Source organism: Corvus cornix, chromosome 1 (genome assembly GCF_000738735.6).
Source record: "Corvus cornix cornix isolate S_Up_H32 chromosome 1, ASM73873v5, whole genome shotgun sequence".
Lineage (NCBI taxonomy): Eukaryota > Metazoa > Chordata > Aves > Passeriformes > Corvidae > Corvus > Corvus cornix.
The window spans coordinates 116,772,008-116,825,151 of NC_046332.1; the positions used below are offsets into that span (position 1 = coordinate 116,772,008).

The window sequence follows — 53,144 nt, forward strand, 5'->3', positions numbered from 1 at the left end:
GATTTCTGGAGCTGGATGGAGTCAAGCGAGTCTCTGAGTTGGAGTGAAATCAGCAGGGCAAGCAAAGTGAACCCAGGTTCTCCCACAGATCCAAGGAAAACTCAATGACATGGAAATAAAACCTCAAATCCCTGACAGGAGGGTCCAGTTCTGGCTCCTGCAGGAGAGCCCTGGAGGGGCTGGAGCGTGTCCAGGGCAGGGAAGGGAGCTGGGAAGGGGCTGGAGCCCCAGGAGCGGCTGAGGGAGCTGGGAAAGGGGCTCAGGCTGGAGCAAAGGAGGCTCAGGGGGGACCTTGTGGCTCTGCACAAGTCCCTGCCAGGAGGGGGCAGGGACAGGGGGAGAGGAAATGGCCTCAAATGGCACCAGGGGAGGCTCAGGTTGGAGATTGGAAACAATTTTTCCCTGCCAGAGTGGTGAGGCCTTGGGATGAGCTGCCCAGGGAGTGCTGGAGTCACTGTCTCTGGGAGTGCTCAGGAGGAGTCTGGATGTGGTCCTTGGGGACAGGCTTTGGGGTGCTGCTGGTGCTGCTGGGGTGGCACTGGGTGATCCTGGAGGGCTCTTCCCACCTCAGTAATTCTGGGATTCTGGGATATTCCCTGCAGAGATTATGGAGCAGATCAGGTGCCTCTCAGTTCCCCGTAACCACTGGTTTTGTTGGAATGTTTCCCAGTGAAATCAGGGCAATATTAAGACACGAATCAGGCATCCTGCAGCTTCCAGCATTTGTTTCCCTCCTGAGAAGCTGTGGGGCTCTGCTGGCACTGTCCCTGATCCCATCCCACTCTGGAATCTGACTGGAATATGTTCTCCAAATCCAATCTGGAGCATGGAGCTGCTCCTGGGGATGGAGCTCTTTTCTCTTCTCTTCATTAGAATTCCTTCCATTTATCCTTCCAAAGCCCTTCCTCTTCCAGGTGGGAAAAGTGGGAACCATGGAATGGTTTGGGTTGGACAGGAGCTTAAAGCTCATCCCATTCCCACCCCCTGCCATGGGCAGGGACACCTTCCAGTGTCCCAGATTTATTTCTTTTTAATTTTCCCTCTTTTCTTCTCTTTTAATTGCTGGGGACATCAGCTTGGAAAATCCTGGTCAGGCCTGGTGTCTCCTGGGAATGTGATAGCGGCCCCACATTCCAAAGGACGTTTGAGTGCCTGGAAAGCTGCACCTTTATTTTATTCTTTAATTCTTTAAAGCCTAATTAAAATTAAAAGAGCTCCAGGAGCGTTTGGACAGCGCTGCCAGGGATGCCCAGGCTGGGATTGGTGGGATGTTCCTGCAGGGCCAGGGGTGGGACTGGGTGATCCCTGTGGGTCCTTCCCAACTCAGGATATTCTGGGATTCCATGAAAACCTTTCCCTATAAATGAGCAGTCCTGGAGAGACTGCACATGGAATCCGGTTCTCCTGGAATTTCAAATGATCCCGGAGTATCCCGGGTCACCTGAAGGTTATTGAGGAAACCCCGGAGACCAGGAGCGATCGTTCCCGAGGAGCGACACAGAAGTGCTGCGGAAATGAGGAGAACTTGGAATCCCGGCTGGTTTTTATCACTTCCTTCCCTTTGAGGGACACAATTCCCGAGCCAATTCCTTTTTGATTGCTGCTCTCCCAGCAGTGGCCGCTGGAGCTTCAGAGAGAGAGGCTTTTCCCACCCATTTGGGATCATAAATCGCGGCAGGATCAAACGGATCGCGGCTCTTTTGCTCCTGCTGCACCTTTTGTTTGGGAAACCTCGTTTTCCAGGATTGTACTGGGGCTTTTTTATTAAAAAAAAATTTTTTTATTCAGTTTTTATTTTGTATCTTGCAGAGTTTTCAGCTATTTCTGGGAATTGTTGAGGAAATAACCTCCTTTTATTTGTATATTTATATTTTTAATTGTAGTGGGGTTTTAATTTAAAAATGTTTTTTATTCTGTTTTCTTTTGTATCTTTCCAAGTTCTCAGCTGTTTCTGGGAACTGTTGGGAAATGACCTCATTTTATATCATTGTAGTGGGGTTTTTTTATTTAAAAATTATTATTATTTTCTTCTATTTTGTATTTTTCAGAGTTTTCACCTATTTCTAGGGATTGTTGGGGAAATAACCTCATTTTATATCATTGTAGTGGGGGGTTTTTTAATTAAAAATTCTTTTTATTCTGTTTTATTTTGTATTTTTCAGAGTTTTCAGCTGTTTCTAGGGATTGTTGGGGAAATAACCTCATTTTATATCATTGTAGTGGGGGGGTTTTATTTAAAAATTATTTTTATTCCGTTTTATTTTGTACCTTTTGGAGTTTTCAGCTGTTTCTGGGAATTGCATGTGGTGTTGTACACACAGAGTGACACCCAGTTCAAACATCCCATCACTTCCATTTGACTTTTTTATTTGATTCTCAATATAATTTAGAGTAACTTCAGCTGAGAGCTGACTGAAATATTTCATCTTCCTTTCTTTGCTGTGTCAAAGCACCAAACCATCCTATGAGGGGAAAAAAAGATGTTTTGATCAGTGCCAGGCAGCAACTGCCCTTAATGCTGTTAAAAATAACATTTTTGGGTAAAAGAGAAGGAGATTTAAATGATGCTGTGTCATATTATGACATGCTGGGATTAGTCAGTGCATAATTCCATAGATTAGTCATGAAATAACAGGAAAACACGAAGTAAAAGAACTTCCATAAGAGAGGATTTAGTTTAAAATGAAGTTTAAAAGGTCTATATTGGACTCTGGGGAACCAGGTTTAATTTAAGCAATTAAAACCAGTTTTAATTTGTGTTTTCTTCCAGATTGGGCATTTCTTGGGAAATTGCTGAAATGTTTCTAGAGATTCAGAGAATCCTGGAATACCCTGAGTGGGAAGGGACCCACAGGGATCACCCAGTCCCACCCCTGGCCCTGCCCAGACCCCCCAGCAATCCCAGCCTGGGCATCCCTGGCAGCGCTGTCCAAACGCTCCTGGAGCTCTGGCAGCCTCGGGGCCGTGCCCATTCCCTGGGGAGCCTGGGCAGTGCCCAGCAGCCTCTGCAGGAAGAACCTTTCCCTAAAATCCAACCTAACCCTGCCCTGGCCCAGCTCCAGCCACTCCCTCTGCTTTAATACTTGGATCAATCCCAAATTTCAAAATGTCAGAACTTTGATGAGAAAAGAAGTTCAGAGTTTTGGTCAGCTCTGAAATGAAGGTTCGTGGTTGGAACTTCAGTCAAAAAGTGATCTCAGGTAATTTTCTATTTCTTATCCATGTTTTATGACTTCATGATGCCCCAAAATGCTGGGGCTGCCCCTGGATCCCTGGCAGTGCCCAAGGCCAGGCTGGACATTGGGGCTTGGAGCAGCCTGGCACAGTGGGAGGTGTCCCTGCCATGGCAGGGGTGGCTCTGGATGGGCTTTAAGGTCCTTCCTGACCCAATCCTTCTGGGATTCTGTGATTCCAGCTGAAGTCTGAGCCTGCAGATAAGCAGAGGATTTTGCTGGAAAGGCCACACATGCCCCTGACCTCTCCTTTCCCCTGGAATGCCGTGGAATCCACGGCACTGCAGCTGCAGCTGTGCCTGATGGATCCTCTGAGAACCAACTGAGCTGGGAAAAAATCCATTTGCAGCTGAATTAGAGAACCATGGAATTCTGGATGGGTTGGGTTGGGAGGGATTGTAGGGATCATCCAGAGCCAGCCCTGCCATGGCAGGGACACCTCCCACTGTCCCAGGCTGCTCCAAGCCCCAATGTCCAGCCTGGCCTTGGGCACTGCCAGGGATCCAGGGGCAGCCCCAGCTGCTCTGGGAATTCCATCCCAACCCCTCACCACCCTCACAGGGAAGGATTTTTGTAGGACAGAAACTCCATTTGAGTGAAGTTCTGGCAACATCTTGTTCTTTTTTTTAAACTGGTTTAACCACAAGCTCTGGTGATGTTTGACTTTGGTTCAGCTTCCTGAGAAAAACCCAGAACTGTGCAGCCTCCCAGGGTGCAAACAGGGCCTGGGTTTAATGAATTCATTTATTTCTGTGAGGACCTGACTTAATTTCAGCCAGACTCAGCAAGGTAAACCTGCGACGTGGTTTAAACTCAGTGCTGGCCTGGAGCCTAAGCCACAGTTGCTGGCACAGAACCCCGGGAGGGGTGAGGCTGGAAGGGCCAGCTGTGGTCACCTGGGATCATCCCAGAGCCCAGGGCCCAGGAGTGTGGATATTCTGGAACATCCCCAGGGAGGAGGCTCCAGCCCCTCTCTGGGCTCTGTTCCAGCCCGGGCCCTGCCCAGGGCAGCAGTTCTGCCTCCTGTGCAGGGCAATTGCCGGGCTCAGGCCCTGCCCGTGGCTCTGGTGCCGCTGCCGGGCCCCGGAGCAGAGCCCGGGCCGTGCCCTGAGCCCTCCCTGCAGCCAGGGACACCCAGGGATTGGAGCTGGGCAGGATTTCCATCGTTTCCATCGTTGCTCCGAGCCAGGAGCAGAGCACAGCCAGTGAAGATGAAGAGCTTTGCTCCAAACCCTGACCTGAACCGAGGCACAAATGGAGACAAATCCTGCACGGATCTCGAGCTGGTTGGTTTGAATACTTGAGGCTATTTATTTTTCAAGCTCCAGTTTGGCTCTTCTGATCTCCCTCTTCTCTCTTGCTCCCAGTCATTTATCATTCCCTTCATCAGGAGCAGTTTTCCAAATGTGCCACTGCCTGCTAGCCCAGCCTAAAGAATCTCCTGGAGTTTCCCATGGAGCCATCTGTTCTTTCCTCAGGCCTTTCATTAATGAACTCCTGTCAGTGATGACTCGGGGTGGCCCCAGGTGCCGTTTGTGTTCCCTAATTTCCCTGATCTGTGGGTCTGGACACAGAGTCCCTGTGCAGCTCCCTCCCTCCCCCTGGAACAATTGGACATTTCGGGGTGCCTTTGTCAGAGCTGATTACTGAAGCCTTTACAGCAGCCTTGTTCCACGTGTGCCATTTCTCCTCCATTGTTCCCTGCTCCCTGTTCTCCTTGGCTTGCAAGTGAGGCAGGAGAAGCCATCACTGTCAGCTGCTTCCTGGCCGGAATGAGGGGGTGGAAGGGGCTCCTGAAGTGTTCCAGGAGATGGAGCAGGGCTGGGACACTTCACCTGGATGGAGAATCTTCCTCAGGTTCCTATCTGCCCTCACAGCGTAGGATCAGTGTAGGGAAGGCAGCTCAGCAGCCAGGACAAGTCTCCTCAGAGTGAATCCCAGAACTCCAGAATGGTTTGGGTTGGAAGGGATTTTAAGGATCATCCAGTGCCACCCTTGCCATGGGCAGGGACACCTTCCACTGTCTCAGGTGGCTCCAAGCCCCATCCAACCTGGCCCTGGAAATGAGAACTTATCCAAGTGCCTTTTATGTTCACTCTGAGGTTGCAGAAGACATTTGGGCTTTGCCCTCCCTGGCTGCCCCTCAGCCCCATTCCAGAGGGCACAGATTCCTTTGGAGGTGGATTTGCATGTCCCAGCCTGGCCCTTGCACAGCACAATCCCATGGATGGTTATCTGGGAACAGTTCCCTGAGTTGTGGCCTCGTTGGTGCTCAGCAACTGGGAGTCCTGGGAAGGACTGGATTCCTTACTGGAAAATTCTGGTAGTTCTGGCACCTTCCTGCTCACCCTTTGCAGCCTCAAATCCAGAATGCGGCAGCATAAATTTGGAATCCCAAATTCTAACATCAACTCAAAATGGCCTAATTTTCCCAGCACAGGTAGGATGTGGAGCTGCTGGAGAGAGGCCAGAGGAGGCCACAGAGCTGCTCCAGGGCTGGAGCCCCTCTGGAGCCAGGCTGGGAGAGCTGGGAGTGCTCACCTGGGGAAGAGAAGGCTCCAGGGAGAGCTCAGAGCCCCTTGCAGGGCCTAAAGGGGCTCCAGGAGAGCTGCAGAGGGACTGGGGACAAGGGATGGAGGGCCAGGAGCCAGGGAATGGCTTCCCAGTGCCAGAGGGCAGGGCTGGATGGGAGATTGGGCAGGAATTGTTCCCTGGCAGGGTGGGCAGGCCCTGGCACAGGGTGCCCAGAGCAGCTGGGGCTGCCCCTGGATCCCTGGCAGTGCCCAAGGCCAGGTTGGACATTGGGGCTTGGAGCAGCCTGGGACAGTGGGAGGTGTCCCTGCCATGGAATGGGATTGGCTTTAAGGTCCCTCCCAACCCAAACCATTCCAGGATTTTATCATTTTAGGCCTGCCTACAACAGTGGCTTAACTAAAGTCCTCCTTGTGCTCATGGACATGGGTGGGAGCACCTGTGGGCTGGGTTTTTATGGCTGGAAGGCACCAAAATGACATTCCATGGAATTCTGGGGTTTGCCTGACTCAGTAAATTTGGAATTCCATTAAAAAAAAAAAAAACCCTTTGGCTGGGAACAAATATCCTGGCAATTCCTGGTCCTGGTGAGTGTGCCTGGGCTGTCTCCAGAAGGAGGCAATTCCTCAGGTGTTTTCCCACTTCTGCATGTTTTCCATGTTTTCCCTGATTCCAGGGTGAAGGATTTGGGGAGCTCTGAGGCCAACGGGAGCCCTGCTCCTGGGGGATTATTTGGGGATCCCAGCAGGGCAAGGTGGGGATTTTGGCTCCTGCTCTTCCTGCTTGGCCCTCTGTAGGTGCCAGCGTGAGTTTGATCCAATTCCTGGGAATGCTGTCTGAGACAATCCATCCCAATTTTCTCACACTGGGCTCTAATTAAGGCTGGGCAGGCAGAGGTGGAGCAGACAAGGTGTGATTGTTTCCTCCTTGCCCAGCTGGGTGTTCCAAAGGGAATTGCTGCTGCTCCAGGTGCTGCCTGCTCCTCCTCTGATCCCAGGCATTCCCAATCTTCCATCTTCGCGGGATTTTTCCCGTTGTTTGGTCGGAAAACTGTAACAAGCTCAGGTTTCCCTTCCAGCTGAGCCTTTAGTGAGGGAAAAATTGAATTATTGTGTTCACTGCTCCTTTATGGGCCGATAAGGAGCTGTCCCAGCACATGGATTAGGCCTCGTACTGCCGGATTTTTCCCTTTATTTCTTTTCCTGAGGAGTCTCAAGCCTCACATCCCCTCTTGGGTTTTTTCCCTAAATGAATGAGGTATCACTTGAGGTTGAAACCTAAACTGCTGCTCCCCTCCCTTACCCCCGAGGAGGGGTTGGATTCAGCTCATCCTCCCGACTCCAAACCTCAGTGCCTGGGATATTCAATGACATTCCAGCCGGGACCACACCAGGAGCTCTGTGCTGGGCATCTCAGCTCCAGAGCAGGCCTCTTCTCCCTTCAATTCCTCCTGTCATGTGGGCTCTGCAGTGCTGGAGGGCAACGTTTGACCTAAAAAGGAAGGAATTATTTTCAGATGTCCCCAAGAGCGGCACTTCCAGCCCTGGAGAAGTGGTGGCATCTTAAAACAATTGATTGGAAGAAGTGGTGGCAGCTTTCCCAGAAACTTCGCTCCCTGGCACGGAGCTGGGGAGGTTTCCTTGCTGAGGAGGAGACTCCATGTGGGAACTGCCAGGGTACAGTGGGCAAGTGGAGCTTGGATGGCTTTCAACCCCCTGATCCCAGGAAATGAGCCGGGAACTCTCTGCCTCTGGCTCGGGCAGGGCGGAGGAATGAATGGAGGAGGACTGGGAGCTTCCTGAGCTTCCATAATTTGGGTTTTAAGACCTTTTCTGAGCTCTTCTCACCGGGTGCTCCAGCAGCCAGGGGCTCTCCTTTTCCGAGGGCCTTTTATTCCCATTTTAAGGTGGTGGAAGACATTTGGAACTTGCCGTCCTTGGCTGCCCCTCAGCTCAGGCCTCACCAAGTTCCCTTTTCAGAGGGATTTGGAGGTGGATTTGCACATTCCAGCCTGCACAATTTGATTATCTGGTTATCTGGGAACAGTATTTATCATTATTATTCTCATTATTATTATCATTATCATTTTCATTTTCATCATTATTTTATTATTATTGTCGAGGTATTATTGAGTCATTGTTGAGTCACTGTTGAGTTATTATTGAGTCTCAGTCATTATTGAGTTATTACAGAGTTGTTTTGTTGTTGTTGTTGTTGTTTATTATTATTATTATTATTATTATTATTATTATTATTACCACCTTGCTGGTGCTCAGCAACTGGGAACTTGCAGGCAGGTGGCCTGATAAGAACTGGAAAGGACTGGCAGGGTTTTAGCTCAGGAATTTGGGTTTTTCCCTGTGGCCTGGGCCAAATTCCACAGGGATATGAGGCAGGAAAAGTGCTCCAGGCAGGGATGGGGATCTGGAGTTCCTGGGGTTGAGATTGGGGTTGTGCTGCCTCACGGTGGGAATTTGCTGGATCCCAAAGTTCCCCTGGTGGCAGGGGAAAGGTGCAGATGGGGCTGGGAATGGTGGAAAACTGTGCAGAGCCACAAGGTCCCCCCTGAGCCTCCTTTGCTCCAGCCTGAGCCCCTTTCCCAGCTCCCTCAGCCGCTCCTGGGGCTCCAGCCCCTTCCCAGCTCCCTTCCCTGCCCTGGACACGCTCCAGCCCCTCCAGGGCTCTCCTGCAGGAGCCAGAACTGGGCACAGCCCTCGAGGGGCCTCTCAGTGCCCAGCACAGAGGGACAATCCCTGCCCTGCTCCTGCTGGACACACAATTCCTGATCCAGGCCAGGGGCCAGTGGCCTCCTTGCCCACCTGGGCACCCCTGGGCTCATGTCCAGCCGCTGGCACCAGCACCCCCAGGGCTTTTCCAAGGACACCAGGAGCAATTTCTCCATGGAAAGGGAGGTCAGGCCTTGGCAGGGGCTGCCCAGGGAGGTTTGGAGTGCCCATCCCTGGAGGTGTCCCAGGAAGGGCTGGAGGTGGCACTCAGTGCTCTGGGCTGGGGACAAGGTGGGCATGGGGCACAGCTGGGCCTGGCTGGGCTGGGAGGGCTTTTCCAGCCTCAGGGATTCTGGGATTCTGTGGAATTTTGCATTTTTAACCTCTCTCCTCTGTGTGTGCAGAGAAGGAACCAGCCTTGCCTGGCAGCAGAGCTGCCTCAGCCTCATCCCTCCATCACTGTTATCAGCTCAGAGCTCTTTGCTATCAGCTCATTATCAATGCTACTGCTGATAACAGCTCCTACACCAGCCTTGGTTCTCTGGGCTTTGGGTTGCACCAGAAATCTTCTTTTAAAGCAGTTTTTCATGTGCCATTGGAGCCCAAGAGGGCACCAAGTTCCTAAAAAAGATGATCCCACAAGATTTAGCATTTCCATGATCTCTTCTCCTCTGCTTCTGAGATTTGCAGTCCCTGAACTCCAGAAACATTTTCTCTCTTGTTCACGCTTGACCTCCAACTTCTCCAGAAGCTGAATCCTGCCCTGGGCTCACTCTGCAAGACTCAGTGGAAATTTTTAAGTGGGTAATCAGAGATGGGCATTTAGAATTCACCAAGAGCTCGGTGCTTGATTTCTGGATCTGCCTCTTCTTACGGAAGGCCCCAACAGGACTGGAAAAAATGTTTGTGTTTCCCTCTTCCTTATCTCCGGGAATGTCCAGAAAATGCTCCTGGTTTTTACAAAATATGGTTGTGCTCTTTGTCCCAAGGAGTTCCTGTGGCAGAAAATTCCCCAGGCTGGTTCTGGACTTCTTTGGGAAGTATTTCCTGGGGTTTTATGGCTGGAAGGCACCAAAATGACATTCCATGGAATTCTGGGGTTTGTCTGACTCAGTAAATTTGAAATTCCATTAAAAAAAAAAAAACCCTTTGGCTGGGAACAAATATCCTGGCAATTCCTGGTCCTGGTGAGTGTGCCTGGGCTGAGGTGTCTCAAACGGATGGAGCTGGAATCTCCTCCAGGGTGTGCCTGTGGCTCCTGTGTGGTATCAGGGGCTGCAGGGCCATGGGTATTAACGTGGGTATTAATGTGGGTATTAATGTGGGTATTAATGTGGGTATTAACGTGGGTATTAACGTGGGTATTATCATCTCCTGAGCAGCAGCAAAGCACAAATCTGGTGAGGAGCGAGTGATTTTCTCCAACAGAATGGAGTTTTTCAATCTTGCTCTAATCCTGCTCTTAAATCTCATCAGCCAGGATGACTTTTTAATATCATTTGTGTCCAGAAAATAGAAATCTAGAAAAATAGCAGCTTTTTCTGAGGGAGAGGAATGAGGTAGAGAAATGCCTTTAGTCTGCAACCTGAATGGTGGCCCTCTCATCCCACACACTTGTGCACAATCATGCTGCAGCTGGAAAACCAAGGATCAGGATGGGAGGCCTTTATGAAATCCCTCAGGAGGTTGAAACTTGGAATTAAATCTGGTTTTGCCCAATCTGTGACAATGTGGCTCCATGGGAACTTCACGGGCCAGGACCAGCTGTGCTTCAAGTGCAAATCTCGATTTTTGCTGCATTTGGCCACAAAATTTGGTGCAGTTCAGGCCTCGTTCCAGGGGCAGTTGGATGGCAAAGGGATCTTGTTCTGCTCCCTTTGTGCTCCAGACTTGCTGGCTCAGGTGAGAAAAAGCTGTGTTGGCATCCAGGTGAGCTGTGCACAGATTCCCTGCTGGGTGTGAGCAAATGCCAAGGAATTGCAGTGGTGGGGAAATGTCAGAATGGGAGAATTGTAGAATGGAGTCGTGGAATGGCTTGGGATGGAAGGGTCTGGAAAGGGCATCTAATTCCAACCCTCTGCCATAGGTGGGGATGCCACTCACTATCCCAGATTGCTCCGACCTGGCCTTGGGCACTGCCAGGGATCCAGGGGCAGCCCCAGCTGCTCTGGGCACCCTGTGCCAGGGCCTGCCCACCCTCCCAGGGAACAATTCCTGCCCAATCTCCCATCCAGCCCTGCCCTCTGGCACTGGGAAGCCATTCCCTGGCTCCTGGCCCTCCATGCCTTGGGAATTGTCTCTCTCCAGCTTTCCTGCAGCTCCTTCAGGCCCTGCAAGGCCACACTGAGCTCAGCCCAAAGCTTCTCCTCTCCAGGCTGAACAATCCCAGCTCTCGCAGCCTTTCCTCCCAGCAGAGCTGCTCCATCCCTCTGCTCATCCTGGTGCCTCCTCTGGCCTCTCTCCAGCAGCTCCACGTCCTCCCTGTGCTGGTCCCAGGGCTGGGGCAGCTCTGCAGGTGGGCTCTCACCTGGGCACAGGGGCACAGGGGCACCATCCCAATCCCTTCCCTGCTGCCCACACTGGGGCTCAGCCCAGGGCATGGGGGGCTCTGGGCTGGGGCAGGTCCAGCTCTCCCAGGGCTGCTCCATCTCCTCATCCCAACCTGGATTGATCCCAGGGGTTGTCCCAATCCATGTCCAGCACCAGCCCTTGGCATTTCCCAAAGGATTTGCAGGCCCAGGGGCTCCTGTGGGACACAGGAGGAGCTGCCGCCAATAAAGTGCCACAGAGAGCAATTTCTGCCTCTCTCCAGTTGGGCACCGCTCTGCCCAGACACTTTCATCGCTCCAATTTCCTAACAAGGGAACAATATTGTCTGCCCAGCCCTGAGGGAAGTGTTGTGAAAATAAAGGAATGGGAGTTGTGCAAGGCCAGAGAAGCAGCTTTTCAGAGGTGTTTATTCAAATATGGAGGGCAATAGAAGCAAACACTCCCAGCAATGCTGGGCCTCATTATTCCCAACTCCACTTAAACCTCTGGCTGCATTTCTGGGCTCCTGAAGAAACTGGGGAGTTTTTAGGCCTTGGAAAAGCCTTGGAATGACACCCAAAGAGAAATCAGTAAGGAAGTGAACAAGTGTCTATTTAAGGATATAAGGACGTTTACTGCGGGAGATAAGGACTTTCTTTGGAGGCAATTGGAATTGTGTGCTGTAAATAATGTTTGCTAACTCTGGATGGTTGTGGGAAAACAAATTATGGAAAAGCTGTTGGGAGAATGTGGCCACTGCCACATGTGGAGGGAGCATGGGCTGAAGGAAAAACACCACGGGGTTGAGTCATTAAAAGCTCTTATCTGAGGGTGTTGATAGGAGAGAGGGAAATGAGGCTTCTGCAACCCCGCTGCAGGTTGGAAGGGAGTCATTCCCTGTGCAGATTCCTGGGCTACTTGGGAAAAATGGGAAAGGGACTGTGTGGCAAGGTGGAGCCAGGTGGGGGTCAGGCTCTGCTCCCAGGGAACAGGGACAGGAGGAGAGGGAACGGCCTCAGGCTGGGCCAGGGCAGGCTCAAGTTGGACAGCAGCAGGAATTTCCCCATGGAAAGGGAGCTCAGGCCTTGGCAGGGGCTGCCCAGGGAGGTTTGGAGTGCCCATCCCTGGAGGTGTCCCAGGAAGGGCTGGAGGTGGCACTCAGTGCTCTGGGCTGGGGACAAGGTGGGCATTGGGCACAGCTGGGCCTGGCTGGGCTGGGAGGGCTTTTCCAGCCTCAGGGATTCTGGGATTCCGTGAACACTTTGCTGCTGAAATTAAGGAAGTCTCTCCTAAGGATGTGTGTTTTCCCTAAGATTTATGATGAAATTCACTTGGACTTTGATGGCGGAAGGTAAAACCATGGCCCAGGAAAACCGAATTTCAGGTTTCTGCTAAATTGTAACATCCTGAGAATAGCAAAGCTCTCCAGAGGGAAATTCCTTCCAGTGATGGGATAATTTATCAAATCCAACTCTCATCCTGGGAATCAGCACAATGAAATCGGCTGAACCTTTCAGAACAAACGAGAGACGGAATTTTACCTGAGTTCAGTGCCTGCCACACCAACTTTCATCCCAAATTATTGAAGTCTGCTGAGGTGACAGATCCAGAAAAATCACATTGTGCTGTGTCACTCCTTGGCAGCTGCTCCCAATCCCTGTTGGACTCGGTGGACGTTGTTTCATTTGCAGAACCCTTGGGATTTGCAATGCATTTCAGAATTTGGCCTTCCAAACTCATGGCACCGAGTGGGCCTGGCTGCCTCCCAGGCCGTGTGTGTGAGAATTGCTTTTTTATTCCCGGTTGGAATGTGGTCAATTTATAAGATCTCCCCACACCCTTTCTCTGCAGGAGTCACTTCATTTCTTTGTGAGCTTTGCTGTTAACTGTGCATAATTTGGGGTTTTCATTGTTCTCCCCCTGCTTTTGAGGCCGCTTTGTGAGTTTTGAAAAGATGTTAATTTTCCTTTTGTTGTTTTCTGTTGACCACTTAATCCTTTCCCGTTCCAATTGTTTTTCTTATTGCTCTCCTCCAACTTTTCTGTTGTTTGAAATGTCTGTCATCCCAAACTCGCCTTTGTTCTCTCAACAATGATTTTGGGGGCCTCCCTGCTGAGGCGCATTCCAAATGTGTGTGTGGCTGTGGATGGGGGATTTTGGCCTTCCCTGCTCTTTGACGCCTCTCTTTCCTTCATCTGGGCTATCAGCAGATCCAAGCAGCTCCAGTTCTTTCCTTGGAATCTGACTGCCAGGCAGAATCACCGGGAGCTCCATGTCCCTCAGACTCCACCAGGGTGAATTAACTTTATGGGTTTTGGGCTGACCACAGCTCCACCTTAGCCCAGAAAATGAGCTGAAGTCTCCCAAACCTCCCAGCAGCTCTGCGCACATTCGGGAGCTGTGTCTTTATCCTTCCTACAACTGTGGAAGCCATCCAAAACCGTGACTCATTCCCTCAAAAAGAATGGAGAATAGGCTGAAATCCCTGGGGGTATTTTCTGGTCAGAGGGGAAGTCCAGATATTTATCAGGTACTAAAATATTTTCATTTCAGTTCAAAGAATTTCACCTCAAAAGACCTTGGTTCCTCATAACCATGTCCAAAGGTGTGGGAATCACAGCTGGGAGGAATTCTGAGAATTTTGGGGTGGCAAGGGTCAGATTTTAAAGATATTTGGGTGCCCAGAGTTAGATAACAGCAATATTGTCTCCCTGAGCCTGGAGATCCTGAACTCAATTCCACTCCAAGCCCTGCAGGAATTCAGTAACTAAAGACGAAAACCACTGGATGAAAATGGGGCAGGGATGCTTCATTATTGCCTCCAGGAGGATGAATGGAAGTGCCAAACAGGAGGAGAGGATTTAGGACTGTGGTTTCTGCAGGCAGAGAGAAGCCTCTGGGAAGAGCCAGGTTTTTTGGGATGGGTGGGATTTAAGGAACCTGCTTGGAAGTCCTTGGAACCTTCTGGGAAACTTCTTGCTGTTGGATTCGTTTCCATGGATATTGAAGCAGCAGGATTTGAAAGTCTTGGTACCCACACCAAAATTAGAGCTTCTGTTCACTGCTATAACAGCTCAGCACTTCCAGGTGTATTTTATCCTGGGTGGAAGTGGTTAGGAATGGGAATCACTGAGGTGCTCCAAAAAAAATGGGCTCCTTTAGGGGAATTTGCCATTCCCACATTTGCCATTCCCACCCCAAACAGTTTTATTGCTGTAAAAGCAAATTTGAGATTGACCATGAGGCTTTTAAATGTGTGACCTTCCACCAAACCATCCTGGACAAGAATTCCTGAGGGAATGCTGCAGAACACCAACCATTCCATCCAGGATCTGTCTCTGGGGATTGGAACTGGATTACAGAGGGCAGATTCTCACCCTCACCCTGGAAAACTGGAAATACTGACAGAAATCCAGCTTTTCTGGAGTATTTAAGTCAACAGTTGGGCTTGGAGCAGCTGGGGTAGTTGTGCTCACATCTCCTCACTGGCCCAGTGCAAGGCTGCAGTGTCACAGAATCATGGATTGGTTTGGAAGGACTTTACGGATCATCCCATTCCACCCCACCATGGGCAGGGACACCTTCCGCTGTCCCAGGCTGCTCCAAGCCCCAATGTCCAACCCGGCCTTGGGCACTTCCAGCTTCTCCTACTTCACCACCCAACCCTCTGCACAGCTGGAGACCTCCCACCTGCCAGGGAAAGGTCTTCCCCTTCCCTGAAGTTGTGCCAATTCCCTAAGGAACATCCCAGCCCTGGTTTGGTGAGTTCCAGGTGAGGAGCGACAACTTTTCTTGGATGAAACTTTAAACTTGGTGGTGTCTCTGAGCTGGGGACAAACGGAGCTTTTAGGAGAACCGAGCAGCAATTTCTCCGGCATTCTGGCTCCATGGGAGGGGATTTTTCCAGGACACAAGGCTGGGAATCACACCCTGCTGCAGCTCAGGAGCTGTCCCGTGGCAGATAACGATCTTCCCTCAGTAAATTCATTAAGTGCACACACACAAAGACTCCCTTTGGACAATTAGGACCACAAGGGAGGGTTTGGGAAGATGATTGCTCCCTCCTGGGAAGAGATGAAAGCCTCCAGTGGGAAAGAGAAGAGATTTTTCCTGATAGATCTTCAGATTAAACCCGAGGGGCTGCTTGAGCTGGAAGTCTGCCTTCTGTTTTGTATCAATAACTGGATTTCAAATGCTTGGCTCCCACTCCTGTTTGTAGGTAATGGTTCTCTGCTGAGCTCCCTCTGCTTTCTTGGAGGTGGATTAGGACATAATTAAATATGAGCAACTCTAACGAAAACCATGGGTCTATCAAAGCTAATTAATTGCTGGGTCTGGTTTGGAACTTGGGAGGATCACCACAAACAATGGATTTGTTCCATCTTCCCTGAGTACTTCACTCCTGCCTGGTCTATTTACAGCTGAATCCTTGGGATTTGCTGCAAGCAAGCAGAAAACCATCATTTTCTTGTGCAAACACAAAGGACAGGGTGCTCCTCATGTTTATTAATGCCTCTGTGGTGACTGCTTGGGGTAAACTCTGCTTAAGCCTCTCTTTCACTACTAGAGACGGAAAAAGGAGCCCTCTTGGAAATGAAAACCAGGGAATTTCTCTCCTGTTGCAGCTGCAAGGAGAGTTGGTAAAATGGCAAAGAATTCATGCCTGGCTAATGGGGCATCACTAAAGATTCACTGAGTTTGTGCAGAGACAGAAATTCAGGAGGAATCGGAGCCAGAGGTGGGTTTGGTCCATGGCTCCGTGGGCAAGCCCAGCTGCTGGAAGCTGGCGCTTCCCAAGGCTGCCCATGGAACAGCAGAGCTGCTGCTCTGTGGGACAGGGCAGGGAGATGTTTCTGCAAAAGACAACCATTTAAATGGAAGAAAACCTGAAAATTTAACCAGTGTTGGGAAAGGTCTTCATGTTTTGAGATGAATTTGAAGGTGGATGAGTCTCCATCTGTCCCATCCTTCCCCGTCCTCAGCCTCAGCCCATCCTTTTGGGATTGCTGCATCTGGAGAGGCGGAAGAGCAGCTGGAACAGAGACAAAGGAGGGTTTAGCCAGCCCAAAATCCAATTCTCTCAGTTCCTGTGGTTGCTGGAATTCGGGATGTGCTTCTGGATGAGTTTTCACTTGGAGGTGTGTTAAGGAAGGGCTTTGGAGCTGCTTTCATTCTCTTTTTGGCTGTTTCATTATTTGAAAGGAGAGGGAAATGTTTGCTCCCAACACCACGAGCCCTGGACAGAGCAGCTGGATCCTGTGGTGTTGGGAGGAGGAGCAGGGAAGCATCCACCTGGATTTCTGATGCTCTTGGACACCTCTTGGCATGCCTGGCTTTCCCAGAGGAGCAGCAGCCCAAATATCCACATTGGGGTTGTGTCTCCAGAGATTTGAGGAAATCTCCCCTCCTTGGGCTGCTGGCAGGGACAGGACAGTGGGACAACCAGTGGAGCTTTTCACCATCCAGCTGGAAATCCTCTGGGAATTCTCTGGCCTTTCCAGGTGAAAATGAGGGCAAACAAAAATCCACTCCAATCCTGAATGTGGTTTTACTTCCCTCAATTTGTTTGCTGAGCCCACTTCCCTGGCTCAGTGCACACTGGACACAAAATTATGAACAGAATTATGAGCAGAAACCTCCCTGAGTTCTCCAGGTTTCCTCTCACTTCCTGCAAACAGGGAGAGATTTTCCAGGGAATTTTGTGGGAGCAGAATAAATTATCAGCAATTTATAAAGACCAATTCCATTGATTATTTCCCCTTTGGCACAGCCGTACTTTGTGCTAAAAGCACTCCCAGTTTAACCCAGTTCCCAGAGCTGGGATGTGACCTTCAGCATGGAAAGTCAGGTTAACAGTGAATTATCAAATATTTCAGGAAAATGTTCAGGATATTGGGCAGGAATTGTTCCCTGGGAGGGTGGGCAGGCCCTGGCACAGGGTGCCCAGAGCAGCTGGGGCTGCCCCTGGATCCCTGGCAGTGCCCAAGGCCAGGCTGGACATTGGGGCTTGGAGCAGCCTGGGACAGTGGGAGGTGTCCCTGCCGTGGCAGGGCTGGCTCTGGATGATCCCTACAATCCCTCCCAACCCAACCCATCCAGAATTCCATGGTTCTCTAATTCAGCTGCAAATGGATTTTTTCCCAGCTCAGTTGGTTCTCAGAGGATCCATCAGGCACAGCTGCAGCTGCAGTGCCGTGGATTCCACGGCATTCCAGGGGAAAGGAGAGGTCAGGGGCATGTGTGGCCTTTCCAGCAAAATCCTCTGCTTATCTGCAGGCTCAGACTTCAGCTGGAATCACAGAATCCCAGAAGGATTGGGTCAGGAAGGACCTTAAAGCCCATCCAGTGCCACCCCTGCCATGGCAGGGACACCTCCCACTGTGCCAGGCTGCTCCAAGCCCCAATGTCCAGCCTGGCCTTGGGCACTGCCAGGGATCCAGGGGCAGCCCCAGCTGCTCTGGGCACCCTGTGCCAGGGCCTGCCCACCCTCCCAGGGAACAATTCCTGCCCAATCTCCCATCCAGCCCTGCCCTCTGGCACTGGGAAGCCATTCCCTGGCTCCTGGCCCTCCATGCCTTGTCCCCAGTCCCTCTGCAGCTCTCCTGGAGCCCCTTTAGGCCCTGGAGGGGCTCTGAGCTCTCCCTGGAGCCTTCTCTTCCCCAGACTGACCAGAATAAGAATACTCCAATAATATAAAAGTGCATTTTTACTGAAGGCTCAGAATTGCTGGAATTTGAAAGTCAAAGTGGCTTTTTCAATGAAGTCCTTGAATTTCCTTGGTAAAAATATCAGGCTTTAATTCCATTTCCATGTCTTCCACGGGGAGAACAGAGCTAAAGTGTCTTGACTGTGCCTGGCAGCCTAAACTTGCACAAACTCCTTTGTTGTAAAGCTCGTTGTCATCTGCCTGCCTAAATTCCTAGGGTTATATTTTATTTTTTTATTGTGGAAAACTGGAAAAGAGCCCGTGGAGGGGTTTGAAAAAATCAGTGGAAGACTGAAAACTAATTAAATTAAATTCAAATTAATTAAAGCACTTTTGTTTTGCAAATATGGCTTTTTTTAACACAAAACCAACCTGGACTTCCAAGTGTGTCCTGAAAATAATCCCTGGCTCAGTTCTACTGGAACACATTAGTTCAGACTAATTTTAGGCTAGCTCCTGGGCTGGCTCTGGGATCCAGAGTGAAAACCTGCTGCCCAGCACGATCCTGGACACAGGAATCAGGCTCCTGCTCCCAACTTCCTTTTGGAGGAGCCTCTCCCTGCCCCTTTCCCATCTGGTGTGCACAGGGAGAAAACCTGGATGCTTTGAGACATCCTGTGTCGGTTCCACTCCCTGAGAAAAATGGGATTAGGCAAGGAATGGAACCAAGACATTTTCTGGGACCACTGGGATGTGGGATTTGCTGCAGGGATTTGTTAATTTCAGCAGGTTGGATAAAATTGTTCCGTGTGTTTTTCTCTGTGTGACAGAAATAAAGGGAAAGGTGGTGTGAAAAGTTAATATTCCCCAAATATTCCCTGCCCAGGATGCTGTGTCTGCTTGGTGTCTTTCCCTGGAATTCTCTATCATTTCTGGCATTTTTCTGCCTCACAGGGCATCGTTCTCTCACAGCATCATCATTCCCCCCTTACACTGGATGTCGGGAAGAAATTCCTCCCTGGGAAGGTGCTGAGGAGGTGGGATGGAATTCCCAGAGCAGCTGGGGCTGCCCCTGGATCCCTGGCAGTGCCCAAGGCCAGGCTGGACATTGGGGCTTGGAGCAGCCTGGGACAGTGGGAGGTGTCCCTGCCCATGGCAGGAATAGGATGATCCTTAAAATCCCTTCCACCCCAAACCATTCCATGATTCCATGACCAAACAACACCTTGTGCCATAATGTCCCTGCATCCACCACATCTGTTCCCATTTTTAAGGCTGGAATTTCATCCATTTGGCCCAATTTGTTCTTGCCAAGCCCAGTAAAACTGCTCAGGATCATCTTCTAGGAACTGGAAAAACGGGACTTTTATTTCATAGGACTTTCTGCTTCCCAGGGCTCCCTGTCTTGCTGACAGCTCTGTAATTCCCCATCATTTTTCCAGGGAAGTGCTGAGCTTTCTATTTCTGACCCACTCAAGGCTCTCAAATTCCTGGTGCTGGCTCCTACTCATGCCAGGGATTTCCTCAGATCCTGATGGTTTGGAAATCCTTAATTTGTCAGAAATCCTTCATTGGTCAGAAATCCTTAATCTGTTAGAAATCCATAATTTGTTCCAAGTCCCAAATTTGGCAGAAATCCATAATTTGTCAGAAATCTTCTTAACCTGTGTTTTCCACCTTGGCTTTTCCTTGGGAATATTCAATCCGAGTCTCTCTGTGAACACACAAAACGCGTTCTCATGGATCTGACACCTCTGTGGCATTCCCTACATTTCTGCTTGGAAAAGCACCACTTTTACTCCTCTAATTTATTTTTATTGCCTTTATGCCTCATTGCTCGACATTCCTTTGGATTCCCGGCCTTTCCCTGCTCCACTCCCCTCATCCTTAGTTCTGTTTTGGCTTCCATGGTCTGCACGAGCCCTGTTCTATATTCTGGGCGCTGAGGGCTCCGTTTTGCATCCAGAGGTTGCATCCAGACCTTTCTTTGGAATCTTGTGGCTTTCCAGTGCACTTTTAATGGGACCTCCTTCACTATCCCATAGCTATTCCCAATTATCTTCCTGGAAAACTCCCCCAGCCACCTCCAGCTGCTGGAGTGTGATCTCCTGAGATCCATTATTTCTTAGCTGCTGTTCTCACAGTTCCTTTTCCTTGGAATACTGAACTCTGTCACTTCATCCCAATCGTCTCCCTGTTTGTCACTTGTCCCTCACTTGGAACTGGGCAAAAGGCCCAGCCAAGCCACACCAACCTTCTCCACCTCCCATCCAAAGCTGCACTCAGCTGCCCCAGGCACTTTTCCCATGAAATTCCTTGTCCAAGAGTTTTCCATGTCCCATCCAAAACTCCTTTGTCCCTCTCTCCTTTTTAAAGGGGTTTTTAGGAGCTTTTGAAAGTGAGATTGGTGCCATTTTTCCAGCTCTGTTTTTAACCTGATGTCCAATGATCTCTTCCCTTTTTTTTTTTTGGAAATCATGGATCTCTCTGCTGGATGAACCTCCACAATTATTCCTGCCTTCCCTTCCTGTAGTGCTGCTCTAAATTTGTCCTCCCAGTGATTTCTGACCACACTGGGGTTTTAAGGAATGATCTCTCCACTGGATAATCCAAATCCTGCTCTCCATCGTGTCCCTGAGCTCCCCAAAGCAACAGAAACCCAGCAGAAACTGATGTTTGGAGAAATTAATCCCTGAAACTTCTCTTCCTCTTCTTTTTTATTTGGGGTTGTTTTGGTTTTGTTGTTGTTTGCTTTGTAACCACCAACAACACAAAAAGAACTCTGGATTATCCCACCAAAATTCCTGCAATAAAAGCTCTCTAATCCCAGCCCTCCACTACATTTAGTTGGCAGATTCCTAATTTAAGGGGGAAACATCTTATTTTGCTTCTGCTTAAATTCTTGGATGCTTAAAAATGAAATCTGATTCCAAACTGGAATGGTTTCCTCCCATTGTGGATTCTCCAGTGGGGTTTTGCAGAGCTGTACGTGGGGCCAGGCTCTGGCTCTGCCGTGGGCACTGAGGGCAGGGGAACATCCCTGAAATCCTTCATTTGAGGATAATAATGCTGCAAATGAGGATCCCAGGTCTCAAAAGAGGCAAAGGGAGCTCAGTTTCACCAGGAATTTCCTCTTGCTCAAGGTTATGGTTTTGGGCCAAGTCAAATTTCTATTTCCAGATTTGGAAATCAGGTGATTTTTCCAGATTTTCCTCTGTGAAACAGAACTAGAAGAAAAATGTCCCCTCGGAGCATGGCTGGGTGTCCCTTTATCACCTCTCTCCTCCTGTGGGATTATTTTTGGTCTCTTTTCCATTCTTACACTGCTCACAATATGTTTAAATATTTTGATGTGTTTTTATTGAGGACTCCTTCACTTCTTTTTTTGCCCTCTTTATTTGTTTCCCACTTCCATATTCTTGGAATCAGGGTGAGAGAATAGGGAATCAGAGAATGGTTTGGGTTGGAAGGGATATAAAAAATAATCCCATTCCAACCCCAAAAACAATCACCTGCTTGGAACTGGGGCTGAATTTAATCCCTGTCCTTCACAGTCACTTCAAGCAAAGTATTCCTCATTTTTGGATTGTACTTGGACCTCAGTTCTATAGAAATATGAAATAGCCCAAGGAATTTTAAGGACAGGCTTCTTAACGGGGCCTGTAGGACACAGGGTGAGGGGGTTAAATTAAAAGCAAATTTAGATCAGATACAAGGAAGAATTTTTTTACAATGAGGGTGGAAAAACACTGGAAAGGATTGTCCAGAGAGGTTGTGGATGCCTCACCCACATGGATGGAGTTTTGGGATCTTGGAGATGTCCTTGTTTATTACAGAGTGGGGGTTGAGCTGGAGGAAAATCCCTTCCAAACCATTCCATGATTTCATGAAAGTTTAGACCCTCCGTGACTTTCTCTTGGTGAGGGATGGGAAGAGAGGCCTCCCCAGGTGTGGGAAATCAGGAATGTGGGTGGGATCCACCTGGGCAAAGGAGAGGAATGTGGGGAAAGGCAGCCGTTTCCTGCTGCAACACCCAGGCCTTGCCCATCTGCCTGAGGGATGGGTCAGTGCAGGTGCGGAAAGGGAACCCTGTGGCCATGTGGGAATTAGGATGGAAGAAAACTTGGGAATGAGAAGGGCAGAGTGAGGGTGAGAGCTCAGACTCAGCTCTGTGTCCTTCTTGGGAACTTCCACCTTCATCCTAATCCTTCTTGTTCCTCCCAAGTGGTGAATGGTGTGTCCTCAATGGGAATTTCCAGTCTCAACATGGAAATGCAGAGGAATTACCCAGCTGGGCCTCCTGGATGCAGCTCTGGGAATGGGATGATCCTATGGGTGTCTGTGTTGTGTCCAGGGATCCCAGCAAGCCAAGAGCTGGACAAACCCCTCGGGAATACATCCCTGGATGAAGGAGCACACGGGTGAGTGTTGCTGGGGATGTGGAGGGCTGGGGGGTGTTGGGATTTTCCCAGCTCAGGTTGGTGGCTGTGGTGGGGACAGGGATGTTCTCTGTGTTCTGGGAATTGCGGAGTTCCTGCTCTGCCAGTCTTGGGAGAAAATCCCAAAACAGGAGAATTTCTGCTTCTCCATTGTCCTGCACTGTCACCTTCACAGAATCCTGGAATATCCAGAGCTGGAAGGGACCCCCAGGGATCACCCAGTCCCACCCCTGGCCCTGCCCAGACCCCCCAGCAATCCCAGCCTGGGCATCCCTGGCAGCGCTGTCCAAACGCTCCTGGAGCTCTGGCAGCCTCGGGGCCGTGCCCATATCCCTGGGGAGCCTGGGCAGTGCCCAGCAGCCTCTGGGGGAAGAACCTTTCCCTAAAATCCAACCTAACCCTGCCCTGGCCCAGCTCCAGCCGCTCCCTGGCTGCTGTCCCTGGCCCAGGAGCAGTTCCATGTTTGATCAGCCTGTTCGGCTCTTGGGGAATTCACCTTCCCAAGGAGGTGGGAGCAGCAGAGATGCAAACACTACATGGAATTCCTTGCTGGACACCTTCTCCTGTGCTCTCCCTGTGTGCTCAGACATCCCAAACTCTGGGAATGTTTTTTTTACAATCACCAGCAGCTTTGCTGGATGTTAAAATGTTATTTTTGCACCCACTGTGCTGACAGCCAGAAGGTTCCTTTCCTCGGAGGGGAGGGGATCTCGGGAACTGTTCTGCCGTGGGCTACAAAACATCAAAGTCAATCTTTTTCCTGCTCTTCTCCCACAAACCAACAGCTCTGAAATGGAGTCCCTGGATGCAGAGCTGCCTTCAGGGCAGCACAAGCTCGTTATAACAGGCTAGAACAAAATAAATATGATTGGATTGGAAAATCCATTTACTTTTCCCAGCTTAATGTAAAAATGGGACAAATTAAGGGTCAACTCCCAATGTTCTAAGAACCACTTGTTTCAAAGAACAAACCCCTCCAGCTTGTTCACCTTTAATCCTCTTTGGATCAGTCCCTGCCTGCTCTGGAGTTGAGACTTCAAATTCAGCAATCTTCCTTTGCTTTCACTGGACTGGGACTTGGGATATTCTTTGACCTGCTGCTGGAGAGAGGCCAGAGGAGGCACCAGGATGAGCAGAGGGATGGAGCAGCTCTGCTGGGAGGAAAGGCTGCGAGAGCTGGGATTGTTCAGCCTGGAGAGGAGAAGCTTTGGGCTGAGCTCAGTGTGGCCTTGCAGGGCTGAAGGAGCTGCAGGAAAGCTGGAGAGAGACAATTCCCACGGCATGGAGGGCCAGGAGCCCAGGGAATGGCTTCCCAGTGCCAGAGGGCAGGGCTGGATGGGAGATTGGGCAGGAAATTGTTCCCTGGGAGAGGTGGGCAGGCCCCTGGCACAGGGGTGCCCAGAGCAGCTGGGGCTGCCCTGGATCCCTGGCAGTGCCCAAGGCCAGGATGGACATTGGGGCTGGGAGCAGCCTGGGACAGTGGGAGGTGTCCCTGCCATGGCAGGGGGTGGCACTGGGATGATCCTTAAAATCCCTTCCAGCACCAATCATTCTGGAATTCCATGATATAGGAAGGCAAACCCAGCCCTGAGGCAGGGTCAGAGAGTGCCTTGAAGGACAATTAACCCTCACTCATCAAATGCTTTCAGTCTCCAAATTCCCAAGGACAATCTGGGTTTATCTCATTCCGTGGAAATGACCTTGGCACCACAATATTCCCTGAGCAGAGGCCACCAGAGATGGTGGATGCTTCTGGAAAAAGGATGGAGCATTATTTGGACTGCCCTGAGCAATCTTGATCTGCTCTGCCACCCTTAAATCCAGCTCTAATTCATGTCTGTGTGTGTCTTAACAAAGCTGGGCTCAGGGTGGGCCCAAGCCCTGTGTGAGGCACAGCAGGAGGGTCGGTTGAGTGATTTTTGCACCCCAGCACCATATTCTGAGGTTTTTTGATTCTTACATGAATTCTTGAAAAGAAAATGCCCACACAAATGTCCCAGAAATATCTGGAAAGAGGCTTATCCATGAGAAAAGAGCCCCATCCCCACCGACACTGGATTGCATGTACTGGTGCCCAGCTGTAACTCCAGACTGATGAGCCAGGGGTATTTTCCGAAGAGCTCCATTGATTTGGAATTCTCCCTGGGGTTTGCTGAGGTGTAGGACTGGTGGCCACCTCCTGCAAGGACTGTCCCCACATTTTTGGGCTCCTGTTGCCGGTGCAGTGACAGAGCCCCACTGCTGCCACCTCTGAGGGTCCCCTGAAGGATCAGCAGCTGCAGGAGGAGGTGACAGTTTTTCCAGAGGCTGGAATTTGGGCTGGAATTGCACCTTTTCTGTGCTCACACGGGGCTGATTTCCTGGCAAACACTCGGAGCAGGGATGGCTCTGTGGAGCTCCTCCCCCCACGTCCTGTGCCTGTGAACATCTCCCAGATGTTGAGCACTGGACAAATTTAGCAGTGCCCAGGGGATGTGACATCCCAGCACGTAGACAGGGTTTTCCTGGAGGGAATGGGGAGGCTGGGATTATCCTGGACAGAGGAGGATCCACTTGATGTTGTGCTGTGAGAACCATTCCTCGTGTGACCTCTGGAGTGGTGGTGAGGGCCAGGCAGGAGCAAACAGCAGCTAAATTTGGCAGAGGCCTTAAAAACATTTCCCATTTTGTTTGTCAGATGTCCATGAGATGGGAAAGAGCTTTCCCTGCTATTAGGGGACTTCAGCCCATGGAAATCCTGCTCCAGCACCGAAGCTGGGTGGTTTTTCCAGCAATTTCTCCCAAGTGGCACGTCCGTATCTTCATCATTCGCCGTTATATTTTTAATTTGTGTGTCCTCAGGATCTCATTTGGGGATCCTATCACAACAACCGACCCTGGTGGTTGCTTTGAAGTTGCACCTGGCACTTCTGAGTCATCCCAGTGGGCAAGGCTGGAGTTGGGAAAGAGCTGGAATGTGCAGCTCATTAGTTGAGCACCGATGTTTTCGGATGGTGGGAAGGAGGTGGAGACAGCAGGGAAATGTCTGAAGTGCAGGAGGCACCTGACATGGGGGGGATTTTGCTTTTTCCATCTCACTGATGGCATCTAGAAGTGTCCTTTTCCACTCTCTTGGCTTTCCATGGAGTCAGGATTTGCCTGGTAAACCCTGCAAGGAGTTGGAGACTTTCCAGCTTGATCCAGCCCGGAACCCGCCCTGTGTCCTGGGCTGTACCCAAAGCTCTGTGGGCAGCAGGGCAGGGAGGGGATTCTGCCACTGGATCTCTCCTGAGATCCCACCTGGAACAGCGGGAACAGTCCTGGTGCCTCCAGCATGAGAAGGATGTGGAAGTGTTGGAGCAAGTCCAGAGCAGGCCACAAAATTCCTAAGGGGACTGGAGCACCTCCCCTGTGGAGCCAGGATGGGAGAGTTGCGAATGTTCAGCCTGGAGAAGAGGAGGTTGTGTGGAGACCTCACAGCAAATTCCAGGATCTGAAGGGGCTACAGGGAACATGGAAAGGGACTTTTCATCAGGAATTGGAGGGCCAGGAGCCAGGGAATGGCTTCCCAGTGCCAGAGGGCAGGGCTGGATGGGAGATTGGGCAGGAATTGTTCCCTGGGAGGGTGGGCAGGCCCTGGCACAGGGTGCCCAGAGCAGCTGGGGCTGCCCCTGGATCCCTGGCAGTGCCCAAGGCCAGGCTGGACATTGGGGCTTGGAGCAGCCTGGGACAGTGGGAGGTGTCCCTGCCCATGGCAGGGGTGGCACTGGGTGGGCTTTGAGGTCCACTCCAACCCAAACCATCCCATGATCCCGTGATTCCGTGAGCCTGGCATTGTGTGCATTCACACGTTTGGGGTTTGGCCAAGCTGGCACCAGGTGGGACCCTGCAGGAATGGCCAGGGGCGCAGGGGCTGTGCTATTAAATGAGGTGGTGACAGTGACCCTGTCAGTCACTGACATCCTGAGGGGTTTCCAAGCTCATTCCATGACTCTCTGCTCCATCACAACAGGGATATCTCCCATTCCTTCCACTGACCTGCTCTTCAGGCAGCATGGAATACCAAGGAGTTGTTCCCGTAGGAAATCTGCTCCAGGAGAGCAGGAATGTGAAAACTCTGCTAGAAACACTTCTTTCTCCACTAATACCTATGGAGATTCCCACAGGATACCTGCAGGGTTCCAGGGACTCTGCCCTGCCCTGTGTGATGCTCCTGCTCTCCCTGAAATCCGCAGGCTCCAGGGCTGGCCCACAAATAGCAGCATTCCCGGGCTCCTGCAGGATGAGAGTTCCTCCACGTGGGTGAGTTACCATTATTTGTTATTATCCTCTCCCTGATCCACTTGGGAAGACAGATGTGCATTCCTCCCCCCTACGCCGAGAACTGATGAAACATGAAAATCACTTCTTAGAGGGAAAAAAAATCCCAACCACAAAGTCACCACAATTCATTGGGAGCTCGTTGGTTCCTAATCTCTGAAAATGAGCCAGGTCAAACAGCCACAGCTCCTCTGATAAATTGTTATTCTTAGGGATTTCATCCTTCCATGGAAAAGTACTGGGCTGGCTTTGGGAGCTCCTCTCACCCTGGCAGCAGCATCCAGCAGTGGAAAATTGGAGAGATCCAGCTGCAGGGAGAGCGTTCAGGGCAGTATTTTTAGAAGCTTCGGCTCTTTCGGACTCCACACACACTTCCCTGTGGAAAACAAGGCTGGCTATCCCAGGGACTTCCTGTGCTGTGCACCGAGAAGCTGCTCCTTGGGAATGAGATGCTGAATGAAACAAATAGGAGGAAAAGAGAGCTCTGAATTTGTGGAGTGCACACCTGGAGAGACGAGGGAAGCTCGAGAGGGAATGCCTGGGAATTCTCCCTCTGACAGAGCTTAGGCATGGAACTCCTGTTGAATTCCCTCTCCCTTTGAGATTTTATTCCCTTATTCCCACTCCCTGTGGTGACATTTAACAAGTCCTGGGGCCAGTGCCAGCTTTCCTCAGGAACCGTGACCCTGGCACAGCCAGGCTGCAGAAGGGAGGAAATCCCAGCTGGAATTTCTGAGAGCTGTGACAGCAACAAAATGCACCAGGACTCTGGAGCAGGTGTGGATTGTTCTACTGCTCCATGGAATCTCCAGAGTGTGACTCCCAGTGAAACTGGGTGCAGGGAAAAAGCTCCATCTTCTCCTTTTGGCTCTGGGAGGTCTCATCCAAGTGGGAGAATTGGTGAATCCCAGAATGGTTGGGTGGGAAGGGACCTCAAAGCCCACCCAGTGCCACCCCTGCCATGGCAGGGACACCTCCCACTGTCCCAGGCTGCTCCAAGCCCCAATGTCCAGCCTGGCCTTGGACACTTCCAGGGATGCAGGGGCAGCCCCAGCTGCTCTGGGCACCCTGTGCCAGGGCCTGCCCACCCTCCCAGGGAACAATTCCTGCCCAAAGAAAGCTCTCAGCGTGCCAGGCCCGTCTGTTTTCCAAAACACTCCTTCCACCGAGTTGTTGGGGTGCTTCATCTACTCCAGAATTGTTGACATTGGCAGCATCCCTCCCCTCTGCTGTGTTTGTGAGCATCCCCACAGCCCTGGGGGTGAAACCTGGGTGTGCTCCAAGCTCTCCTGCTACCCCAGGACACTGTTTGGATGCCAGAAGAACTGGGGAAGAATCCAAAGGGTGCCAGAGCAGGATGCTGCCTGTTTTTGTTGTTGATTCCCTCTCGTGACAGGCACAAGGATGTGCATGGACAGGTAGAGCGCAGGAAGCTCTCCTGCATCTCCCACACTGTTACAAATATTGGACCATTTCAGTGGTGCTGGATCAAGCAGCCACCTCAGATGGATGGTTTTGGGGAAGACTTGCCTGGATGAGTTCAGTCATTCCCAAGAATAAAAATTCTGATGTTGATTTCTCCACGCTGCATTAAAACCAAAACCATTCTAGAGGTTCTGCCGAGAAGCTTTGGTGTTTCCGAGCTGGGATTTCGCAGTGGGATGCCATAGTGTCATCCCACTTCTGCCATTTTTCCAAGATAAATTGCCTCTGTTTGTCTCACCCCCAAAATTTGACAGATGTGTGGAGCCAGTGGAGAGATTTAGAAAACTCAGCCCTGAGGAATGTTCAGACCACGGCTTCAGGAGCTCAGGAGAAGTGTTACAGTGAAGTTTGGAGCTGGCTTGGGAATGCTGTTTTGCTTGGCACAGAGGCTGAGGACAGAAAAAAGGGGTTGGGGGCTCCAAAAAGGAAAATGGTGGGATTTTTCTGGATTAAGACAAAGGATGGTAGAAGAATAATGGAGATTTTTCCAGCGTTGGCTCCTCAGCCCAGCAGGGCCAGGGAGCTCCTGGAGCAGGGCCGGCGGAGGCTGCGCAGCTGAGGAAGGGCCTGGAGCAGCTCCGTGCCCAGCACAGGCTGAGGGAGCCGGGGCTGCTCAGCCTCGAGAGGAGCCCCAGCTGAGAGGGGCCCTCAGCCCTGGCTGTCCCTGGCTGCAGGGAGGGCTCAGGGCAGGGCCCGGGCTCTGCTCCGGGGCCCGGCAGCGGCACCAGAGCCACGGGCAGGGCCTGAGCCCGGCAATTGCCCTGCACAGGAGGCAGAACTGCTGCCCTGGGCAGGGCCCAGGCTGGAACAGAGCCCAGAGAGGGGCTGGAGCCTCCTCCCTGGGATATTCCAGAATATCCACACTCCTGGGCCCTGGGCTCTTCTTGTGGAAGCAGCAAGTCCGAGGGACACCAGGCCCTGTGCGAGTGTGGATAAGCACAGATATTGCCAGTGTTCGTTTCCTGCCTTTTCCCCTCCTGTAGGAATGTCCTTCCACTCCCTTTCCCCTTCTAACAAGAACATGGATCTGTGGAACACTGGGAGTCTGTGAGGCCCCCAGTGCTCATCCTCAGTGACTGGAAGTTATTCCCAAACCAGCCAAAAGCTTTTCCCTCCACAGGACCCAACCAACCCCTGGCCATCTCTTCGAGTTTGAAGAGGACAAGATCCCCTGCAAATCTCTGGGGGGAAGATTCAAAAAGTGCATTTTTTACTTCTTTAGCCATTGTATCCATGCCCTGTTATCCCAGATAACAGTGTTTTGACGAACTGGGAAGGCAGTGGAGATCTCCACTGCAAAATAGGGCTCAAAAATTCCAGTGTGGAGCAAATCAGTTGAGCAGATTGGTTTGGGTTTTGATCTCACTGTGGCCAATGGGACTGAGCCTGAGCAATGTTTTTCCTGCTTTATCTCCACGATAAACATTGGAAACTGCTCCTGCTGATAGGATACCTGGAAACTGTTCTGTTGTTGAAGAGCTCCAGAGCCTTCTTTTCACTATTTATGGCTCTGTCAGGAACGGGGGCAGCTGGGAGGCTGAGAAAGATCAGGGAGCTCTGCACACCTCAAGGCTATTCCCATTTGTTTCATTCCCTGTTTTTTCTACCCTGGGGACTGATAGCCCTTCCCTTGCTGGTTCTTTTTCCACTCCTTCATCCCATCTCAGGAGCCTTTGTGTCCTGAGGGCAGCCAGGGGAATCTTTATTGTGTTGCGTCATTATTTACAGGCCCAGCATCTCCTCAGTGTGCCCAAAGCCTGATTTACACCTCCAATTAATGCAAATTTAACTCCAATTAATGCAAATTTACCCCCAGTCTTGTTTAATCTCCTCCTGCCAGGCTCACCCACCTGGCTGCATGGTCCCAGAGCAGATTTCCTGCTGGTTGATCCCATAACTCTCCCTATTCCACACCTCCTAAGAGCTGCCTGGATTGGTAAGTGCTGAACCACTCCAGAGCAGGATTTGGGAATTAATTTTGTTTATAATTCCCAGTTTTTTGTATAAGAGCTCTCCTGTGAAGTCTCTGATGATCAACAAAGATAAAAATATGGTTTATCCTACTTTGAGGAGCCATTAAACATGGAAAAAACAAGGAGCTGTGTCTTCAGGGGAGATAAAAGAACTTGGGAGCTGCTTCTAAACACTCCTTGCCCTGAGCTGCCATTCCAGGAGTTCCATCCCATTTCCCAGCTGGGAAAAGCAGGCAATAATACCACCTTTTATTGGGAATTGCCCCTGCAGGTCCTCCCTGTTGGGAATGTGCCCCAGCACAGGGGGAGAACCTCTCGGGCACCCCACTGGGAATCGCTCCATGCGGATTTAGAAAGCCCTTGAAGGTTTGTCAGGCAAAGGCACGAGGGGTGAGCTGGGTTATTCCAAAAAAGCTGGGTCATTCCAAAAACATGGAAAGCTGCTGCTCCTGGCACTGCATCCTGCCTGTGCTGGGCCTTCTGAGGCCGCACCCTGCAGGCAGGGAACATCAGGCACTTCCAGGCTCAGAAGGTTTGAAAACCAGTCAGGTTTCCAAACTGGCCACGCTCATGTGGAGACCTCCACATCCCAATGAATTTTACTTCCAACTAATATAAATGTACATCCCAAATTTTGTCCAACCTCCTCCTTCCTCACACTGGACTGCAGATCACTCTGGATCCCAGCTTCTTCTGGGATATGGGTGCCTTCACCTCTGCTCCTTGCAGAGCTGCCACCTGGAAGGGAATCCATTCCTCCTTTTCCTTTCCTTTTCCTTTCCTTTTCCTTTCCTTTTCCTTTCCTTTTCCTTTCCTTTTCCTTTCCTTTTCCTTTCCTTTTCCTTTCCTTTTCCTTTCCTTTTCCTTTCCTTTTCCTTTCCTTTTCCTTTCCTTTTCCTTTCCTTTTCCTTTCCTTTTCCTTTCCTTTTCCTTTCCTTTACGATTGTCATGCTCAAGTTTTCCTTCATGGAAGCTAAACAAGTCTAAACTGGGCAAACTGGTGCTTGGTACCACCACACTGAACAAAAATTAACATTTAAAACAGTAACATTTAAAAAATGAGAAGTAACAATTAAAAAATGAAAAGTAACATCTGAAAAATGAGAAGCAGCATCTAAAAATTGAGAAGTAACATTTAAAAATTGAGAAGTAACATTTAAAAAATGAGAAGTAACACCAAAAAATGAAAAGTAACATTAAAAAAAAATGGAAAGTAACATTAAAAAAAAAATGGAAAGTAACGTTAAAAAAAAAAAGGAAAGTAACATCAAAAAAAAATTGAAAAGTGCCATTAAAAGATGCAAACGTTCACAGTCAAGCAGCCTCTGCTCTGGCACTGAACTGCTGATTTTTACTAAAAGCAAAGGGACAGGTTCATTTAAAAATATATATATATGGTTCATAGCACAAAAATAAAGAAAAAAGGGGGTTATATGTAAGTCTGTATATAAATAGGTATCTGGTATATATTAATATATAAATTTAAAAGTGACCTGGCTGTTACAGTGATGTGTCACCTGTAGAGTAAATTTACCCCATATTTATAAGGATGATGTTGCACAGATTTTCAGGTTTTAGGGATGGTAGGAGACAAATTAAAGCCACAATTGCTTAGAAAATAATTGTGCTGCATTCCCCTGGATCCCTGGCAGTGCCCAAGGCCAGGCTGGACATTGGGGCTTGGAGCAGCCTGGCACAGTGGGAGGTGTCCCTGCCATGGCAGGGCTGGCACTGGATGGGCTTTAAGGTCCCTTCCATCCCAAACCAGTCTGGGATTCTGTGATTGATGGAATTTGCTGGATTTAACTGGCTCAGGCACCATGGGTGTTTTTCTTGTCCCAACCCCTCTTTCCCCCTTTGGATGTGTTTGATTCCAAGCTCACTGTTGGTGGTTTTCCTGTTGGGGTTTATTCTCTTCTAGGGTGTTGTTTTGCAGGATTTTTGTGTCCTGGAGGATGGGATTTCATTTGGAACTCCATTAGGAGCAAAGGGCTACCTCAGCCCTGGCCCCAGTAAACCCCTGTGCGAGGAGCAGGAGGCTTGGCTTGCTCAGAGCCGAGGCCTGATGCAGGGATTGTGTCAGTCCAGGGTTGATGAGGCACAGCAGGAGCTGGAGAGGGAAAAATCCAATCAGGATAATGAGGGAGAAGGATTTGAGCAGAGTCAGAGCCAGCACAGCCCTTCCTCCAGTGCTCGGCTTGTGTCCAGCTCAGGTGAGAAACAAAACTTTCTGGGCCTTTCCTCTACCTAAGGAGGAGGAGCAAATCCCTCTCCTCTTCAGGCTTTCCTCTGGCAAAGGCTCCAGGGCTGTATCCTGGCAGGATGGATCCCAGAGAAGCTGTGGCTGCCCCTGGATCCCTGGAAGTGTCCCAGGCCAGCTCAGATGGGGCTTGGAGCAATCTGGGATAGTGGACATGTTCCTGGATGGAACTGGATGATCTTTAAGGCCCCTTCCATCCCAAACCATTCCATGGTATCTCCTGGCACTGTTCCATGCTAAAGGGACAGATCACTGCTGGTGTTTCAGTAGCTTCACCAGGATCCCTGTCCCACAGGAAAATGCACCTGGAGAGAGGAATCTCCCACAGGTCCTGTCCTGCCCCCGTGCCTGCCCAGTGTCCCCAGGCACAGGAATCCTGAGCAGGATTTGTGGGAAGCTGTTCCTGCTCATTCCTGGAGGTGGGAATTGATCTGTGAGGGTCAGCCCAAGGCATCCAGGGATTCCTCTGGGGCTGAGGGGTTGGAAGTGCAATCCCTGTGGATGTGGGTGTGCAGAGGTGACAGGAAAGAGGGGAAGGGGCAGAGATGTGAACAAGGGGCTTGTATCCCACCACGTGTCTGAGGTGGAGCTGCTGCACCAGAGGTGCTGGGATGCCAAGGATAAAACAGCACCATCCCTTCCCTTCCTGCAGGATTTACAGGAAAACCATGGGGAAGATCCTCCCTGGGCTGTGCCAAGCACTGGTGAGCACCAATTAATTTGCCTCATTAATGGGAAGCTAAAATTTTAAAGATGGGACAGATTGAAGTATTTACAGAAATTCTAAAAAATCTGAAAACAGACCCATGAAGGGAGGCTGGGAGCGAGCTAAATGTGCCAGGAGTGCTTTAGTTCCAGGATCATTTTATCCTGGCAGGAATCAGGGAGTGCAACCTTTCACAGCTCCAGTGCTTCCATTCCCACCGCAGCCCTCAGCCCTCTCCAGGATGCACTAAACAATGGTTTGCAGGGTTGGGAGCTGCTCCAGGTTAATCACCCTCCCCAAAAGGAGAGGGGTGTTTGAACCCAGGCCAGCATCCCAGCTGGATTCCCCCCAGGAATCCTGAAGGGAGGAATTGAGTGCTCGGGATAAGCCTGGGGGGCTGAGGGTAAGACCCTTTTTTTGGGGTTTTTGGTGGAATAGTGGCCTAATCCCATCCCAGCCCCCTCACTTGTCTGGACACCAAAATGAAACCTCTGGGAAATGTGTTCAGCTCAGCCAGGTGGAGCAATTCCATGAAAATCAGTTTGTGTGGTAACTGCTACAGGCCCCACACTGCAGGTGTCATTCCCAGTGGGTGCAGGTGTCATTCCCAGTGGGATCAGGTGTGATTCCCACACAGAAAAGCAGCAGCTGCCAGATTCCACCTGGACAAGGCCTGCCATGGAGGGATCTCTTTTCCCACAGCAGGCAGAGGAAGCTGCTCTGGCTGGGGGCATTTCCAATGATCTCAGGTGGAATTCTGAAGGATTTTCCAACTTATGCCAAGCAGGGGGAACAAGACTCCAGCAGTCCATGTCCCTCTGGTAGCCTGAAGTGCGACTTCTGATGCATTCCTTTAGAATCATGGAATATCCTGAGTTGGAAGGACCCACAAGGATCATCCAGTCCTGCACTCTCACCCCAATAATCCCATCCTGTGCTTCAGAGCATTGTCCAAATATCCAGCTTTTTTTCCCTTTTTTTTCCCCCCGTGTTCCTTTTTTCAGGAGCAGAGGTGAATTTTGCTTCCCCAACAAATGCTGTTCTTCAAATGAGACCCCAAAAATGTGATCTTTTGCAAACTAAAGCTTTCTGAGGGCTACTTTGATGCTCAGCACCAATGAACTAAGAAGAGGTTGGGAAATGAACGTTTTCTCTGCTTTCGCATTCTTTTGGATGAAGCCAATTGTAAAAAAAAACCAAAAATAATTTAAAAAAGAAGGTTTTAGGTAATGAATGGTAAATTATTCATGACTTTTTGGAAGCAGAAATAACAATGTGCCTTCTGTGCATACTAAGTCCAAGTAACCTTAGGGGGATGGGTTGGGCAGTGTGAGTCACACGAAGGTTTTGAATTCTTGATGTTCTCCAATTGCCAGAGCTCACCCTGAGTGTCCCAGGCCCTCCCAGGCAGGCGGAATGAGTTCCTGCAGATCCATAGGTGTTTGCACAATGGATCCTATGGCAGCACACGGAGGAATTTGGGGCTGTGCTGGGTTTTGAACAACCTCTCTTACCAAACCCCTTGTAGCCCTGCTTTTCCCAGGGGCCCTGTGCCCAGCACTGCTGTGAGGATGGAAGTATTTCCATGTGTCCCATCTGGAATGCTCCGTGACTGCTGCAGGATGGGCTTGCCCTGGGTGTTGCTCAGAGCTGGGCTTGGGGAAGGTGGGGACGGTGGGGGACGAGTCTGTAGGGCACTTTCAGTCTGGGAAAGGGAAACAGGGAAGATTGGGATGGGAAAAGGAATTAAACTGGTTGTGTGTTGTCCATCCCATCTTGGTTTCCAGGCACACAGTGTCCCCATTTTCTGTGACATGGCCCCTGGTGCCCATGGACTGGGCAGCTCTCCATTGTTCCTGGGTCATTCCCAGCACCCAGAGGGTGGCCCTGGGCCTCATTTGCTCCAAACCATCCAAACCTTGCAGAGATTCCTCCCTGATGGATTTGCTCAGCTCTGCTTTAATTTCTGCCACTCTGGAGCAGGGAAGCGCTGAGATAAACCCCACCCTTCTGGAAAAGCTCCTGCTCTGGGGAAGGCTCTCCAAAGGGAATTCCAGTGGTCAGCAGCCCATGGAATACTGGGAGCTTCATCCTTGTGTTTTAGGAAGAGAAGAGAAGCTTTGACCTATCTTCTGCCCAGAGAAGCTGTGGCTGCCCCTGGATCCCTGGAAGTGTCCAAGGCCAGCTTGGATGGGGCTTGGAGCCACCTGGGATAGTGGAAGGTGGCACGAGATGATCTTTAAGATCCTTTCCAACCCAAATCATTCCATGATTCCATAATTCCATTATTCTATCAGTGGGAGAATGAGCAGGACAACTCTACCAGGGTGACGGGGGAGGTTGTGCTGGAATTTTTTTGAAGGGAACTCAGGGAATCATCTCCAGATTGGGGAATTTCAGGTGTCACCACCAAGCTCTGCACAGACCTGCTCATATTTCCTCATCCCCATGTCTGTGGTTATCCCAACAGTGGGTAAACCACGGGAATGGGAAGAACCTCTGTCCCATTCCTGAGAGGAAGCTGTGGCATCAGGGTGGCCTTGGAAGCTGTGGGAAAAGGGGATGTGTGTCACAAGCCGCAGGATTCAGGATTTAGCAGGAGGTGATAACCTCCTTTCCAGCAGGAAGAGATCATATGAGCATGCTGAATTCATATTTAGGCTATTCAATATTATTGATTAAAACAAATTAAAGTCGTTGCCATCTGTTAATGCAGTGATTAGTACAGTGATTTTTGTCACTGTAGTGGCAGGGACAGGGCTGAGCTGGTGACACTCCCACTGCAGTGACTCTGCTGGACCCCGTCAGGTCAGCAGAATCCCAGGATCACCAAGGTGGGAAGAGCCCTCCAGGATCACCCAGTGCCACCCCAGCAGCACCAGCAGCACCCCAAAGCCTGTCCCCAAGGGCCACATCCAGACTCCTCCTGAGCACTCCCAGAGACAGTGACTCCAGCACTCCCTGGGCAGCTCATCCCAAGGCCTCACCACTCTGGCAGGGAAATTTTCCCTCCCATCTCATCTGAAGCTCCCTCTTGCCATCCCCTCCCCTCCTCAGCCAGGTTGATGGGGAAACAAGAGCAGGGTTTTTCCAATAGAGGCTCCACTCCCAGAGCCTTGGGAAACAACCTGGGATTGGCCTGGGGTCAGCATTCCCTGGCTGCTCCCAAGAGTCTGGATGCTCCAACCTGGAGATTCTGCTTAAAACAGGGAGACTTTAGACCAACCCTGCAGTCTCTTGACTCTGATGGAGCAAACGTTTCCCTGCACATAAACCCAGAAGGGCTCAGGAAGAGGCTTTTCAAGCATTAAATGCCAGAAATATCAACAGAAAAATGCACAGTTTTATTTTCACAGCTACACCAAATGATCCATCCTGGTTGTAAGCATTCCCTCAGCCCCCCCACGAGAGTCTGCCTTCATTTGCTGCTCCTTTTGTTCCCATCCAAAGCTTTTATGGGCTGAGATCTCCCTGCTTTCTGTGTTTATAAAACCCTATGGATGCCTTGGGAGTTGTTTGAACAATAATAGGGAGTAAAGAGCAGTAATTTGGGCTAAAATGCTGCAAATTATTTATTTCAGAGTCCTCTAAGGTGCTTGATTAAGTATTATTTGATTTGGGAGTGCAGTTTTGCATGACATGAGGTGACAAAGGTCTGGGTGAGCTCTTGAACTGGAATTCAGCCAGGTGAAGATGTTTCCATCCTTATTAAGCCCCTGAAGAGTTATTTTTCTCCAGAGATCTGTGATAGAAACCTGGAATTTGCAGGAAAAGTATAGAAATAGAAGTCCAGAAGAAAAATTCTCTTTCTTTTGTTGAGGTAAATGAGGGTTGTGGATGAACTGGGTCAGCTGGAAAGTGTCTGGAGGTGGGATTTGGGATCCCCCCTGAGCAGCTTGCCCAAATTTAAATACCATTTTAAGATAAATTAAATTTCAACTTTCTTACCCTAATTTAAATAAAATTTTTAAATAAATTAAACTTTGACTTTCTGGCCGAAATTTAAATACCATTTTTAAATAACTTAAATTTCAACTTTCTTGCCTGAATTTAAACACCTGTTGGAGGTTGGGATGAATCCTGCTCTATATAGTTGGCTATGAGAAAAGCCTGGCTCAGGGACTGCTGACTTCCCTAGGGAAAGCCAACATTCCTTAATCCTGACTTTGAGAGTTTGATGCATAAAAGGAATATTTGGAAAGAAAAAATTCTTGCAGAGAATCCCAGGATGGGTGAGGCTGGAAGGGACCAGAGTGGGTCCCATCTGGTGCCACTGCCTGCTCCAGCATCATCCCAGAGCCCAGGGCCCAGGAGTGTGGATATTCTGGAATATCCCCAGGGAGGAGGCTCCAGCCCCTCTCTGGGCTCTGTTCCAGCCCGGGCCCTGCCCAGGGCAGCAGTTCTGCCTCCTGTGCAGGGCAATTGCCGGGCTCAGGCCCTGCCCGTGGCTCTGGTGCCGCTGCCGGGCCCGGAGCAGAGCCCGGGCCCTGCCCTGAGCCCTCCCTGCAGCCAGGGACACCCAGGGCTGAGGGCCCCTCTCAGCTGGGGCTCCTCTCGAGGCTGAGCAGCCCCGGCTCCCTCAGCCTGTGCTGGGCACGGAGCTGCTCCAGGCCCTTCCTCAGCTGCGCAGCCTCCGCCGGCCCCGCTCCAGGAGCTCCCTGGCCCTGCTGGGCTGAGGAGCCAGAGCTGGGCACGGCACCCCAGAGGTGCCCCCAGGGCTGGGCACAGGGGCAGGATCACCTTTGGGAAAAGCAATGATGCCTTAAGAGGCCTCCTGGACACAGAGACTGGGCAGGAGTAAGGGAATAAAAGTAGGTGTTTATCTGAAAGGCCTTGAAAGGTACCCCTGGGGGCCAGAGGCCACTGCTGAGATGGGCCCCAAGGTGGACGGCAGGGCACGAGTTCCTCACCCTTTTATAGGTTGGGTTCATTTGCACAGCAGGGTTAATTCTCCAATTAAAGCTTCAGTTCAATGATGTAATTCCCCTCAGCTTAGCCCCCCTTTAGAGGCTTTTTGGTTTATACTTTTTGGGGCTAGGACGGTCTGGGTGTCCTTGAAGAGCAGGCCTGGAGAGGCTTTGTTATGTCTGCCTAGCATGAGAGAGCAGAGTGAACAGGCTGCAAGAAACTTCAGAGTTACACTAAGCAGTACAGAATTTGAAAAATATAAAAGTTAAAACCTAAGGCATCAGCAACACCTTGGTTTTTCCCTTTTTTCCCCAGCTTTTCTGGAGTTGGTGCTCCAGAAGTGACCATAGGAAGAACCGTCCAAGGCAAAACTGATTTTCCAGGCCTGGATTTGGGAGCAGCACAAAACCTGGCAGAGGGTCTGGTTTCAAAGGCAGGTATAGGATTTAACCTACACAGAAATCAGTCAAATCCCTGCCTCAGCCCACCTGAGGCACACAGGAGGTCTCTGTGGCCATGAACTGAAGCAGTTGTCTAAAAAGGACAACAAAACTTTATTTCTGTGTGTGAGAAAGGCCCAAATCCGGTTTTTGTGAGCCTCATCCCCAGGCTGTGCCCGGTGATTCCCTGGATAATGATCAGGTTGCTTTGTGTAGCTCCAGGAGATGAATGCCAGGGAGTGCTTGAGGGAGTAAAACTGGGTTTAGGGATGGGAGGGCTGGAGGAAGAGCTGGATTTAACAGGATATTGAGCTGTTTAGAGCAAGGTGTTACTACTTGCCTCGAGGCAAAAGCTTTGCTCTGGAGGAAGTTTCATAGGAGGAAAAAATAGATGAGTGGAGTGACTCCACTCCTTCAAAGTGGAGTCACTGTGTAAGAGAAAAAGCAAGAAACCCCCAGAAATGGTTAAATGTGTCCTGAAAACACAAACAGGACCGACAGGAGGGGGAGACTCAGAAACTGTGAGCAGGAAAATGTGCTGTCATCAGCTCCTGCTTGTTTTTTTCCCGGGAAACAGGACTTGGTGGGCACACTTTGTAAATAGGATCTCACCAAAGGATCTCTCTGAAGTTGTCACTGATTTTTTTCCTCCTTCCGTAAACAAGCCTAAGAGCAACTGAGTCTGAGAGAGAAACTGCTCCTCAGGAAAACAACACGAGTTGCTTGAAGGAAAAAAAACCTCAAAAACATGATTTGTGGCCCAGTTTTTATTTAGATCGGGATGTGGGACAAGAAATGTCTATATTTGGCTTCAATTCTTGGTGGGAGAAGTGAAGAAAAAAAAATGGGGGGCCCAACAGAAATGAGGAGCTGAGAAAAATTTGGGTTCCAGGCACATCCACAGGAGCCTTTCCAAGATAAATGAAGCAATTTGTGGACCTTGAGCTGGGCTCGGATTTACAGCCCCAGATGTGGAAGGAGGCTGAGAACACTTCACACAGCTGGGGAATTTGCCAGAGAGACTGAACCTCCCGTTGGAGCAGCTCGCCGGGAAGGGAAGCAGACAAAAAAAAGGTGGAATTCAGTTGCTGGGAGCTCTGTTAGTCCAGACTTGCTCCTGGGAGGCATCAAAGGCAAAAAGCAACTGGAGCTTGGTCTGGGAGATGTTTTCCCCTGGAAACTTTATTAAATTTGTCTCAGAAAACAAGAGGATAATGCAGGAATCCAGTGAGGCTGTCCAGCTAATTGCTGGGGTGGGAATGAAGAAAAATTGGCCAGAAGAGGCTTGTTAGATCTTCCAAGCCAGCCAAGAGAGGGAACTACAGTTCCTCAGTGAAAATTCCCTGGAATCCAAGCTACTGAAGTGCACTTTGTGTCCAGAGGTGCATCTGGGAGCTCTTCTTTGAGCTGGGAGAAATCCATGGAGCTGAGCTTGGAGGCCTTGAGTTCTTCCTGTGTCTTGGACAGCAAGAACCAGCTCAGTCCATGTGGAAGAGAGGGAAAGGTGACTTAAATTCCCCAATAAAGTTTTAGGTTTGAAGAGCTTAGAGAATCATGGAATGGTTTGGACTGGGAGGGATTTTAAAGATTACCTCATTCCATGGACAGGGACACCTTCCACTACCCCGGGTTGCTCCAAGCCCCATCCAACGTGGCCTTGGGCACTCCCAAGGATGGGAATGTTCACTGTTCCTCACTGTGCCTTCTTTTTGCTAGCAGGGAGATGAAACACCTGAGATGTGGAGGATGGAGAAGTCCTGCCAGCTCTGGTTTTTCCCAGGATTTGCAGTTTATTCCTCACAGAAGTGGGAATTGGCCCTCCTGACATGGCTCCATCGTTCAGCCCCTTGCACAGCCACAATGAGGAAGCTTCCAGTGAGGAACACCCTGGTGGTCACCACAGCCGAGACTGGAACTGGGAATGCTCCACAGAAGCAACCCTGGCACCGTGTCATGGATAAATCCAGGGAAAGCTGCTGGGAACCTTGGGAGGAACTGCAGCTATTTTCTCACATTCATAAATCCTGATGTAAGCAGATGTTCTGGAGGAAGTGGGAGGGCTGGACAAGGGAAGGGTTTCAGGCTCTCCTATTTAGGGAGCCCCCCAGGGAAGGACTGGTGGAGGAATTTGTTTGGACAATTCCTAAAATAATGGGACCCTGGGCTGTGGTGTTGAGGGAGTAGAAACAACAACAGCAGGAATCCTTCCCTTTCCAGAGGGGGTCCTCACAGGATGGATGTAGATCAGGCTGGGATCTGACCTAAGAAAATACTTGGAAAACTTTTTTAAGCCCTGCGTAGATGCACCCTTTGGACATGGGAATAGGACTCCTGGTGGATCCATGTGACAGGGGAGGAGGAATGGGAGAGCTGCCTCTGCCTTTCCATGCAGGAGAGAGCTTTCCACTGAGGATGGGAATTTGAAGTCCCAGAAATCCACCCTGTGAGCTGGCTGCTCACACAGCCAGGTGTTGGTATCCAACCCTGCTCCATCCAACCCTGCTCCATCCAACCTGGTAGTTTGGCCCAGGTGAAGCTCTCCTTTCCCAAGGAATCAGGCAGCCCTGGCTTTGTGGAAATGCTGCACCTTCAGAAATGCTGGAGATGGGAAGGCATTGGAGAAGAGCTCCAAGGCGTTCCCAGCTCAGTGTGGCTCTCTCTGGTGGCTTTGGGAAGGGAATCCAGCTGGATCTTCCTTGTGTTCAACCAGACCTGCACAGAAAAGCCTGCGAGAGCTTTCAGTGGCCTCTTCCTCCTCAGTGCTCAAGGCTGGGCCAGTTTCCCTCCTCTTTGTGGCTCGAGTTCCTCTGGGAACTGCTTCCTGGAGAATTTCATTCCTGAGGCAGCTGCTCTTCCCAAGGAGGGGACACCAGGAGCACCTCTGGTGGGGCCACCAGCAGGAGCAGCTGTCAAAGGAAGCCAGACTCGTCAGGTTGAGAGTTCATGGAATCCTGGAATGGTATGGATTGGGAGAGACCTTAAAGTTCATCCAGTCCCACTGGGTGGATGGGCACCTCCCACTGTCCCAGGCTGCTCCAAGCCCCAATGTCCAGCCTGGCCTTGGGCACTGCCAGGGATCCAGGGGCAGCCCCAGCTGCTCTGGGCACCCTGTGCCAGGGCCTGCCCACCCTCCCAGGGAGGAATTTCATTGGAATATCCAAATTCCTTTTGGAATACCCAAGTTCTGGTCTCCTCCCCTGGTCTCTCAACTCCTGGGTCATGGCTGTGTGAACACCTTGTCCCAGACCCCCAGGGTCATTTTTTGGGTTCACCTCAGGTGTTGGGAAGGTCAGGGATCCCTTCAGCTGCCGTTCCCAAATTCCTACTGGTTTATCCTGCACTTTGGTCAGCTCTGATTCCACAAAAGACTGGATTTGATCCGTGTACTCAAGAGTTGCTCTCAATGATCCTGTGGGTCCCTTCCAGCTCAGGATATTCTGTGTTCTCCCTCTTTTTCCTGTGTTTCCCTGATTGTTCTGTCCTGGAATTGGGTCATTAACATCTTTCTTAAAACATTCAGAACGTGAGGCAGCACCAGACTCACTCTGGCAACCCAAACAAGTGAAAACCCCCGGAAGATTTAATGCCCTTTTTCCCTCTCCCGTGGTAAAATGTCAGGATTTGAGGAGAGAAAATGTTTCCAGCTGTGCACAGAAGGGGTTTGATTTGAGTGACCGCAATTTCAGACTCTCGATTGTGTTCTCATTCCCCCTCTCTCTTTCTTTACCAACAGCCTGGTATCATTTATTTCAAATTCTCCCTGTTTTCGTTGGAATGCATTTAATTGGCTTGGAAGGAGGATAATCTCTTGAAGAAAAACATGCTTCGCATGGAAAGAACTCCTTTAAAGCTTGGCAAAAAAAAGCAGATAATGGCCAAATTCTTCGAATGCTCCATTGTGCCAAAAACTGCTGGAATTGGTCAAATCCTACCATCAAAGGGTGATGTATTTATGATTATTTATGTTGATTATTAATTAACGTATATAGCTGGGAGAGTGTAATTAGCCCTGCTCTTGTACAGCCAGGGAATGTTCACTGCAACAGCACAAACCACACACAATTGGCTGCGTTGGAGTTGGAGCGGGGAAGGAAAAATTCCTGGGTTTCAGGCAAAACCCTTTGGCCCACAAACCTTTCATCAAATCTGCAGGAATAACTTGTTTGGTTCGGGTTGCCCCCTCCCCATATCCCACAAATCCCCCCCTGGATTATGGAGAGGCTGAAATGAGGGTTGGGGTTTGTTATGGAACTTCAGGTCAGGGGCTGGAAATCAGGGATAGGATGGATTTCCATGTTCCTGGTTGGCCACAGGCATTGTCTTGGAGGATGGATGGGCACAGCAATGGATCTCACTCCTGAATCCCAGAATCCCAGGATCATTGAGGTTGGAATCACAGAATGGTTTGGGTTGGGAGGGACATTAAAGCCCATCCAGTGCCACCCCTGCCATGGCAGGGACACCTCCCACTGTCCCAGGCTGCTCCAAGCCCCAATGTCCAGCCTGGCCTTGGACACTGCCAGGGATCCAGGGGCAGCCCCAGCTGCTCTGGGAATTCCATCCCAGCCCTTCCCCACCCTCACAGGGAAGGTTTTCTTCCCAATATCCCATCTAACCCTGCTCTCTGGCAGTTTAAAATTCCCCCTTGTCCGGTACGTACCCTTATAAAAAGTCCTTCCTCACCCCTGTGGAAACATGGAAGAAATAGGAAGATTTTGGGATGCACCAGGGAAGTAGAATCAGAGAATCCTGGATTGATCTGGGTTAGAAAGAGCCTTAAAAATCATTCAGTTCACCCCAGCCTGGCCCCGCAGCTGGTGCTGGGTGTGGAACAAGTGCTCAGATCCTACTGAGAAGGGCACAGCCTTTGCTGGGACAGAGGAGTGGAACCATCCCCAGATTCCTGCTTTGTGGGGAGAAGATTCCTCCTGGATCTCAAGGCAAGGGGTTGGGAGCAGAATGAGCTCAGCAGGTTCCCAGCCAGGCCCCTCTGAGGGACACTTTGCTGTCACCCCTGTCCTGACAGGAACAGCTCACCCAGGATGGGCTGCAGGGACACAGGGAGGTACTCGAGGAAGGAACACGAGCAGGAATGGGGGAAAAGGGACAGGGATTTAGGGGTTCATTGTGGGAAGAGAAGAGGGACAGGGATTTACAGGTTCATTATGGGAAGAGGGACAGGGATTTAAGGGTTCATTATGGGAAGAGGGACAGGGATTTAGGGGTTTGTTCCGGGAAGAGAAGAGGGGCAGGGATTTAAGGGTTCATTATGGGAAGAGAAGAGGGACAGGGATTTAAGGGTTCATTATGGGAGGAGAAGAGGGACAGGGATTTCGGGGTTCATTATGGGAGGAGAAGAGGGACAGGGATTTAGGGGTTTGTTCCAGGAAGAGAAGAGGACAGGGATTTAGGGGTTCATTATGGGAAGAGGGGCAGGGATTTAGGGATTCATTATGGGAACAGAAGAGGGACAGGGATTTAGGGGTTTGTTCCAGAGCACAGCAGCCAGGCTGTGGAGGAGCGCAGGGAGAGCTGAGCTCGCCCGGTTCTTCCAGGGCCAGTGAGGTTGCTGTGGAGGGAGAGCCTGGGAGAGCTCCTGGGAGCTGCCTTGGAGCTCAGGATTATTTATTAGGAGCATTCCAGGCTGGGATCAGGACTCCACTGCTGCCTTTCCCTTCCAGAGCTCACAAATCACTGCTGCTGCCTCTGTCCCTTCCAGAGCCTCCAAAGTCGGAGTGAATCATCCCTAAGGAAACCAAGGTTTTCTTATTAAGCCTTTGGAAGCAATAAACTGAAAATAAAGCCCAGCAATGTCTTGATTAAGCTTTTTTTTAATGAATGACTGAGAATGTGAATAATGTTCGCTCTCCACATCCAACAGGGAGCTGGGAATCTGCACTGCCTGACTTGCTGAATCATTCCTGGGCTTGGAATGCTGGTTCTGGCACACTGGGAGGAAGAGGAGGTCACTCAGGAGGAAGAGAAGAGAATTCCAGCAGGGAATGATGTTTCCAGGTGGGGCGGGGTGTTAAGATGGGCTCAGCTCCATCCTTGTAGGCTCTGCTAAAGCAGTTTTGGGGTTTCTTTGCCACTGGGGAGTGAAGGAACCTTCCCAGCCATGGTTTAGAGCTCCCTGCACATTCCAGAGCTTTCCACCTGCTCCATCTGCTCCTACCTTTCCCTGGGAGTCACCTGTGTCCTGCTGCCCAGAGAGGTGGGGAAAAGGATGACCTGGAGCAAGTCTGACAGGCCAGGGAGGAGGAAATCCAGGATTTATCCATGCCCAAGGTAAGGGAGCAGGTCAGGGCTGTAAAATCCCTCCCAGCTCCTTCTCTTGGTCATATTCCCAACCTTTCATGTTCCCTTTCTGTGGCAATCCCAGGGAGACTCTGGTTTTTGGGATGGCTTGTCCCACATTCATGGAGTGGTTTGGGTTGGAAGAGACCTTCAAAGATCCTTTTATTCCACCCCTGCCATGGCAGGGACACCTTCCACTGTCCCAGGCTGCTCCAAGCCCCAGTGTCCAACCTGGCCTTGGACACTGCCAGGGATACAGGGGCAGCCACATTGGAACTGTTCCTGTCTCTCCATTCTCATCCCAAAAAATATCTTGCTCATGTCCAATTTAAATCTACTTTTTGTCATTCCAGGCCTTGGGAAAATGTCTGTGTCCATCTTTTTTAAAACCATCCTTCATATACTGAAAGTGCAGAAGCTCTCCCCGGAGCTTTTTCTTTTCCAACCCCAACTCTCCCATTTTTTCTTTATTAGAGGTGCTCCAGCCTTCCCAATTTCCCAGTGGAATCCCCAATTTTGTGGCCTCTTCTGGACCATCTAAGAGCAGTTTGGCTTCCCTCAAAAAAAACCCCAAAAACAAAAACAGAAGACTGTCCCCAAATGATGATTTATAATCAACAAAATTTATTTCAATTTTTATTGAAATCCACGGCAAATCCGAGGAGGGTCATAGGCAAAACCAAACATTCTCCCAATAATATCACAAGGACATCGTTAGGATAATTGCAGCATAATTTGCTCCATCAATCACAGAGTGGTGTGGGTTTTTTCCTTGGGTTTTTTCCTTAAAAAAAAAAAAAGAGGGATAAATGGGTAGAAAGCCACGCAAAACCAACATAAAACAAACAAACAACAGCAAAAAACCCTCATGATTTTTTAGCCAAATGTTTGGCTGTTGTTAATTAGGAGAATCTGGATTTTCTGGCTGACTTCTGGCTGAATTCCCACTGGGAATAACGAGCCATATGCCCTTAACTAGGACTAACCTGCCAAAGCCTGAGCTTTGTTGCTAGAGGCAATCTGGGGGGGTTAACACCAGAAAAAAGGGAAGAATAGAGAGAAAAACACACCAAAAAAATTGATTTCACTCCTGTTTTTTCCTTGGAGTAGCCCAGGGAAGCAGCACAATGCTTAAAAACTGGGATGGAAGGGATGGGAGCCTGGAAAGGTAAATTTGTTTTGGTAAATGTGCTAATTGTGAGCCTTTAAATGAAATAAAACACTCTGAAATTCCCTTTAGTCTTTTCTCCGGCCTGATTTTGTGCTGGGACAAAATTCCTACAAAATCCAAGATATTTATGTACAAATGAACATAATTAGTGGGCAAAACTCAGTGAACGAAGGCAATGAAGGGCTCTCCCAGTCCCATTCTGGGATTCTGCACTGAGTTTCTTCTCTCCCAGTCAAGAACAACATCCCAATATTTAAAGCCCCCTCACCAAACATAACAAGAGCCTCTTATTCCAAGAATTCATAACTCCTAGAAATTCCAAGTGGCCACTGGAATAACTCAAAGGAGCTCCAAGTTGTGCTGAGGGAATATTAAAAGTTGGATTTGTTGTTCCAGAGCAGCTACCAACCCTCTCCTGAGCTCATCCAAACTTTCCTCTCTGTTTACCTGTCCTGAAGAGCTTCCCACACTTAGAGCTCCCACTGGGATAAACATTCCTTGAGGAGATTCCCAAGCACCTCTTGAGGAGATTCCCAACTACACTTGAAGAGATTCCCAAACACCACTTGAGGAGGTTCCCAAATATCCCTTGAGGAGGTTCCCTTCCTTAGGATAAGCACGGCCTCAGTTCCAGGTGCCTCAACTCTGTCCAGGCTTAATTAAGGACTTTTTAGCTCCGAGGATATTGGAATTAGGCCTGGTCCTATTTTATTTTATTTTATTTTATTTTATTTTATTATTTTATTTTATTTCATTTCATTTCATTCTATTCTATTTGATCTACTTTATTTTATTTTTTATTTTAATTTATTTTTTATTTTATTTTATTATTTTATTTCATTTCATTTCATTCTATTCTATTTGATTTACTTTATTTTATTTTATTTCATTCTATTAGATTTATTATTTAATTATTTAATTATTTTAAATTTTATTGTTTTATTTTATTTCATTCTATTAGATTTATTTTATTTTATTTTAATCTATTTTAATCTATTTTATTCTATTTTATTCTATTTCATTTCATTTCATTTCATTCTATTTTATTTTATTCTATTTTATTCTATTTTTTTGCACAGATTTTCTGGCTGTACTTTTTTTAATCCCACAAGTTTTATCACATAAACACTTCTGGCAAAGACGTGAAAAGCCCCAGCACCTGGAGCTGAGATCTCTTCAAAACACTGATTATAATTTGTCAAGTGTTCCATCACCTCTGAGGGAGCTGAGGCCTCACGGAAGGAAAGGCCTAAAAAACTGATGGGAAACAAAGGTGGATCTGTTTAAAGTGGGTTTGAGGAGAACTAAAAAGGTGCCCAGAGCAGCTGGGGCTGCCCCTGGATCCCTGGCAGTGCCCAAGGCCAGGCTGGACATTGGGGCTGGGAGCAGCCTGGGACAGTGGGAGGTGTCCCTGCCATGGCAGGGGTGGGATGGGATGATCCTTAAGGTCCTTCCAACCCATTCAGTGATTCCATGATTCTAATGATGGTTAAATCCCAAATCCTGCTGTGCCTGTGTGTGTTTGGGTGGTTTTCTTTAATTACAGAGAAGAAAAAATCACCCATCCTGAGGAAATCCTCAAAAGGAGCAAAGATTTTCCACCCTCTGGAGTAACTGGGATGAGGAGTTCACAAAGACACAGAGGGGCAGGATTCAAACTGGAAATACAGAAGTTCCTTTGTGTGTCAAGATGTTTCTCCAGCTGCAGCTGCAGAGTCCCAGGAGATGTTCCTTGTCCTGCTAAAGAGCACCAGGAATCCAGGACATAGAGCTGGATCCAGGGAAGAGCTGGTTCTGCGCCTGCTGCCCACATTTCATCATTAACGAGAGCTGGAGCTGCTCTGGATTTCTCCTGCTTCCCGTGGCCACTTCCAGAGGCCTCCCACAGCAGAGGGAAAATCTCCACGGACCGTCCCTGACGGAGTGGGGACACCACTGCAGGAGGTGCTGTGGTGGGATTAACATCAGGAGAACCTCCTGGAGATGGGATTTGTTCACAGGTGGCCGCAGCTTCCAACAGAATTCCTGAGTGGTTCTGGAAAGCAAAGTCAGGTTTGCAGATCAGCTACAAATAAATCCTCAGGAGATAAAACCAGCTCTTGTGCTTTTTGGCTTCTTTCCCTTCCTTTTTCTGCCTCTTTTCCCAGTTCTGAGATGTTTCTGGGCATTGTCCAGCAATTCATTCCTCACATCATGGTTCATCCACGTTCCTTCCTTTTCCTCTTGCACTCCTTTCCCTTTTTATATTTTGCTCCATTTCCTCCCTCAGTTCCTGATTTTGCTTCCAACTGATTCCCTTTTTTCCTCTATATTGTTTATTTTTTTCCCTAGGCTTGGTCTCCCCATTATTTCCTCGTGTGATAACGGAAGGCAGAGATTCGATATCAGTTTCCATGGAGTTCCTTCCTCTTCTGGAATTCTTTGCTCCCTCTTTTCCAGAAGTCAGCTTTTCAAATTCCTTAGGAACTCTAAGGAATTCTCATTCCCTGAGATGTGTCCAGCCACCAGAAGAAAATGTGTTCTGCTGCTTTCCTCCCTGGGTTTCAGGGAAAGAAAATCCAGCAGGGAGCAGCTTGCTCTTGTTTCTTATTCCATGTGGGATCAGCAGGATGAGCCCTGATAAATTTAGGGTTTTCCTTGCACGTTTTGCTTTGGAAGCTCCCAGGGATGACAAGGTTGGGCCAGTTTTTCCAGGGTCACAGAATGATTTGGGCTCAAGAATCATCCATTCCCACCTCCTTCCATGGGCACGGACACTCCACAAAATCCCTCCCTCCAATCCCAGCCTGCCCTCCTCGCTCACGCCCCCTTCTCCTTCCACCACGAGGATTCATCCCTGGCAGTTTTTCCAAATGTTTGCCAAGCTTTTCCTCCCTGGTGTTCCTCTAAAGGTTGGAGAATTGGGATTTCCAGAGCTGGGATTTGCAGAGTTGGGATTTGCAGAGTTGGGATTAGCAGAGTTGGGATTTGCAGTGGGAACCTCCATCCTCTCCGTGCTCCTTCCCACACCTTATCCATGATCCACAACCTCTGCTCCAGGCTCAGCTGCCTCCCAAGCCTAACCCAGTTCTTGTGATCATTCCTGGACTCATCCCAGACTGGCAGGTGGACTGGATGATCCTTGTGGGGTCCCAGCTGATTCTGGGATTCTGTGGAATACCTGTCACTCGAGGAGTTGAAGCTCTGCCGCTGCCATGTGCAAACTCCCGAAGCCGTTTTATTGCCTGGAAAAAAAATCCAATTACTGGGGGAAATCCAGTGATCAAAACCTTTGGGAAATGAAACGTCGTTTTTCCTTTTTTTCTTTTTTATTTTTCAGGTTTGTTTCGGGGGGGTGGGGGGGGAGGGGTGTTGTGGGTTTGTTTTGTTTTGTTTGGGTTTTTTTTTGTTCAGTTTTTTAATTTGTTTGTTTGGTTTGGGTTTATTTTTGGTTTTTAATTCTGATTGTGCCAATTAAAAGTGTTTCCATCTTTCCAATCAAAAGCTTCCACCTATTTCCCATCCAGAACTGGAACAAGTGCATATAAATAATTCCAAGGTGTTTCCAAATGCTTTTGGAGGTGATCCAGGGTGAGATCCTGCTCCTTCCTGTGCCTTTGTGGGGTCACTCTTGCCTAGCTCTGAGCAGAATTTGGCCTCAGAGCTGGACATAAATGAGATCATGATCCAATATATAATCAGGACAAATGGTTTATTGGGAGACCAGAGCAGCCTTTGATGCCAAACTTGGAATAATTTCCCATCTGGATGGTCACCTCAGGCTTCTCTGCAGCAAAAAAAATGGAAAATGGAATCAGTGCATTGGATGTGAATGTTGGACTGGGGGGTTTGCACAGGAATGAAATGTTTGGAGTTGGGCCTGGCTTTAGGGACATCGAGGCCACGTTTTATCCATCTTTATTCCGTGATGGATAAGGTGAAAGAAGAGCTTTCCAGCTCTAAATCTTATCTTAAACTCCTTTCCCTACCTGGTGGCCAGTCCTTCTCCTGGGAGAGGGAAGGTGCCATGGAAATATCCCTCTCCCTGTTGGATTAAATGGTCTTTAAGTCCTTTCCAGCACAAACATTCCAGGATTCCTTTAGTGAAGGACAGACCTGGAAAGGTGAGGTTTAGTTCACAAACTCCCACTTCTGATGTTCACACTTGGGGCTGGAGGATCTTGCTGGGAAGCCCAAAGCTCCAGTGCCAAATAAAGCTTTTGTCCATGGATAAACTCGGAATGGAGTTATTCCATCCATTACATCAATGATTCCTGTGGGAGACAGAAATCCGCCTTTTCCTGTCACTGATTTTTTCTTTGTGGTTGTTCAAGTGGTCAAAACAGTCCCTTGGGCGGAAGGGGAAAAGAAATCTAAGAAAACTTTCAACTGGATTTGCATTTCCTGGAAAACAGGGAACTTTTGAGGGAGATGAAAGAAATACATGGAATTGTTCTGGCAAAGAAGCCAACGCCCCCAGCACTGCAGGTGGCCTGGCTGCAGCTCCACCAGCATTCCCAGCAGGGCCCTGGAAATCCATCCCAGAGCTGCAGCCAGAGCCAGGGCACTTCCAAAGGGAGGAAGGATCATTTTCTGGGGAAGTTTTGCATGTTCTTCCCATGGGAAATGAGGGTGCAGTCGCTTCAGACAAGGCTGGGACAGGGTTGGAGTGTGGAAACCAGAAACTGAGTTTTGGGGTGATTCCCAGCTGGGGGATATAGAGATTTGGGGGAATTTAGGAGAAATTCCTCAGGAGATCCAGCAGGGCAGTGTGTGGATGTGACAGGAAATTCCCCAAGGGGACAAGGAGCAGTTTGTGCACAAAATTCCTGCAGTGCCCAAGTTCTGAGGCACTACGATTTTCTTTACATCCCCCAGGCCCTGCTCTGCTCCTGACACCACACGGATCCTTGTTACAGATCAGTAACCTTAAAACCCCCCAAAATTGAGGGGGTTTTAAAGAGTTTTCATTTCAAAAGTATTAAAACCAACTTGGAAAAGCGATTTGGCTCCCCCGAGAGCTCCAGTGGCTGAATCCAGGTTTTATTGGAGGGACACTTCACAAAATGGAGTCCGACTCTGAGGGGACAAAGGAACCTCGAGGAGCTCCTGCAAATCCCAAATTAATTTGAGATTTGGGAAGAGCCACCTTCCACCACTGGAACATTGAATTCTCCAGGGAAGGGGAATTAAAAACTGGCTAAAGCAAGGCTGAGGCGTGAGGGAGAAAATCCTTCCCCAGAGCTCTGCTGGCAGAAATTTGCGGCCTGCTCAGGGCAGGGACATTGTTTTCAGGTGACGACTTCTGCCTCTTGTCCCCTCATCTTTTTTGTCACCTCCTGACTTTTGTGGGGCCTTTCCTTGTTCCATTTTCCTCATGGTTTATTTTTATAGATTTTATAGAATTTTAATCATCTATTTTATCGTATATTGATAAGATTTTATATCATTTTTATATAATTTTATATTTTCCCCCCCTCCACTGGCTTTCTATTTCTCCCCCCTTTTTTCCAGCAGAACACAAATTTAATCATGAGTTCATCCCTTCCATCCCTTGATTCCAAGGCACTGGGAAAAGGAAAAAGGGAATTTATTCCATCACTAAAGGAAGGAGGTGATTTGGGATCCAGTTCAGCCAGTCAGGGATGAGATTTGGGAATAATTGTGTGCTGGAAACTGGGAGATGCTTAAAAATATTCCCAAACCTGGGATGTCTGGCTTATTTCCTATTGCCTATCAATCTTCCCTGTCATTCCAAGAATTATTTGCCAGCCCCTGGATCATTCTCAGGCCCTCTTTTTCCTTCTGTTTTCCTTCCCACAGCCTTCATGAAGTGTCATGTCAAACTCACCCAATTCCTTCAGCCAAAAACACAAACAAACCCCAAATAGGATTTAAAAAATGGGGAAAAAAGGAATATTTTGACTGCCCTAAAGTGAAACATTCCCATTTTTGCAATTCCCAGCAACAAACAGCTCAGAGTGAGCCTGGATTTTATTTCAAATAAAGTGGAGTTGTTTCCCTTTGGATCAAATCCAACATCTCCCTTGGCCTCCAGAGCTTTCCAGGCTCAGTGTTTGGATTTGCTGCAAATAAATAAAGGACAAAGTTCCTATTTCAGCTGGATTGGAAGTGAGAAGAGGGTTTGATAGGATAACTGGAGTGTCAGGAATATGTCAGGAAAATTTTTCCTTGTTGTCCCAGGGGATGAGGCCCTGCAGAGTCCTGAAGAATTAAGGAAAAATTAAGGAAAAATCCCATTTATTCCACCCTAATATTCCCAGTCATCCCAACATTCTCTCTTTAAATTCACAGGGAATATATTTTATTTTCCATGTCATTATCATTTTAATACATCTTAATTTGGTAAAAAGCAAAGAAACATCCAGGCTGAGAACTATTTAGTGATAATTACTAATACTTTGTAATAATTTAGTAATAATTTCCCATGAATTCCACATCCTAAAAATTAATTCAAGGAATGCTTTCGAATTTCCACATGATTTAAAAAGCCACTCACATGTTTGGGTACTTCCTTTATTTTTAGGAACAGCCATAAATCAAATTATTAATAAATAGAGGGAAGACAGACACAGCTTCTTTTTTTTTAATTATTATTAGTATTATTATTATTATTACTATTTCTTTATCCCAGCTGGAATCAGATCCCACGTTTTCCCTCCAGGGAGAGATGACACAGAAAGTTTTCCTCCTGAAATCCATGTTTTGAGGGATGCTCTGCCCTGCTCCTGATCTTTGAGGATGCCCATTCCAGGTTTTTCTTTATCTGCAATTCCCAGAGGTTTGTTTTCCCTATTTTTAAATACTTTATTAGTGAGAATAATATTATTAATCATTAATAATATTATTAAATCAGAATTTTCTTGCTCTTTCAGGTGCCTCGGGACTTTCTTTTGCATCCTTGGGAAGAGGAAAAAGTTCCCAGTGGATACTGGAACATCATAAAATACAATTATTAATAATAATAATTATTGTTATTATTATTGTTATTATTGTTGTTGTTGTTGTTATTATTATTATTATTATTATTATTATTTTAAAGCCTCCAAGAGTTGCTGCATTCCCTTAATTCCTTAATTCCAGTGTTTTGCTGTGCTCTGGATGGATTTGTGGCAATAATTTGAGGAAAGCAATGGAAATGAGAGGGAAGCAATCCCAGCCTGAATTCCTAATTTGTGATTTGCTCATTCCAGATTAAAAAGCGTTGGGAATGATGCAAAACTTCCGGAGTTATTTGAATGTAGAGGGTGAGAGGATGCACAACTGCCTCCTCCCCTTCCTGCTCCCAGACCTCAGCTCCAGACAATCAAATCCCAACAGAGAACAAGATATTCCTGGGAATTTTCCCCTGGAATTGCATCCCCTCAGTCCGAGGTGCAGGAGCCAGCCTTGGGAAGGGGGAATTTCTGGGATCACTGAGTTTCTTCAGTGCTGCTCATTTTTGTTGTTGTTATTCTCAAAGCCTCTGGAAGCCCCCCCACAATCAGGGGTCATTTTGTG

The 53,144-nt window shown here is 49.1% G+C and overlaps 2 long non-coding RNA genes across 3 annotated transcripts; both read left to right on the forward strand.

Moving 5' to 3' along the window:
* Nucleotides 1-21,748: 21,748 nt before the first annotated feature.
* Nucleotides 21,749-44,659, forward strand: LOC109146444. 2 transcript variants are annotated; one of them, XR_002048437.3, is made up of 5 exons: nucleotides 21,749-22,087; nucleotides 39,893-40,205; nucleotides 41,910-42,117; nucleotides 44,058-44,191; nucleotides 44,323-44,659. It is a non-coding gene; the product is annotated as an uncharacterized LOC109146444 (long non-coding RNA). The 2 variants fall into 2 exon arrangements; XR_002048436.3 differs by having other exon boundaries at nucleotides 44,058-44,659.
* A 7,546-nt stretch (nucleotides 44,660-52,205) lies between these two features.
* LOC120410852 lies at nucleotides 52,206-52,633 on the forward strand. Its single transcript, XR_005603188.1, has 2 exons — nucleotides 52,206-52,425; nucleotides 52,520-52,633. It is a non-coding gene; the product is annotated as an uncharacterized LOC120410852 (long non-coding RNA).
* The last annotated feature ends 511 nt before the right edge of the window (nucleotides 52,634-53,144 follow it).